The sequence below is a fragment of the Curcuma longa genome, chromosome 16 (genome assembly GCF_044706935.1).
Source record: "Curcuma longa cultivar G26 ecotype Majalengka, Jawa Barat chromosome 16, ITB_CL_G26_1.1, whole genome shotgun sequence".
Classification (NCBI taxonomy): domain Eukaryota; kingdom Viridiplantae; phylum Streptophyta; class Magnoliopsida; order Zingiberales; family Zingiberaceae; genus Curcuma; species Curcuma longa.
Window position 1 is genome coordinate 8,905,740 of NC_133876.1, and position 70,665 is coordinate 8,976,404.

The 70,665-nt window shown below is 36.9% G+C and overlaps 8 protein-coding genes and 3 pseudogenes across 12 annotated transcripts in view; 7 read left to right on the top strand and 4 right to left on the bottom strand.

The window, feature by feature from the left end:
- Positions 1-458, bottom strand: part of LOC141847016 (14 kDa proline-rich protein DC2.15-like) — a 525-nt gene extending 67 nt beyond the window's left edge. Inside the window, exon 1 of the mRNA XM_074735012.1 lies at positions 1-458. This exon is cut by the window's left edge and continues 67 nt beyond it. Coding sequence (XP_074591113.1) covers positions 1-458 — 458 coding nt within the window.
- A 1,913-nt stretch (positions 459-2,371) lies between these two features.
- On the bottom strand, positions 2,372-32,753 carry LOC141847325 (uncharacterized). Of its 3 annotated transcripts, none has more exons than XM_074735341.1 (51): positions 32,521-32,753; positions 31,793-32,087; positions 31,451-31,679; positions 31,026-31,365; positions 30,843-30,956; positions 30,646-30,774; positions 30,386-30,562; positions 30,116-30,307; positions 27,376-27,513; positions 27,164-27,289; positions 26,821-27,065; positions 25,498-25,601; positions 24,442-24,536; positions 24,131-24,367; positions 23,704-23,916; positions 23,441-23,525; positions 23,164-23,261; positions 22,927-23,072; positions 22,719-22,827; positions 22,473-22,619; positions 17,948-17,995; positions 17,742-17,870; positions 17,414-17,650; positions 17,147-17,317; positions 16,658-16,743; positions 16,465-16,570; positions 16,282-16,377; positions 15,927-16,079; positions 14,785-14,964; positions 14,463-14,701; positions 14,261-14,381; positions 14,062-14,184; positions 12,415-12,459; positions 12,257-12,334; positions 12,071-12,187; positions 11,665-11,791; positions 10,469-10,572; positions 10,266-10,388; positions 10,064-10,150; positions 8,097-8,243; positions 7,920-8,021; positions 7,755-7,802; positions 7,493-7,636; positions 7,340-7,401; positions 6,794-6,947; positions 6,519-6,710; positions 6,302-6,406; positions 6,005-6,136; positions 4,813-5,052; positions 2,828-2,932; positions 2,372-2,723 (listed from the first exon to the last, which is right to left on the bottom strand). In XM_074735341.1, the coding sequence occupies exons 1-51, from the start codon at positions 32,614-32,616 to the stop codon at positions 2,601-2,603; spliced, it is 7,239 nt and encodes a 2,412-aa protein (XP_074591442.1). In that variant the 5' UTR covers positions 32,617-32,753; the 3' UTR covers positions 2,372-2,600. The 3 variants fall into 3 exon arrangements, with proteins under 3 accessions (XP_074591442.1, XP_074591441.1, XP_074591440.1); XM_074735340.1 differs by having other exon boundaries at positions 30,386-30,574; XM_074735339.1 differs by having other exon boundaries at positions 17,411-17,650; positions 30,386-30,574.
- A 381-nt stretch (positions 32,754-33,134) lies between these two features.
- LOC141847710 (transcription termination factor MTEF18, mitochondrial-like) lies at positions 33,135-35,660 on the top strand. Of its 3 annotated transcripts, XM_074735778.1 has the most exons (3): positions 33,137-33,686; positions 33,774-34,905; positions 35,591-35,660. In XM_074735778.1, exons 1-2 carry the CDS (start codon positions 33,141-33,143, stop codon positions 34,857-34,859), a joined length of 1,632 nt encoding a protein of 543 aa, XP_074591879.1. In that variant the 5' UTR covers positions 33,137-33,140; the 3' UTR covers positions 34,860-34,905; positions 35,591-35,660. The 3 variants fall into 3 exon arrangements, with proteins under 3 accessions (XP_074591881.1, XP_074591879.1, XP_074591880.1); XM_074735780.1 differs by having other exon boundaries at positions 33,135-34,905; XM_074735779.1 differs by lacking the exon at positions 35,591-35,660 and having other exon boundaries at positions 33,137-34,565; positions 34,652-34,790.
- Positions 35,661-36,541: 881 nt separating this feature from the next.
- LOC141847794 (transcription termination factor MTEF18, mitochondrial-like) lies at positions 36,542-38,436 on the top strand. The gene has a single exon (XM_074735882.1). It carries the CDS (start codon positions 36,562-36,564, stop codon positions 38,302-38,304), a length of 1,743 nt encoding a protein of 580 aa, XP_074591983.1. The 5' UTR covers positions 36,542-36,561; the 3' UTR covers positions 38,305-38,436.
- A 1,113-nt stretch (positions 38,437-39,549) lies between these two features.
- Positions 39,550-41,395, top strand: LOC141847997 (transcription termination factor MTEF18, mitochondrial-like). The gene has a single exon (XM_074736111.1). The coding sequence runs from the start codon at positions 39,556-39,558 to the stop codon at positions 41,296-41,298; it is 1,743 nt and encodes a 580-aa protein (XP_074592212.1). The 5' UTR covers positions 39,550-39,555; the 3' UTR covers positions 41,299-41,395.
- Positions 41,396-47,502: 6,107 nt separating this feature from the next.
- On the top strand, positions 47,503-49,340 carry LOC141847017 (uncharacterized; annotated as a pseudogene).
- A 1,354-nt stretch (positions 49,341-50,694) lies between these two features.
- On the top strand, positions 50,695-52,930 carry LOC141847918 (transcription termination factor MTEF18, mitochondrial-like). Its single transcript, XM_074736027.1, has 2 exons — positions 50,695-52,499; positions 52,758-52,930. The coding sequence occupies exon 1, from the start codon at positions 50,695-50,697 to the stop codon at positions 52,435-52,437; it is 1,743 nt and encodes a 580-aa protein (XP_074592128.1). The 3' UTR covers positions 52,438-52,499; positions 52,758-52,930.
- Positions 52,931-53,812: 882 nt separating this feature from the next.
- On the top strand, positions 53,813-56,513 carry LOC141848076 (transcription termination factor MTEF18, mitochondrial-like; annotated as a pseudogene).
- A 1,476-nt stretch (positions 56,514-57,989) lies between these two features.
- Positions 57,990-58,912, bottom strand: LOC141847018 (uncharacterized; annotated as a pseudogene).
- Positions 58,913-61,762: 2,850 nt separating this feature from the next.
- LOC141848011 (uncharacterized) lies at positions 61,763-62,664 on the bottom strand. Its single transcript, XM_074736123.1, has 2 exons — positions 62,338-62,664; positions 61,763-62,201 (listed from the first exon to the last, which is right to left on the bottom strand). Exons 1-2 carry the CDS (start codon positions 62,606-62,608, stop codon positions 61,975-61,977), a joined length of 498 nt encoding a protein of 165 aa, XP_074592224.1. The 5' UTR covers positions 62,609-62,664; the 3' UTR covers positions 61,763-61,974.
- A 701-nt stretch (positions 62,665-63,365) lies between these two features.
- LOC141848023 (membrane steroid-binding protein 1-like) lies at positions 63,366-65,895 on the top strand. Its single transcript, XM_074736136.1, has 2 exons — positions 63,366-63,738; positions 65,278-65,895. The coding sequence occupies exons 1-2, from the start codon at positions 63,437-63,439 to the stop codon at positions 65,726-65,728; spliced, it is 753 nt and encodes a 250-aa protein (XP_074592237.1). The 5' UTR covers positions 63,366-63,436; the 3' UTR covers positions 65,729-65,895.
- The last annotated feature ends 4,770 nt before the right edge of the window (positions 65,896-70,665 follow it).

Consider the following 70,665-nt stretch of genomic DNA (forward strand, 5'->3'; position numbering starts at 1 on the left):
GGGAGGTTGAGCTGGAGGCCGAGGATGTTGCCCTTGAGCGCGGTGCAGAGGCAGACGGCGGCTTCCAGATCGGCCAGCCCCTGCAGCAGCGTGCAGCAGGGCTCCTTGGGCGGGGTGCCCAGCGTGACGTTCAGCAGGCCACTGAGCACGTTGGCGCACACCCCCAGCTTCAGCGCGTCCCTCGGGCACTTCGCCTCCGCCGGCGGCGCTGGCGCCGGACTCGGTGGCCTCGGAGGCCTCGGCGTCGGAGTCGGCCGCCATGGCGCAGGCGGCCCGGGCTTAGGAGGCTTGTGGTGGCACTTGTGCGGCCTCGGGCAGCAGTCGCCGCAGGGAGCGACGAGGTTGAAGAAGGTGAGGTTGAGAGTTAGGAAGAGAGCAAGCTGGACCGCTGCTGAAAGCCTCATCTTCTTCTCCTCCTTAATTTCCTTGTGAACTGAACTGAGTGTGGTCTTGCACATATATAAGTGATCGATAATCTAACGGTGCATGGATGGAGAGAAGGGAGGACATCTGTCTAGAGACGAGATGAGGAGTAAATCTACAGGCGGCACGTGGAAAATGTAAGGTGGGAGGAAGGGGGGAAATGGTGACGTTTGGAGGTTTGCCTGCACAAATGCATGCATGCATGGATCGTTCATGGCCTCCCTTTGTTGTTGCATTGCATTATTTGCATGGAGGCCTAATGGCTGGCGGCAGCTCTAGCTAGCTCATTGGGAATGGTGATTTGGATCCTTCTCTGTTACAATATATTTTGTATACATGAATGCATGTGATTTAGGATTTGTAACATTAATGTAGTGAATTGCAAAAGTAAATAAGAAATTAACTTAACGACATGAGATATGAATTTGAAATGACTAATGAATCATTAAAAAATTAGAATTTTTTTAAGCTTTTAAGTTGATTTCTAAATTGACTTGATGAAACTCAACCTCAGTTAGATAGTAGCTATATATGCCTTTGATTTCTCAACACTTTGGAAGCATTAGGAATGGATTATGGAAGATCATGATGTAAACATAGGCAATTAATGGGGTGGTCATTTTTCATCATTTTCACCTCTTTTTGCCCTCTTCATTACATTAGTCAAGTAAATTAACATTCATCTCGCTCTCCTTTTTCACTCGTCCCTCCTTTTTTTCCCCTCATATTCCTCTCTATTTTTTCCTTTGAGGTAAATAGAGTCATATAGCAAGTTGCATGCTACGGTGCGAAAATCTCGCCGTGATGATGTGATGGTAGAATTTCACTTCGTGACAAAAAGTGATGATATCAAAGCCTTCTCCTTTCTCTCTTCTCGTGACGACTCCTACGGCGAGTAATACGCATCCAAAGACTCATCAAGATAACTCCCGATGAGATCCCTCCAATATCTAAATTATCCTGGAGCCCTCGATAGAATAATAGAAAGACAAAGTAAAAAATAAAGTAAAGGCGATGAGAGTGTAGCGTGAAGAATAGTAAAGCATAAGAGATACTAAATAATAATAGATAATGATACCTCTCTTGAGTCATCTTCCCCCTCTTACCTGATATAAAAAGAGAAGGCCAAAGACATTGTGGCTGTAGCAGTCAGCCGTGTCATCTTGATCCATGGTTGTGCTTCACCATGGGTTGAAGTAGGTTCTCTGGGGCTTGCAGGTGTAGGTTCACTGGGGCTAGCAGGTGGGGTAGGCCACTTCGGACCCGAAGGTTCTGGTGTAGAAGACTCGTCATCATCATCCCAGGAATACCTCTCTTCTTAAAGGCTTCTATTGTAACCACCATATCCCTTCGCGTATGTTGATAATCATCGTATCCATTTATGTGCTCGGCAGATCGGCAAGCCAAAAGGTCGGATTGCTTCGTAGATCAACAGACCAGGAGATCGAAGTGCTTGGCAGATTGGATCGACTCGGCCTGTCAGACTGCTTGGCAAATTGGATTGGCTCAGCCTGTCGGAGACTGTTGATATGTCACGTAAAGTCTATATTAACCAAGTCTTGAATACCACATGACCCCTATATTGATCGGGTCAAAGATGCCAAATGCTTATGGGAAGATGAATGACGACAAAGCGTAGCCACCTCAAACAATTACTTATAGTGGTGCTAGCAGTGTTGCTTTCGAGTCAAACAGCTGACTTCAAAGCTTACGCCAATCACTATCGTCGTTGCTTCCTCATCTTGACAATAATTGCATGAATATTCACCATTCAATTCTACACTGATAGACAAATCATATGTTGAACAAAAACAAAGCCCTCATTAATGAGTCCAGGTCACGTGATTGGAGGATTAGCCACACCTCATCGGTATTGACTAAACAAGCATGGTCTTCATGGATCCTCATCTTAATGCTTTCTAAAATTTATAAAAACTTTTACTTCTCATAATCTAAAATTTATCATATATTTAAAACCAATAGAGATACTTTATATAACATACATACATGAAGATAAAAACTTAGAAACTATACGAATGAATCTCAAACATACAGATACCCTTGAAGTGATATGGTTGGCAATATTTCTCAAATGTTTCGGTTGATATCTCCATGTACATCTGATACATACAAAACATTTGGCATGTATATCAATGACCACCATCTCGGATACTACCTCATACCATTGCGTCGTTCATTGCTTTAGGACCAACACAGGTCCTCGACACAGACTCGAACAACTTCTCAATCTCTGGAGCGCATCTTGTGAATGAACAATTCCAAAAGTCATACCGCTGGTTCTGTAAGTATACATATAGGCAATAATTAGTATATACAGGTACATACTGAGATCCCAGGTGGGAGGGTGACCTAGCAGAAAGTGGAACTTTGAAAGAAAGAATACCCTGATCAGTTCAATGAAAGTGATGAGTAAACCCCAGGGATGGGGGCGATTAACAATCAATCGCTCCAACAGCACTCGTGTTATCTGCTCCTGGATGCTACTATCCTGCAATTATATGGAAAAAGAGTAAGCTGCCATCCGCCGGCAAAACCAGTTAGAAAGTGCTTCAGAGAGTATTATGACAACAACAAATATTGAAGTAAATAGTGGTAATAGACAACGCAAGATTGATTTTGCTACTGCAGTGTTAACACACGAATAGAAGGGTATCACAATGATCAACTTTGTTAAATCATCAAAAAAGTAGCAGCTTCCTTGAGCACAATTAGGTCAGAGAAAAGGAAAAACCTTATTTTCCTAGAGATTCAATTGCGCATATAAAATAACCTAAAATTATTTTATTTTGCTGCTGATGTTATATGGCCACAAATACAGGAAGCATAACGCAGCATCTCATTTCGAAACAAAACAAGTTAAATAAGATTAGTCATAGGTCTGCATCGTATATGCAAGCTACTACAAATTATATACACAACTTTTCCAAAAAATATTGACATTTAAGATTTATTGTACATGTTCTTGTTTTGATAGGTAAAAAACTTTGGCTGGATGATGATAATGATGATATGTAAAGAAACTTTGAAGGCTAAGAATGACTACAGAAACTTATAATTATTCTTATGTATTTTGGGATTAGTCAATTGCAGATTTTTTAAAAATCTTTCTAGATTATTAATATCTTAGATATATATCATCAGGAGAAGGGGAGCAGCAATTTTGCCATGTGACCTAGAGGTCACGGGTTTCCTTCTGCCAAAGGCAAGGTTATTAATATCTTAGCGGGAGCCTCGTGCACCGGGCTGCCCTTTTTTTTATATATATCATCAGCAGTGCACAATCAATCAATATACTTTAAAACATCCAATAATTTTCTATAAGCTGTGAGCCTATGTTACTCGTACTCGAGTATGAATATCTGAAAGGAGGGGTGTCCAACAAGAAAACTTTGAGGTAACGAAGAGAACAAACACCAAAGTTGTGAACTGGTTTACATTTTGATAACATTTAATTATTCTACAAGAGCTCATGAGGTTCTGACAGGCAAAGGAGGTGGATGCAGCAAGGATTCTCGTCTCTGGCACTAAGCAACGTAGATGTCATGAGCATTTGGTGGAAACACCTCAAGACAAGATAAAACTTAAAATTCTACCTCTCACATGCTTGTGTTATCACAGTTGCATCTCCATATTCTACTCTTTTTCAACTCACATGAAAGTGTCATGTTTGAACTGTCCCTAGTGAGTTTTGATGTGTGGTAGTTTTCACATTCTCTTATCCTCTGTTCACCACAAAATGCTTATTCTGTTTGCTATCTTCCTATATTTTTACTGGTAGAATTGTTACAAAGGCTAGAAATGCCTAAATTTTACATGAAATATTATGCATTGAAAGTAATCACAATTAGTAAATGCAATTTAAAAATGTTATTTTGGAAGTCTTTACGTCTTTTTTTATAGTATCTTTTATACACCTGAAGATGCTTAGCCTGCTTTGCAATATTATGGCTTTTTTACAAGGAGGGATAGATAGGAAATGAAAGGGGAAGAGGAAACAAGATGAAGTAGTGGAAAAGGTTATGTGCGCCAATATTAGTTAGTTTGATTAAAAGGAAAAAAAGGGAGGCGACTACTTCAAGAATGGTGCAGATTTTCAATCAGTCATTACCATCATACAAAAAAGGAACCTTTTGCAAGTAAAATTTTATGTGATTTTCTTCATTTTCTTTGGGGTCCTTCCTTGCTTAATGAAATAATGAATCCCTTAGTCTTACTAGTGGTCCTACTGGAAATGCTAGCCTCATCATAAGTTGTCAAAAAAAGAACAAAAGCCATAATTTATCAAGTAAACATATTGGAAATAAAAAGTCATTGAAAGCCATTAAACTATTTACCAGAAGAAAATAAAATGAAATAACATAGCCTAACCTGTTTGGACTCCGCAAATAAGTACAGCAGGACAAAAGAAAAGTAATGTGTGTGGTTATTAGGGTACCGCAGTTGATTAGCAACTGCATTAAGTAAGAGGTAACGTCCTTCAGAGTCTAGGTTATTGATTAAACTCTGAAAAATTTCCATGGGTGTGCTAACTAGGTAAAGATCCAATGGGCCATTGTGATTCACTTGTTGGGTGGATGCAGTAGATTTGTTCTGTAGCAATTGTGTAGCCTGTGGCACAAAAAAAATCCCATGTAAAAATAGAGAAAAAATATTGAAGAACCAAATCTTACCCATCAAAATTTAAAAGAAATGCAAGTAGAAATCAAACACAAAAAATGCATCATGACCAAGTGTATTTTTAAAAAAATGATCCTTCCACACACCAATGTTGGATAAGAATTGCATGCAATGAGTAATTGAGTATACTAGTTCAGTTTCACTTAAGAATTGCATGCAATGAGTAATTGAGTATACTAGTTCAATTTCACTTGCATATTTGTAGGAATAGACTAGATATGAAGATGCTTCACATTATTTTTGCTTAGTTTATGTAGATAAAATAGATCAATAAAATGAAATTGAAAAGGATCCAACTAAAGCAAGTACCCAGAGTTTTGACATGGCTTTTTTTTAATAATAATAATGATAATAATAAATACAGGAGCAATAGAAGCGTCAGGTGCCAACTTGGATGTTGGAGTCTGAGTGTCTAGCATGGGTATGAACCAGATAAAAAACTATAAAGCTCCCAGTGAATGGAAAACCACATCTATAATTCTTTCAACAAGTAATGCATGTGAAAATGACAGCTTAAGAAATCCATAGGATCCAAATTCTTTTACTACATGTGAAAAAAAAGAGCTCTCAGCAAAATTAGAGAGAAAAGACCAAGATAAAGGAACTTTTTTTTACTACTTACATATATGCACACAAGCCCACTAGATTATATGTTGTTTATAACTCTAAGGTATGTTGATCTACTGAAATCAATATTCTCTAACATTATCACAAGTGGGTTCCTTTTTTGAAAATATTGAAACAACTCGACCAATGGCAGAGAAAGATTTGCAGGGATGAAGAACATACATATTTTATTTTATATTTTCTAGATTAAAATAGTGGCAGAAATACCCCAAAGCCAAGTTTTACTTGAACTAGAAGTATGGAAAGAAACAATTACCTGCATACCAATGTAAAGCACAAGTGAGTTGATCAAAGGTACATTATAACGGGTCCCAGCCAGGTTTGCTTCACTTTGAGGAAGCAGCAATCTTGGAATCAGTTCATTTATGAACGAGGATACTTCAGATGTCTGCATCATTACATGAAAAGAGCATGGAACAATTATACTTACAGCTAACGTTTAAGTTCAAGTTTAAACTAGGAATTAGTATGAAAAAAGGAAGAACATGTCCTATGACGAACATAGATCGCAATTTAGTAATATCCATAGCAATAAACCAGTTTAACCGCCTACCTTAAGGTACTCATCAATATCAGATTTGATTTGTTTTGCTTTTAAAATACCATCCACATCAGAGAGAATACGAGGTGCTTGGCTGATTTCTGGAAGCAGGTCAATCTGCAGAAAAACAACAAAACCAATGAAGGTCATATGTAATTTCTTTCTCTTGCTCTATGCACCAAAATATTTGCAAAAAAAAAAAAAAAGCATCATTTCATGAAATAGCAACCTTTAAGTTGGGAGTTGATGGATCAGGAAGCCGCATATTACGGGGAAAAGCACTTAGAATGACATTTCGCATTTGGATGCAACTTGAAGGAATCACATCACAGAAACTAAAGTGATAATCACAGAGAAACTCAGGAAAATCATGAAGCAGAACAAGCAGCACTCTAAGAGTCCCTTTATATAAAAGTTGCACCTACAGTATCACACACCAAGGCAATGATATGAGTTGGGTTAATTTCTTTCAAACAAAAATAAGAAAACAAAAAATAAACAAACCGATTCTGAAAGTTCAGCATTTCTCAAGTATGGCTCCATGAACTTGAGTAAATCAACAAGCAAGCGCTGGAAGAATGGCCAACCCTTGGGCGCATTGCATGTGAGCAATTTTGGCATGAAGCTTCTGTGACTCACCAACTCAAGCCATGCAAAGCTGTAAGAGCATGAGACAGAAGAGGGATATAAACATAAAACGATTGAATTGTTAATTTGGTCAGCTCAAGTTGTGTGGAAGATAGAAAATTGTCAAATATTTCTATAAATGGATGCAAAAAAAAAATTAAACATTTACATCAATTCATAAATAAAGTGAGATTATTATGAAAAATTTAAGTGACTACCAAACTAATCAGAGAAACATCTCTAGCCTAATGTCAGGCTAGATCAAGGTGCCCAGATTCCCTAGCAAATGTCATTAGACAGAACATGACATAAGGAGATAACACATAGTCCAATATATGTTTTACAATGTTGAACTATTTCAAGAATCATAGAATCTATGAAATATATGCATAATTAGTTTTCTGAATAGGTGAAGTGACACACCTCCATCCAGGAACTTTTAACGGCTGCAATGCATGGAAAGCATTTGAGAAAGATGTCAACACCTGCAGTTACACTTCAACATGAGATAAACCACGCTGTGGAAAGACAGACTCAAAATAAAAGATTAAAGTACAATAACATAAACATCTGAACCTGAAAGTTAACACTATCAACTATGTCAGGGGAAGTTAGATCCAAAAGCCAATTGATAAACAATCTGAAATATGGTCTTGGGCTGAAGGAAAACCTTTTCTCTTCTGCATCCTTTTGGATGACTCTTACAATAACAGATAAAATCTGTCCAAAAATAAGTATTGACAAAATAGTTAAACATGAACTTTTGCCAGAGTAAATAGTTAACAGAAGCAAAAAAAAAAAAAAAAAAAAAAAAAGATAACTGAAGTTTGAAATTAACCTTGGGAAGCAGAAGAGCTTTAGTTGATCCCTGATCCATAGAACAGTACTAAATAAAAATAAAAAGTTATTTTCCATACAATATGCTACAAGAAAAGTAGCTGCATAATTAAACATGCTCAACAAGAAGCAAATCTGACAAAAAGTTAACAGCAAGTGAACATACCTTTAACACAAGAACCACAAGCTTAGCATATGAATCAATTGAGAAAAAAGATAGCAGTTGTGATTGTTCATGCACAACTTTACAGTAAGCGACAGATAACTCCTAAAATATGCTGTAGGAATTAGCAAACCAAACAACATATGCTAAAACCAAAACTGAAGGAAACACTTGTATTACCGTGAAAACACGGAAAAAACGATCTGTGATATCATCACCCTTTAGTAAACCATTTTGTTGCAGCTGAGAAATGTAATGACTGTAGGTTGATTCATTTGTCGTGGGAAGTTCACAAATCCGGCACCAATCAGCAAAGTAGGTTGCAATCTGTATCATATTCAAAGAAATTTTCAGCAGCAACAAGATCAGTGTCCAGAAAAAAAAAAGGAAGCATCCAGAGAGAAGATGACATATCTAACAAATAGTTTCCAAAATTGATAATATAAAGAATTAGAACAGTTTTAGGCCAAAGAGTCCTGAGTTGATGTTAAGTTCTTAAGAATTAATATTAAGGTTTTAAATATATGTTCAGGTACAGGATTTTGCTCCCATGACAGAACTATATTGGAGTGCTGAATGATATTAAAACACAAAACAGGTCAGGACTAGTCTGACTGTGATGACTTAGGCTTAGGAATAATTAACAGTTTACATTATCCTACTGGCACAATCTTTTAGTATTTAATCATCCACTCTCGGTAAATCTCCTAACAAAATATATACCCCTATAATTTGCTTTAATAAGGTTATAATATTGAACTATCATGGTCTCATATTATTGTCAATCCTAGTCTGACTGTGATGACTTAGGAATAATTAACAGTTTACATTATCCAATTGGCATAATTTTTAGTATCTAACCATCAACTCTCAGTAAATCTCCTAACAAAATATATCTCACTATAATTTGCTTTAATAAGGTTATAATATTCAACTTTCATGGTTTCATATTATTGTCAATCCTACCCACCGCCTTCTGACAAATATGATGTTTGCCAATCTCTGCTTAATTTGTTGTTGAAGCCTGTATACAGATTAAAAAACAAAGACTTAACTAAGTCTGCAAATATTGCCAACTTTTATTTATTTATTTATTTGACTTAACAATGTGTCCTACTCATTTATACTAATAATAACAAATATTTGAGAATTTTCTAATTATGAGATGCTTTAAAAAATGTATAACTCGAACTATGAGTTATGTTCATATTCTTGTCATAATTTCTAAACTAAATAGTAAGTGAGCTGTAAGTGCATAGGCTAATAATTGAATAATCTTTTTCCAAAATGTTAATCTTGTTTTATATCCTCTCAAGCTTTAAGTGACCTGCATCAAACTATTTTCCATCCTGAGTTTTGTGCCTCTAATATTAAGATTTCTATCGCTTAGATTGACATGTATCTCAGCACAAGTAAGAAAAAAATCTAGGTATGGCCACCTAGAAATATTGTCAGAATGAAGCATCTCATTGTATAACACCTGATACAGCAGGAGATCTAAACTACCGATAAACGTGTCCCTGACTAGATAAAAACGTTTAAGCATCAAGATAATAAACATTGAGACAAAAATCAAAGAGGAATATATTTAGATAATGAAACAGTGCTTTTATTCAGTTTCTAAAAAAGAAAAATCATCATTAAAGTTCACACCACCACATGACAGAAAGAATTAAGTGTCAGAAATTACAAGGTGCCTGAACTTAAAACAATTTCAGCTAAACTTAGAGAATCAGCAGGGCAACAAATGAAGCAAGGATGCTACAGAACAGAGATGGAATAGAGAAAGAAGCATGGTGGAAGAGACCAAGACATTACCAACCAAACAATTTCATGCAAATGCAGTCAAACATATCGTGTTGCTTGAAAGCAAAAGTAAAGAAAGCTGAGAGAGAAAAAGAGATAAAAAATAGATAGGTCACAGAAGAAGCAAGAAAAGGTCAGCCAATTAGGTAGAACAGAGGAAGAAGAAAAGAATTAGAGCCATATGAAATTATTGTGATCATACTAGAGAACTGGTAAATGGTACAGACCTACCAACATATGAGAGCATTTCACTTTATTCTTCACTAGCTTACGATAAAGATTCAATCTAAATGAACACGATAACATAAGCATAAAAAACAAACAAGTATATGATTGAATACCTGCTCACGAAAACCAGCAGGATCAGCAGGTGATGGCTCATTAGAATCAAGCTCCTCCCTGTTTGTCAAGGAAAGACCAGAAAGACCCTGCTAAAAGAAAGGTTTAAGAAGTTGAATGTTGCACATGATGCAAATTAACATCTTGCTGAAAATGTGAGCATCAGATGAAAGCACTTTGCTGACTTAATTTATGAAGAAATACCTTCTTATCTTTGAATTGCTTGATCTTTTCTTCTCTGTTCCCAGATAAAGAAGAACTTACATTACTCTTAGCAATCTCAACTAACTGTTGCAATGATTCTGGTGACCCAGGCTTCATAGCCAACTGCAAGAACATAAATAACATAGAGAAATTCCACAAATTTTTGGAGAAAATAGAAATTGATCAGAAGAAAATTAAAGTACCTTTGACAAAGCCTCAATGAGATTGTACAGCTCTGACATGCTTACACCAGGTTCCTGAATTACCAAAGTTTGCACAAGGGATATAGCAAACTCAGTTGCAGGCTCTGTGAATGAACAGAATGGTTTAGTCCCCAGAATTCAAGATTTGCCAATGCTTTTGACACCACTTCTATTGTCTAAAGTATACAGTGAATTGAGGAACCAATCTCAAAATTTCAAAGGCATTAACAAGGCACTTGACCAAAAAAGGAAGACAAAGTTATAATCCATCTTCAAGGTTTTGCTTCATGTTTAATAGTGGGAAAGGTGATTAATAAGCAGGTGATTACATTCAAATTATAGAATAAAAAGCTTACTTGTTTAAGCAGGTATAAACCTTTATAATCAAGTTGAAATATTCAACAGACATGCATTATTCTGCTGCACTATAAGTGCAAGTTCACTATGAGAAGTAGACAGCAAGGGTTGTTTGATTTCCTATTAAAGTGTGTGTGTGTGTGTGTGTGTGTATAACAGAAAACATTGAAAGATAAACAGCATATAATAAGCTTTTCTAATGAATAATAAATTTTCTAATGGGAGTGAAGGGATAAAAGAGAATCACAGAGAGAAGAAATAAAAGTTATCTGTCCAATGAATTCAAAATGAATAAATCAAAGATGGGACTAGGGGAACCGAGAAAAGGGCTCGGTAGAAGGGTAGATGATAAAGACCTTTACACAAAACAAGTTGGGGAGAGAAGGGAGAGAAAGACCTAAATACTATAGATTAACATAGTTGATAGAGGAATTGCATGGTTGCCTATAAGTTACTCAGATGAAGTCATCTTTCAGAAACTCTAATTAATAATGTTAATGACCAGCAACAAAACAATTTAATTTCAAACAATATTTTTGCATTATGTTTTTTTCCTCGTAAAAGCCAAAGATGAATCAAATCACTAAGAATATATATGCAGTAATAGGTGGCAGTACCAAGTGATGGAGAAGGTACTAAGTTTTATTTCTTTTAAGTAGATTCAAGAAGCATGATTCAGTATATGCCCCCAATTAAGAAACAACAAAAATCTCCTCTGGCTTCACAAACCAAATTCATCCTTTATGGACGTCACAATGTAATTTGGCGCTTAGTCACAAGCATCATCTACAGTAAAAAATTATCCAACATCAAAATGAATAGCTAGTTTTTTGACGTACTATTCCTTCCCCCGCCTATAAGTTTAGCCAAATGGATGTTGTATTCAGCAAGGTTGAGCAACTCAGAACGAATAAGGCCCACGGTTATCTCTTTGTTAAACTTTCGTTCGTCATCAGAGTAAATTACCTGGAAAAAAATTATAGGAATAAAAACTAAGTGCAATCTGACTCCAAAACTAAAATTATTCAATTCAAATGGAATATAAATGAGAAATAAAACAGAACATGACAGTCACATTAATAAATATTTTTATATTGTCAAAATTGGCTACAGTTTATAAATCTACTATGTTCTTCAAACCAAACCTCAAATAAGAAAAGGCTAATTATGAATGACATTGTATTGATATTATCAAAGAAAGGTTCAACAAAAATGTCCAACACAGAGCTAACAGTGGGCGCGTACCCAGCTTGTCAATTCTTTGACAACAAGTTTGCAAACATCTCGTATGGCGGCCAGAATTGCTAGATGGGAAGCAATATGGAGAGCATTTGATGCATTTTCATACAAGCTCTTGAAAACCTGAATTACCCAGCAATGTTATTATATTATACCTAAAATTCTTGCAAGCTACTCAAACAATCGACAAACCTTTTGGGCTATAGCTAAGGAGGCTTCATCTCGACTTTCACATTTCAAGATGATCTCTGGCACATCAGCAACCACTCCCTAAATACATTTATGAAAAAAGTAAACAGCAGGAAGAAAAAAATAAAATAAGTGTTGACAAAGAAAAGAGACAAACTAACCTGAATTTCCATGTCTCTGGCATCTGCAGCAATCATGGCTTCCAACTGAAAGAATTTTGTGTAATTATAATCGTAGTGGAAAAATTATTAACTGAAGCTTTGGAAAAATCTTGAATAAGATCTAAATTAAATAAGATGCAAATTAACAATAAATAAGTCAACAATGCTAAAATTCTAGAGTAATTTGAAGGGTGAGAAGAAAATCTGATCCAACATTAGAGAGAAAATAAGGCAGCATTTGTTGAGAAAATATTTTCCAATCATGTGTTGGAAGAAAGAAAAACTATCATTGATATGAATTTTCAAAGAATAATCAGATTTTTTTTCAAAATTGTTCTTTATTGCAAAGGTCGATCAGATTTTCTTTATTTCCAATTTTCAAATTATCTTTTTTTCCGTGAAGGATGTGTAAATTTTTTAAAAGTAAATGCAATCTAAATGCACAAAGCAAAGAAACAGATAATGTCTATCTTCTAACTAATTGCACCAGCATTACATCGAAAACCTCAGAAAAAAAAACACATGTTTATGATAGTCAAAATGATCTTGATCTCTTATTTTGTATAGCTACCCCTCTTAACTCTTTCATGAGTTCCCTCTTTCAATCAAAAGAAGTTTCATAATCGGATAAAATAATAGTAAGTAGTTAATGGTTTCTACATATCACTTTGACCAACATTTCTTCTGTGTCTAAGTCATGCACGCACCCGATTCCTCCCCAAGGTCCATGCCACATTCAATCAATAACACAACAAACAAGACAGAAATTCACAATTTGGATCCAATTCAAGTTAGTTTTAAGCCCTTTAAGGTGTCACCAAAGACAAGTAGTCATTTCTCTTTCTAAATGCAATACTGGGCAGAAGGTTTACACGATCGTCCACTAAAAGCAAGGGATCATAGTCCAAGCGCATCAACGAGAATATAGATTAATACACTTACCAGTGTACCATTTGCTCTGCACTTAAATATATCACTGATGCTTATACCTAAGCTCATTGAAAAAAAAAGATAGAAAAAGAGAGGGACTACAATGAGAATTACATCAACATAATCCTTGTGTACTGATAACTTACTAATTGTATCTGGTACAGGAAAAAAATCAGAAGATCCAAATCCTTGCAACACACATGTTCTCCCATTTATACGATAAAATTGCATAACAATTATTTAATGAGCATCTTACTTAAATACAGAATAATGAACAAACAAGAAACCATGATTACTCGCATTTGCACCCATCGCATAACAAATAATAATGCACAAGCATACAAGAAACATTTGATTTCAGAAAATTGAAAATTTCCAATTGTCCATTTTTATTTGAATACAACAGCGTTAGTGCTTAAATGATTGATTCCAAATATCATTAGAGGTGATCCTAAAAGTATGAGTTTTAAACTTCACTGTAATACAACTAGGGTTTACAAATCTCCTGTATAAATCAAATTTAGTCTAATTCTAGTAAACCACTTGGCATACGTAACAGTTGCATAGTTCCAAGTAGTATGTACCAAAAAATCTCACGCAACACTAAATGGGATATAATTTATCAGTCCACCTCTATGTAATTAACGACCATTTTGAGCAAATCATTTTCTGTAGAAATACTGCATTAGCATACAACCATAGGTAGAATCAATGAACCTTTTGAGCAACTTGCAAGTATTTCTCCAAAGCTTCCCCTGTGTTCAGCAATGATTCAGGTATAGCAGCTCCCAGACGATCCATAGCAAGTGAAGCAGATGGTGCCACCACATTCGTCAAATCCTGATATAAAAAGAAAAGAAAAAAATGAGTGTGTACATAGTTTCAGATAAAAAGTATCATAGTTTGCAACACCGACTTTGGTTGCAACTGCTGGATCAATCGTGTGCAGATCTGCAGAAGTAACAACAGAAGCAACAGAACTAATTTCACCCCCATGTTGGGTAAGACTATCAGTAGCACCATAATTTGGGGAGACACTGCAAGAATATTTTAAAAAACAAGTGTTATCACAACAATTTGAAAGTTAGTTTACTAACTGCAAAGTAACTAATTAATACCTAAGTAGTTGTGCTGATCCTCGCTCTGACTCTTCTGAGATAAGGTCCAAGGGCTGAGTCGTGCTGAAGGGAGCTACTTGTGAAGTGGCATAGACATTGGAACTGACACTAACAGAACTTGAATCATACACACGTGACAGAGAAGAATTACCCACAGAAGTGCCCAGACCAGGAAGGCCAAGAGATGCAGCAGTTGAATTCTGACCAGATTGATTTTGCCAAATATTCTTGATAAAATCCTACATGGAAATGGGGAATAAAAAATAAAAGGAGCTGAGCAAAATGTTATTAACCATGCAATAACATCAGGTTTTTATTTTACATCATAGACACGCTGTTGTGAAAGGGAGAGGTGGCCAGGCTTTGGCCGAAGTGCCTCTGGAATTCGTGAAAGCGGCCCTTGTGCATAAAGGGCATCAAAATATGCAGGTCCAGATGCTTCCCTTTGTTTCCTCATGGCAGCCAATGAAGGGGCCATCTCTCCATCAATCAATTCAACAGCCTAACAAAGAAAATTCCTTAACAAAAAGTTGCTCCAATAGTTGTAATTTGCAAGAAAACATAATAACAAAGTAATTAATTTATAACATCAAGAAATCACATTTTAAAATCCCTTGCGCATCTCAAAAAAATTTAAGTTAGAATAAGTATAGTTAATATTAATCTCAGTAGTCATACTTCCACAGAAAGATACAATTACTATATTTTAACATCTTAAATAGGACGATCTAAATATCAATAAGAGTCAAAAGGCTATATGTTAAGAACTGTTGTTCAGCCTAACAAGAGAACCAGTAGAAATTTGCAGAAACAAATATTTGATAGAGTTGCAAGCAGACAACAAAAGCATGCACCACATCATACCCAAATAAACTCAGAAAGAATGTTCATTTGGTGGAGCATAAAAGACAACATAGAACAATACATCTCCAAGCCGACTCTAAGAGAAGTACTAGCATAAATTTGCCATAAATTTTGTACCCAATATATTCAGTATTTTACTAATTTTTAAAGACATTTTCTGTGTCTATATCCAATCCTTCTATCACAAAATTTATTCTGAAAATCAGTATTTGGTAACCTAAATAATCATGTAAAATTAGCCTATCACGAGGAAGAATTCAGGTTGAGTTAATTTTCAGCTGAGCCAGATTATATAATATTATCAATTACCAAATGTCTGAAAGATCTGCTTTAGCTTATCCCCATTTTATTTAATTTTGAGCAACTATACTAAAAAACAGATATTTGTTTAAATTTTGCTTTAGGCTATTACTTAAACAGGGATGTATTCAAACTAAAATAGAATTACAGAATCACAAGCAATAAATATTTTCGTACGTCATTGCAATATAATAACAAGGGAGAACATAGAAATGAAGAAATGCAGGAAAAAAAACATGTGCATTGTGCATCTCAAGATCGTGCATAACATCTAAGTAAAAAAGAAGAGAAATTGTGTACCTTCTCTGATGCTACATTCTCAATTACAGCACAACCAAGATCAAGATGATCAGTTGTGAGGATCTGAACTATTTGCTCAACCCGATCATTTGCCACATTCAAAACTTGAAGAAGACCTCTTAAATTACTTGAAAGGGCTACACGAAGAGGTTCCTAGTAATTCAAAGATTAAGAACACAAAAACATGAAAACAGACATAAACAATCCTGAGCAACACTGCTAGTCAATCAGCATATTTTACATAAATTAAATCAATACTCCAAGACAATATACAAATGCAATTAAGAAAAGAAAAGGTAGAAAACAGCGCTCAGGTGATCTACGATCCATAAACCTAGCAATAAAACATAGGAACCTTGCAAGTCACATGAGCCAAGCTTCCAGCTAGAGTCCCGACCATTAGATGGGCAGAACGAGATATGACACCATCATCAGTTTCCATGGAATAATCCTAAAAGAAAAGAGAACATGGAATCGGAGAAAAAATGTGAGAGAAAAAATAGTTAGGGCATAACATTTACTGAAGAAAGACAGTAACCTTCAAAACAAGTTCCTTGGTTGTCCTACTAGCAATGGTAACACTTCGCTGAATAACAGGAGATACAATTTCCCTTATGGCCTTATCCATTGCCACTTGAATAATTCTGATATATCAAAAAAAATATCACAAGACCATGATATTGATGTGAAAGGCTTATTAACATGATAATTAAACAAATAGAAGCAAATACCTGTGAAAATGCATGTTTGACCCCATAGAACTAAGTTTTGGATTAATATTGATATATGAGTCAGAATTGGGAATTATTGTCAGAAGCTGCAAAGACAAACCAATTACATTAAGCATAAGGAATGTGATGCATATGAAAAATCAATCAAAAAAGAATAAATTTGTAGTATAACAATTTGCATGACAAGTAATTTATTGATACAAGAAATAATTCATAGATTTCTAAATCAACCTATGCAAAATTTATGCAAGTCAACAATCTCTAATAATAATCAAATTATGCAAGTCAACTGGTTTTCTAACTAAGCTTCACAGTTCCCACTTCATAAATGAATATTCACTTTTGTAAATCATACAAAACCCAATCAAGTCCTACATAGCTTACATCCAACAATCAGCTTGACATAAAAATATTACTCAACCAGATTTCAAACAGTTAGAACAATGTGTCCCAAAAAATTTTAAACAAAAAATGAATGAAAATATAAACCTGGTTCAGAGAAAAAGGTGAAGGTGATGGAGAAGGTGAAGGGGAAGGCGATGGGGATGGTGGAACATGAGCCAAACCCTGAACAGATGGAACTCGTTCAGGTACATTTACAATGCCAATTTTGTCTTCCTCCAAAATGGAACCTGAAGTGATATGTGGAGCAGCAGCATACTGCCCCAGGACAACAGCACAAAAGTATAAAACATGGTTAGAAGAAAAAAATATTGAAGATTCATCAAATGAGGGAAGGGAAAATCCACTAACTACTTGAGCTATTGCACTGGGATGGCTTGCTGAATGAGATGAACTATTGACCTCAGTTTGCAATTCTACATGACTCAATGGAGGCAACAATCCTGAATTAATTTCGACAAGTGGTGGCTGAGCTGCAGTTATATCCTTATTTGAAAAATCTGGATTGCCCTCCACTTCCCGAGCCTTTTCTATCAAAAGAGTTGTTGGTTTAACTTCTTTCATATCTACACTAAGATTCTTAAACAAAACCTGCAATGCAAGAATAAGATTTGGAATAACTGCATAAGCCTAAAATCTCTTACATAGCTGCTTCAGCAATCAAGAACAAAGTGGTTCTTACCTCTATATCAAATTTCAGATTCATTTTGAGGTTTGGAAGATTATAGATCTCAGTAAGCAAACTTAGAATCCCCATTGTCCAAGGGTTGGGAGGTTGATAAGCTAAACTGGAATGGCATGGTTCCAAAATCTAAAATAGATGACAAGTAAATAAGCAAACAAAGAAGAGAACAATATTCTAAACAACTAAAATCTAAAAGGAACTACCTTTGAGGTGAATGGGATTACAGCAATCATCAGACCTTTTTCATATGCCTAGCAAGAGAATCATAATTCATTTCAGCGCACCAAGAAAATTAAGATAACAAAAAAAGAGGGAAAGAAAGGTAACTTCAGTTATAGAAAGGAAAGAAAACTGCTGCCTGCTAAAGTGAAATAATGACAAGACAATCGGTAATTTGCTTTCAAGGAAGGATGAAAAGGAATGATGGATAATAATTTCAGTGAGGCATTGTATAACAGGTATACACTCTTAAACAAACTTTAAATGCCAAATTCCAATGAAGACAACAAATCCTCAGTATGATTCAACTCATGAATATAAACAAAATGTTGCTGCTTGACATCAAATACTTAATTTAGTTTATTTCAGCCTTGACTGTATGAGAATCAACAAGGTAAAACTAGATCACTCTCAATTTACCTGTCATATATACACTAATAGAAAAATAAAAATAAACCATTAACTGGTAAAATTTGTCCAAACAGGAAGAAAGAAAAAAACAGATGAAGGGGAAAACCTAACAAGCCTAGCCTAATTGAATCCACTTCTCTAACAAGATTATGTAACCTAGGTAAATCCACTTCTAGAACAAGATTATGTTGTTTGAAACACATCAGTCATACCAGTATTTAATTGTACACTATCAACCAAGTACAATAAAATAAGAATGAAGCTCCTAGCTAAAACCTCGTCAGGGAAGCTTGGCAAAGATGGCTTCAAGCAAGTGATATAATAACAAAAATTAGCCAAATAAAAACAAAATCAACAGCCTCCACGAGTGAACTACTAATATCATATCTACAATGACCATTCCTTTTAGATAGAACATGATAAACTTGCAATTACCACTAGCAGTGATAGACAACAGTGATCACTAAAATATGAAAATGATCTTCTCTAGTGTTCCCTTGGCAATTTAAAATGAGTAGAATGGTCCAAAGTTGAAGGAGATAGCTGCTTTGCTAGCTTAGGCACTGGCACTACTCAGCTTAGTCAAAAAGGGTACAAAAATAACATTTCTGTTTCTTGCACTTCTCCTAAACCATGATAAGTATTTACTATTTATTACATTAATTTAGCAACTAATATAGTTTTATCTTGACTGATTTATCATATTCAGTTTGCTCCAGAGTAGCAGCAAATACTAATTCCCTGATGGGGCTCCATGTAGATAAGATAACCAAGACAAACCACTTGTATGATCCTGAAGCAATTTCGCCACTCACAGTTCTAGTAAAAAACCATAAAAATAGTTGGTTTCAAGTTGTCTCTTGCATTTATCCTGAACCATATTAAGAATTTATTATTTACCACATTAATTTTAGTTACTGATATGGTTTTATCTTGACAGGTTTATCATGCTTCAGTTTTTCAGAGTAACAGCAGAAACTTATTCCCTAATAAGGCTCCGCATGGAAAAGTTAACAGGAACAAAATGCATCATCATATTCGGCATTGGCGTCATTGTTGACATCATTAAGCCATGTAAGTTGGGGGTCACCTAATGTAACACCCTCCAATTCATGGAATATATGATAATGGCTTAGCACGAAAATGAAGACTCCAATACTATGTTAGACTGAGATCTCCGTCTAAAGATATTTTGTTTTATTAAGCCTACCTGGTTGTTGTAGTTGGGGAGTCTTCACTCAGCTGACTGCTGGCCTCTAAATGCTTAAATAATATCCTTAAAAGAAAATGTTAGACTAGTTTTAGTGTAGAAAGTTTCTAGACAACTTTGTTGTTCTTGTGGTACCACTGAACCTAGCCAGTAGCCTACTCTCCATATGTAGGACCTATATTCAAAAGCAATCAATCTTAATATTTTCTCAACAAAAATATAGATCTTTATTATTCACATTTATGAGTATATATTCTCTGCTTTAACAAAATAGCAATTGTTAAGCTTAGTTGCACAACGGGCACAGTAAGTAAAGGGTTTGACATAGGACAAAGAATCAAATTGTTTATAAAATTGTATAAGTTATTTAGATGCATAGTGTTAAAAATATGCCACATCAAATAGTAACTTTATTAGTTTTTTTAGTCTCTTTCTTCAAATTCATTTTGATTTTTTTATCATGGTAAATGAATTCATTATATTTTAAAAATCTGTGCATGGACGTTCAAAATGCTAACCAAACATCAAGACATTTTTCTGAAAATTTTCATAAAATATGTGATTTGGTTATTAATTATGTATTCCTCAAGCAAGAATTTCTCTTTAATATTAGCCTTCTATCATCATAGCCTGAACAACTTTCTTCCTTTTTGTTGTGATTCTATTTCATTCCTTATCTATGATTCTCTTATCATAAAGATATTTCATTTATTTCATATTCTAAGAGAAAAATTGTCTCCAACATACTAGCTCAATCCTAATAATTATTAAATCATTAAGATAAAACATAATTTTATTTGAAAATAATGTCAACAGTACACTAGTTTTTATTATTGTTACTTATTTATCAAAAGTATTATTTATAATATTCTTAATTATTCATTATTTTAAATTTTTATTAATATAAGTATTGTTTTCTAATTTTATGACAAGATATTATCCAAATATATTATGTTACATAATTTAATGCTAATTTACAAATATTATTAATAAATTTAATTAATAGTTGTTAGTAAGTAATATTTTTTATCACTTACTAATAACTATTATTTTTTTATTATTGTTGCTTAATAATAATTGATTAATAGCCGAATATTCCTAAATGATTCTTCTCATAACTTGCCCATGTCCTTTTAGTTTGGTGCACTAGATGAATGAAAAGAGATAAGAAATAAATAATAAAAATTATTATCATTTATGATTAGAAAATATTGTAAAAAAAAATATGTAAGAGATTGGTAGGGAATAAATCTGGTTTATTTTCTTATGCCCCCCTATCACTATAAGCTCTTCGAATTTACTGGAGCATAATATTCTTCATTGTTATGTTTTTTGAAATCCAACCCTTACATTAAATAATTTTGTTCATTTTAGACTTTTTATTATGGATCCCAATCCAGTTATCCTACCAATTCGATACAGCCGATAAATTTTATGACCAGCCAATACTGATCTGTGAATTATAATTAACAAAGTATATCAGCCTTATAAATGATTTGTTATTTAAAATAATTATGAGGATTCAAAGTAAATTTTGAGAGCATAATTGATATTAACTAGCAACCAAAAAATATTTTATCTCACATATTGAAGAAATTTGTTTTTACATTTTTTCCCCGAAATTTGTTATTTTCTTTCAATCCAACCCACCAATCCAATTGATGCAGACAATTGTGTAGAATCGCTTGCACCAACAATATGTAGATTCATGACAATTGTGTAGGATCGCTTGCACCAACAATATGTAGATTTATGATCAACCCATCCCGATAGCAATTCCACAAATCATGGCAAACAGCTACTTTCTGATAGTGATATAGTCTTGTCTTATTTATAATCCAAATCTGTTTGTTACTTAATCACTCACTGCTTGCTCAAAGTTATCTTAGATATCTATTGTTTAAACATTCCTGTGCAAGCAAGTTTATACCTTCTTCAATTGTTAAATAACAAGAAAAAAAAGCTGCTGTTCAGCACTCAATCATACCTCTTTTCTATATTAACAGTCTTATGGTGGCTTTCACTTAAAGCAGAATGGTATCAATAGCCTCTCACGTATAACATACTATGCATGTCAAATCCCAATGCTTTAGGCTCTTTCTTAAGAACAAGGGAAAGGAGATAAGGGAAATGAAAGGGAGATAACTGAAAAGGAAGGGAAAACCCTTTTACCTCATGAGAAGAAGCGAAAGGAGGGAAGGAACTGGAAAAGTACAAAAACTACCCCCATTACCCATCTTATTCTTGTCATCTTCTCCTCCTCAATCTCGTTCGGCCTGCGACAAACTTACTGCCAGAATCGCCGTCTGCATCCTGCGCTCACATCCCTTCACACGCAGCATGGTCGCTAGGACCGTGGCCAGCATCTAATAGCTCGCTTGCTCACCTAGTTGATCACACACCACCTGCATTGTCACTCGCTCACTCACAGCCCAACCACTCGTGGTCAGCACCACCTCCTTCCTGCCTGACACACACTGCCCCCACCATCTCTCACCCGCCTGATCGCACAGTGCCTGCCCTCCACTTGTGAGGTCATAATGAAGGTGCAAATGAAAAGAAGGGCAGTGAGATATTTTTTGCATAGCTTTGCTTAAAGATCCGCACTTCCAACCAGCTTTGAGTGGAAGTATTTGGGGTTAAAAGAGGTTCCACTGAACAGATTTGGAACCCTTTCCACAGCATCTTCTTCCTGTGGAAATGAAGGGAAAGGCAGCTTATCGTGTATTGGGTGTTGTACCTTTCCGCAAAAGCCAGAAGAGATTTCTTCCCACAGAGGTAAACACAACCTCAAACTCTATTGTGATATCAATCATCCAAAAAAGATGAATTTAGTTAAATTCGTATTGCCAATAGTATAGCAAACTTAAAACTGTAAATAGGGATACCTCTATGATCAAAGCTTTTGGATCAATTTCTTTGGCACGCAATGCTTGATTCCTACCAATGGTAAACTTCCCAAGCCAACTACCAAGATTTTTAAGAAGTGATCTTTCTTCAGAACTTGATTTAATAAGATCAGATCTTAGCAACACCTAAACAAAAAAATTAAATTAAATTATAAAAAAACAAAGTAAAAAAAAGTAACATAATCAGTACCACTAAAACAATTTGAGATGAACTGAAACAAGAACCTTGCAGTTCTCATAGGTAGCTTTCACTATCTCCTTATTTAGCAATTTTGAGTTAACTTTGTCCAGGAATTTTAAGTACAAGTCATGAAAATTTGGTTCAATGCTTGCTCTACAAGAGAAACCATTAATAAACATACCAGCAAACTTCAATCATAATCAAAATGGAAGTATGGACATGTAAATGGCATTAGAGAACATCAATATCAACCTTTTCATCACCATATACTGTGCAAACCAAGGATAATATTGCTCTTTGAGAAACTCATTGAACTCTTTAGCTTTTGCCTCCATGTTTGAAGTTGAAATGTTGTTGATCATGAACAATATCTTGTCTTGGATTTCTGATGGAGGAACCTAACCCAAAAAAGGAAGGATTTTTCAACATTTAGAAAAAACAACAAAGTACAACATTAATGGATTAAACATCCTAGGGTTTGAGAGTAACCTCTATTGGTGTATCTCTCTTCTCAGATGCAGCAACAAGTGTTTCAATGTTCAAGGCAGCCCCGAAACCTATGCTGTAAGAAGGTTGCCGAAGCATGCCTATAAAAATAAATATCAATCAAGTTTGATACCAATAAACCAAAAAGTATGAAGAAATAAAAATAAATTTAAAAAATAGGCATGACAGCACCTCAACCCTGCATTGCATGTTCCACATGGTAACAGAGGGAAAAAGAACCAAAAAAACTGCCACTCTAACGAAACTTTTTCTGCCTTACCAGAAGGTGTTGCACTCCGAGCACGAAGAAAACCAGCGGATGATGTTGCAGCAGTTGCTGTGGCAACAGAATGATGAGATGTGGTCTGCAAGTGATGTAAAATATTTGTCACCAGATTGATAAGTATTAAAGAGCATTGATGAAAAAAAAAATCAATAATGAAGTGATAACAAAAGTCATGCCATGAGCCTCCACTGGTGCTTCAATGAATTTAGAAGAGAATTTTAACTTCAGTCTCATCACCCAATAAACCAAACAAATACCTTCTGATTAGTGACTGATTCTGCTGATCCAGAAAGAAATGGAGACTGCACAGTATGTGATAAAAGAGGTTTTGTATGAGTGACAGACATGGAGGAAGCTTTGCTCCTTTCGCCAAGAAAACCCTGATGGCTCTGCTGCAACTGCAAAGAGGAAAACTGTTGGCCCAACGGTGTAGAAGCTGAACCCATCATCTGCCATGATACATCAGATGCCTGTGTAAAAAATTAAGAAATTTTAAGAATGAGATGGTGATGTCTAAAGAAAGCAACAAATAATCAAAATACAAAATGGAATACTCTCAAAATCATCCAAACTCTTATCTGCGATCAGCAGAAAACTATATATAAATCCAAACCAAGCTTTTATAAAGACAAGAAAGAATGGATAGGCATGCAAGGTATATAAGGGATTTTTACCAATACATACCTCCATGGTTTCAGTAGAAGGTACTCCAGAGCCTTGTTGATCAACACTAATTGAGTTAGTGCTATATGAATCTGACTGGCTAGACGAAATTCTTGTGAGTGCCCGTTCAATGAACGAAACCAATTCAGCATGTGTACCACGCAAATGAGATATCTGTAATATGTGATTGCAATATGAGGGCCACTCAACTAGCCGATCTGTAAACTTCTCTATTGCAGTGGCACCAAACATAAACATCTGGTTCAAACAGAAATTCAGTTAACATCTAGAAATAGAAAATATAAAGCAGGAGGCAGAAGATATATACAGACTTTAGAATCAACAGGTTTACGCAATGCATCAATAACCGCACGTAAAGCAATACCAAGCGTAAGATGTGTCACCAGTTGGTGCTTTATTAGAGAACCTGTGCAAATTGGATAATAAAAAATGTTTTAATAGCAAAACAAAACATTAAAATGGCAAACAGATAGAAATCTTACTGCAAATTTTAAGGCAATCACTACAGAATGAACATATTGAAGTTAGTTTTAGCAACATATTGGTTGTTGGCGAGTCTGGCTGGAAGGGAATTTGGACTAAAAAATTCTAACCTAAGATACAGCTGTTTTTGATGGAGAAATACCCTGAGTTGGGTAAACTCTTCAGTTTTGGGCAAAAACAACAAGCAAAATATCTGCTCCAAGGAATTTGTTGCATTTAAATTTTTTGCACTTCATTATGCAAAATGACTTACAACATCAATGAAGATTTTTGCAATAGACTCTTCAACATGGGTGCCCTACTTTTCTCAATTTCATGTATGCTCAAATACCAACAAATACCAACTGATATGCTTGTCCAAGAGTTGCAAGGTTCATTTTGGCATTTCAACTAAAAGGTTAAGTTAGTGCAAAAAGTTACCTCAGAAATGAACTCTAGTAAATGCCAAAAAGATTGCAAGGCAACAGTACACACATGAAGATATGTGTATCAAATACCCTTCGTAGACAATAATAGTGAATCAACATAAGCAAAAATAGTGTACTGCAAGCAGAAATACAGAAATGCCTTTTGTGGTATTCCTTCTAAAGGAAATTTATGAGAAAATACATACATAACTAAACATGTAAAATTTATTAAGAACGATTTCTAAGTTGAGTAAACATCAAAAAGGAAATAAAAGAAAGAACAGACACATAGCACAAGAAGAAAATATATTAAAAGGAAAAGGGCATGACAAATTGATAAATAATGACTCAATTTCTTTTGAGAAATACATTCTAAAAGGAAAGAAAATGTTCGACAAGCATGGAGAACAGTCTGAAATATTAAAAAGAAAAGGACCTCACAGTTGATAAATAATGTGCATCAAGTTAGACTCTCACCGACGAGCAGTGCAACTAACTTTAGTTGCCTTTCAGGATACTTAGGGAAGAACTTGTACTCATCAAATAGATTCTGAATGATAAATTCGTAGATCTTCTGCTCCCTGATATTAGTTGGACAAATAAAAAACTCTACAATTAGAAAATAAAAGAGAAGTAAAAGGCATAGATTCTCAAATAATGTAATTAATTAGCACAGAAAAACAAAAATCTATGGCTACCAATTTCTTTGTGAATGCTTACAGCCTAAGTGGATAAAGGAATCAACAAAGGATTTGAATTTTGAAGGAATGGTAGCAGAATCAGTAACTTCCCATAGATTTTCTACAATTGTTGATATATGAGAAACAATAGTTCAATTTCAAGTACTGTATTTCTGTGTATCCTAGATATCTGTTAAGAGGCTTGAATCTGTTTTTCCAAAGAAAAGCTACCACAAATGAAAAACTGGAAGTTCCCAGATTAATTACTCAAGATGGGTGTTCAATCCATAAAATAATAAATATGGACAAGCCAAAATAATTGTCACTGCTGTAAAATGGAGTGTGAAGCACATTGACTTGATAAACAATGCCACATTTGTCTTGATTGAACATCAACATAGGCATTTCTTTCTTGAACAGCTTAAGTACTTTTTGGTATAATAAGACAAGTGTGTTAAAATCATTAATTTATGACAACCACCTATACACTTCAAGAATGTTTCAACTCCTCCAAAACAATTGAACTTCTTAATTAAAAATGCATTTATTTACAAACTGAAAATAAATCTTGCAAAGTGCACATAAAACTAGCAATAATCACACAATATTTAATGGGCACGTTCATGAATTTCTTTTTACTAGGATTACATTGTAGAGCAATAACATGTTCTGCTGCCAACCACCTAGTTTAGTCGCACATGAGGAATTGTGGGTATAAAAGGGTTTATAAACTTAGATGAGCCAACTTCTATTAACTTGAGTTTATGCATCTGGATTATGCTGATGAAGCAGCACATAAAACCATTAGAACAAAGGAGACAATGTTGCTGAAGAAGTCCACATCTAGGCAGTCACCTGCAGAGGCTTAGCACAGAGACACGCATCAAATCCAACTGCTAGATGAACCAGGTCATGAGATGTTACCCATAAAATCCATAATCAAAGTTCTCTGACTATAAAACAACAAAAACAACCACAAATAAGACTAATCATGGTATTTGACAAACACCCAAAATTTGACCAATCACACAGTTCAACAATGCAAAGCAGTAGAGTAGAAGTGAAATGCTCCTAAATTACAATGGAAATTGAACTAAAGAATCAAGCTAAGTTGACAGACCTTAGATCAGAAGAATCTCTGAAACGTGCAAGCATCTGAATCATTGCATCAATAGTCAACTGTCCAGAGAACATTTGATGGAAATAGGCATTCACCTCTGTGTCTATATCATCTGAGATACCCTCTGAAACTGGTGGAACAAATGGTCCAGTAGTTGGAATCCTTGGAATAGATGAGCTATGCAACTTCTTCATTTCCTCAAAATGCTGGTTAGAAATAAGCTGTCCTGAATGTGGCTGGAGAACCTGCAATAGAAATTTTAATTTGTGATGTGGTTCTGCAATGCCATGAACAACTGGATTTTCACATCAACAAGCTAATAGAAACAGGAGCTATAAATAACCTTGAAGAATATTGAACATGTTTCACGATACACATTCAAAATAGTTGATTGAGATTGTGGAAAAGAGACATCTGGGACATCAGCTGTTGCATCGGCAAGTGCTTCTTTTAAAAACCTCAGACAATCCTGGAGTAATAGAATTTCTTGAAACAAGGAAAGCAAGTGAAATAATTATGCAAAAAAACAAACAAACAAACTTGCAATCATATTACCTCAAAGAAAGCATCTTTATATGTACTTAAATATTCATTCAACCAATTCTCAAGATTAATGTGATCTTTCCTAGAAGCAACAACAGCCAATCTAATGCTAAAAGGAAAAGGAGTTGTAGCCAGAACCGATGATAAAATCTGCATAGAAAGAGTTAGGCATGTAAATGAATAAGCACATACAAATGACAACTACCCGTATATCAACTATTACAAATGAAATATTTGAATGTTCATATATGGAACAACAATAGTGACACAAAGATTGTTGTTTTGTTAATGCCTTTAGCAATTGGCAGTTTACAGATTAAGCATAAAGCAACATACCGCAGATTGCTGACACAAGATTTAAACTTACCAAAACGGAAGGTTGTCGAGGGCAATTAGAGAGAGGTAAACTTGTCTCAACATATATTTTCCTTAAGGATGGAGTTTAATTTTTGTCAAGCATGGTAGAATCATGATAGGTGGTTATTTAAACACCTACCTTCTAGAATCTAGATAGAAACTAAATAGCACTATGTCATAAACACCGTACAGATTCCTCAATTCAACTCTTCCAACACCTCTCTTTTCATTGGTTGTTAGAGGCTGTTTTAATCAAATCAACAAGCGCATTACTGCTCATATTGCCTCATTTCCATCAAAATTGAATTCCTTCTGTTTGTGTCATTTTTAAAGGTGATGCTGTTGGGAAAAACATAGGTTGAAGCAGAAACTACTTTTAGTAACACTCTCCATATGTACAGTCCTACCAAGAAACCTTGAGTCCACAATCTGGAATCCATCTGGGACCTATATGTCTCATCAATGATCTTCAACAGGAACATCCATTCAAAGACTCATGGGGAATTAGGTTCATAACCAACAATCATGCAGCATGGATAAGTGATTCTAACCTGAGAATTTTACATCAGGACAAAATGAGCAATTAAATTAGCATCTTTATGAATATCCGTATTTTGCTTGAATATTTTTCAAATCCTAAAATCATCCCTTCTTTTATGACATCATCTAATACATTTGGAAACTACCAAGTATGGTACCAGCTATCAGACACCACTTAAGCTGTGTGCAAAAGCAAATGAATATTCTATTATCCTGGAATATGAGAATATCATTCAAACTACCAGATCTTCAAATGAGCTCTAAGCCAAGGGAAATAAATGTTGAATTATCCTAGCATATGACCCTATTATTGAACCACTCCATATGAACATAGCTTCCTAGAGAAAGCAATGCACCTCCATTAACAACCAAGGCATGCCACTTATAACACCAACCTCCTAAGATTCAAAATGGAAATAAAATATTAAAGATAAATTCAATCAGGTGTTACTTAGCTAATGGTTAGGAACATTTGTTTGGCAGACAAATAGGTTATATCCATAAACCTATCTAAATAACATATAAAAACTTTTTTAAAAAAAAAGGTACGGCATCAATAGCAATGATTGTCTGCGCTTATGAGTTATTTATGACATTTGAACAATTATTTGAACGTTTTGAATTCACACAATATCTAATTTCATTAGCAATTACATGAGGATAAAAAAGGTTTAGCAATCTTCTATACCATGAGGAATATAATAGGAAAAAAGTTTTGGTGAATATTAGATAATTGATGAGAACAGAAATTGGAATCAGGAAGGCCCCATCATAAACAACAATAACAGTTGACTGATTGGATCAGACAAATTAAAATTGGATAAAAACATAATTCAAAATAAAATACAGGGGAAAACAGATGAAAAAACATCTAACAGAGAAGATATACAGGAATCTAAAAATAATATAGGTAATTTGTCTAACTTATTTTGATAATTACTTGAATTATTAATCCCAAACAGTATGCATCATTTAGCAGTTAGCATAAAACAATGCATAACAATAAGTGACAAAGTTGACTACAATCTAGTTTTTCACAACATTCAATATTTCAAAAACATTTTTCATCAATTTAACTGGAAGTTTAAACATGATTCCTATTTTTAACATAACTGAAGTGAAGATAATTATTTGTCCATTTTTTGAAGAGACTACGATCTAGTTTTTCATAACATTCAATATTTCAAAAACATTTTTCATCAATTTAACTGGAAGTTTAAACATGATTCCTATTTTTAACATAACTGAAGTGAAGATAATTATTTGTCCATTTTTTGAAGAGAGTCCTTGTTTGCAAAGAACAGGTAAAATGTAAAATCATCTTATTTAATTGACAGGCAAGTAGCAGCATGAAAATAAGACTATCAGTAAGTTGCATTCTCAACAAGCTATTCTTCAGTACAAGCATGAGAAATCACAATCTTCATTGACATATACGTGCAATATATGTCTACATGTTTGGTGGGCTAATAAAAGAGAGGATTATGGTGGATATAAATTATTGATCTATTGTCAACAATTGCTGAAACAAATCACTCCATTGGTCACACAATAACATGATGGCAATTGTGTAGTAGCAAATTACAATAAACCAATGAAATGAAAATATTGATCATGATGAAAATATATAGAAACAAGACAAAAATAATTTGATGTGTTAATGTCCCACCAGGTATTCACATGGCTGGTAGCAATGTGTCTTGTTTATTATTTGGAATACCAACACAATAGTAGTTTACTAGTTAAGAAAAAAACAGTTTCAGAATAATATTGAATATGTTGGCTGGAAAAGTGAAGAAAATGCAAAATAAAAAAATTAAAGATGGAACAACAGAGTATTGTAAATAGCAATTACCTTCAATTCCTCACATATATCAACTACCCTAAATAAATTCTTGGGATCAGTCAGGCTTTCTATAAATCCTCGAAGAACTAGGTTGGGATTTATATGCCATAGCTGCGTAAATGTGCTGCTTCTTGATGGATCTTTTAGAATCACATGAAATAATGTAGAAGATACTTCATGCTGGATGAGATTGTATGTCGTCTGCTTGGAACAATAAAAAATAACCATTTTTATTAACCAGTTAAAAAGCACTTTCAGATAGAGAGAAGGATGTTATACATTGATGTGAGCAACTCCAATAAGTAAAACCTCAGGATAATGACTAAGTGGGTCATCTAGTATAAGCCTGACAAAATTAGCATGACCACTTTCAGCAAGCTGGCATAAAATCTCCAACAGATCTACACAAAACCATGCCTGATTTCCTTTCTTGAGATGTCCTAGATCAGCATTTGTCTGAAAGAATATCTGAACACATCATTTGTATGAAGCAACTAATTAATATGCAAATACAACACAACAAAGGCAACAGGGAATACCAGCTGCCTTGAACAGTGTTCAAATGAGAAAATTTCAGGAGGGGCTGACACAGCATATCTCAAGAAAGAAAGCTGGCCTTCAGCATTCTTCCAAACAGAGCCACAAATAGCATGGAGGGGGAAAGGATCCTACAAAACAAACTTAACAATTAGCATGCTAGTAAGAAGGTTATTTTATATCTGCAAGCAAAGGGTACCTGGCATGCACATTTGTATAGAGACATTAGAAGAGAAAATGCAGCTTCATCAGGAATCACAAAGCCCTCATGATCAAGTTTTTCCATGACAAGTGCCCAATTTGTCTTTGGAGCCTGCATGCAAATTAGGGGTAATTAGGGAAAAAATTCTATCTTTAGAGAACTCGAGAAAGTTAAACTCACAAGTTCCTCAATTGTGTCGACAAGAACATTAATATTCCATGTGTTCAACAGTGAAAAATCATTAGTTAAGCTGCTACCGAGAGCTGAACAGAAAGTTGTGTGAACGTTTAAAGGATCTTCAAGATTGGAATGATTGCGAACAATTATCCCTATTAACTTAGAAAGTGTCTCTTCATTCAGTGGTAGGAATTGAGATAGTATCTCTTTACAATGGGAAATGTCAACTGTGCATCCATAGCCCAATTCTGCTACTATATCAGCCATGCTAATCTCCTTTTCAATTTCAGCTAATGCAGCCTCAAAATCATTGTCAGAACAGCCAGAGACTAAATCCAAATGCCTGCAAAGATTTAACAATCAATATTGAAATTTGTGTTGCTCCAAATGCTCAAGCTTATAATCTTCACTAGCATCATTCAAACAACCTGAACTTATCGATGGCATTGCTCTCATTTGTCAGCAGTGGGGCTGATAAGAAAAAAGTGTTCCCCTTCAGTTGAAGAAGAGAGAGAATTCTAGTAAAAGAATCCATGTGCCTTGAAAGGCCTTCAGTTCGGTAGAGAAACATGACAATATCATGAATTTGATCAGTGTGCAAAGTAGAGGAAGGATTTGCACACAATTCCTCAATTTGAGCAATGCAAAAATTTTGACCTAAAAGTCAAGGATGTATTCAATCACAGAACAGAAGATTGGAAAGTAAATGCACTTTGAAATATATGAGGAGAAAAAAGGTAATATTCTTACATCCCAGTAAATAAGTTTACCTTTCATCTTTAAATCAGGATTATCAGAGTCCAATAAAGCAATCCCAACACCTATTTTCTCAGCTACTGACATACCCAATGTGTTTGAAATATCTCCAAGGAAATTTTCATTTATTGGAATGGCATTCAAAGCTTCAGAAAGGTTTGTGCTGAAATGTGGTTTGTCCAGCAAATATTTCACAACAGCAGACAGTAATTCCTTTTTCACCGGAAGGATATCTCCATCTTTAACTAACATTTGATCCAGACACGTCTGAAGCAACAAGGTGCTGCCTTCACTTCCATACTCCGCTAACTGGAAAGAAAATTTCATAATGACACATGAGATAAGAGAGCTCAACAATTGCTTCTTTAGTAGATTACAGCAGCTTAAATTGATGAGAACAAAGTCCAGTCAGTATATACGAACGACTCAAGAATAGGAAGATATCACATTTAAAAACTTTTATTGGGACTTTAATGTTCAGTAAGAACCAACGGATTGGTAGCATAGTTCTATTTGCCGACATCCACGAAGTAGAAATCAACGAGACGAACCAAGGAAATTCATTTGAACGGTGCGAACAATATTAGGGATTCAAGCTATACCCTGCCCCAGTCGAGGACGCCAGGGCCCAAGTAATCAAAGACACACTCTCACGCGCGAACGAGGCGCTACCCCCCACGTACCAAGTCCAATAAATCAGAAAATCACCAGAGACATAACGGTAGGACAGGAATCTAGAAACCTGGCAGAGTTCACGGAGGGTGGAGTCGGAGTTGAAATCGTTGACGCTCTGCAGCAGGAGCTGGATCTGTCCGGCGATGACAGATGAGGGAAGCATGACAGGTACGGCGAAGGCGGAGGATCAGGGCTAGGGTTTCCGATCTGTGCAGAGAGCAGGCGAGTCGAGTGGCGTGGAAGGGGGAGACGAAAGGAGGGAGACCAATGGAAGAGGCGAGAGAGAACGAGGGAGCAAAGACCGAGCTGGAGCGGACGCCAGAAAAAGGGTTTGGCTGGGGATGACCACTTTTTACTACAGCAATAAGATACGGATGTAATTTTCAATTTAGCCCCAGGCTTCACCGACTTCTGTTTGGCCCCTATAGTTCAAAATATTATATTTCAACCCTCATAATTTCTAAATTATTACAGATATTTTAAGTAATTAACTGATTTAATTAGAAAAAAATAATATGAAAGCTCTGGCTGACGGGCCGGCCTGTGGCGTGGCGGGCCGGGCCGTCTGTCATCGAGTGGACGAGATGGGCCTCACGTGACATAGCACGAAGGCCCGCCAAGGCCGAGTTAGTTTTTTCCAGTAAACCCTACCGTCTCTTTCTCGAGCGCTCACGCCGGCCATGTGCGATGCGCTTCGGATCGCCTTCCAGGCGGCTCTTCTTCCGCCGCCTCTGCACGCTGCCGCAAAAGCTCAAGAACGTATCCTACCTCCACCGCGAACGCGTCCTCAAGGAGGCGCAGTGCTTGCTCACCGACTACCTTCACTCCGCCCGCGCCATCCCCTTCTCCCACGCCGACTCCATCGTCTCCCACGCCCCCTTCTCGCTCTCCGCCCTGGTCTCCAAGATCCCTTTCCCGCAAAACGCCGCCGCCGATGACTTTAAGCGCTTCCTCCGCCGCTTCTTTTCCTACCGTCCCGTCAACGAGTACGAGTTTTTCTTCGAGAGCATTGGCCTCTCTCCCTCCTCCTCCTCCCTCGCTGCGTCCGCCTACCGTAGTTACTTCCTCTCCGATGACGCCTCGCTCCTCTCTGCTGTCTCGGCGCTCGTCGGCTTCGGCTTCCCTTGGAGGAAACTCGGCATCCTGTACAGCGAGGAACCCCGCATTTTTTCGGCAGATGCCAACAGTCTCGTTGCCAGGCTCCGCGCCCTCGACGCCCGGGGCTTCCATCGTGTATGCATCATTAGCATTTGCCTTGCTTTCCCCTCCGTGCTGAGTGCAGAAGCTGAACCTGGCGGTGAGATTGATCTACTGTTTCAGGATTTGAGAAAGGTCTTCATCGACTTTGATCTCGCTGGATTGGTCCCCGAAGACGACGTGGATGTTTTCCTCCACACGTGCAGGAAGATTCGTGTGTTCTACGATCTGGGTGCTACAAAAGGGACGATGGGCGAGCTGATGGGCAGGAATCGGAAGATATTCCTGGAGCTGGACGAGGCGTTAATAGCCCAAAAATTGAATTTTTTCATCAATTTAGGAATGGAGGCTGCTGAAGCTGGGCATTTCATTCTTAAACATGCTGATCTTTTCAATCTCGATTTCGACAATCCAACCATTGTGATGCCAGAGTATCTAAAGCGCATTGGTTTGGATGAGGATGAAATCGAGTCGTTGTGTCGGAAGTATCCTTATGTGATGGGCAAGAATAAATTAAGGAATTTGCCAGCGATGATGAAAGCCATGAATCTGCACAAGCAGGTCCTAGGCAAGATCTTGAATGGGAATCTCCATTATCTCTCGTCTGAATTTGTTCTTGCTGCCTCTCATCATGCAGCACTAGAGAGTGGGTTTCTGCAAGGTTTGGAAAGGCTAAAACGTACCAGGAAGGAGCAGTATCTTGACAGTAAACTAGAATTCATGCAAAGTATTGGATTTGGGGAGAATACGCTCACAGTTAAATCCATGTCGCTGATCAATATTAGCGGAAAGGACCAATTGCAGGAGCGCATTGATTGCCTTCTCCAGCTGGGTATTGAATACTCCATGCTTTGTCGGATGGTAAATGCAAAGCCAATTATACTGAATCAGTGCAAAGAAATGCTCCATGAGAAGGTGAATTTCCTTTGCAACGACTTGGGTTTTTCATTAGAGTATCTTGATATTTTCCCTGCTTTCCTTTGTTTTGATCTGGAGAACAGAACCAAGCCACGTTATAAAATGCTAAAGTGGCTTAAAGAACTCGGCTTGCTCAAGAAGCCTTTTGCCCCTGGTACTGTTCTTGCAAATTCTGAGAGGAGATTCATGGTTAACCTCTATAGTATCCATCCAGCTGCTCCTAAACAATGGTTGGAATGCTTCTCATCCAGAAGTGACAATTATGGGAATCAAAGAATCTTATTTAATTAGCATAGAGATGAGGCATGAAGAATCAACAAAGGCCATAAACCAGCGTGTTAGTGATGCTCCTCTATCTATCAATTTTATAGTTGCTTCAATATGTTTTCAAAACAATGATATAACTGCATGCAAACATTATGGTAACTTCAGTTTTGACTACCATATGTTATAGGTTACTTTAATAAACTAAAAGCATTTTGTAACTCCATTTTTCATGCCATCAATCAATCATGATCTTATGACTTTGCAAAATTGGGGTGTATTTCTTGTTCATATTGTGACCCCGCATCTTGTGCACCGGGCTGCCCTTTATTGTCTTGGTCACGATTCAATTCTTAAGATATTTCACATGAACCAGGGAACCTGGCCTTGAGTCCTTTTCAACTTTTGATCCATAACACGTTGACACTTACTGCTCTTGTAAAACTGTTAAGACTATTGATACCTTCTAACATATGTTCTACTCGAAACAGTTTGTATGGTCAATTGCTTACACCGATAATTGTATGTTTACTGGCTTTGTGCATTCTTATTTATTCTGATAAGTTAGTTAATTCCAATCTGTCTTCATATCTCACTCAACTTTACTTTTATAACTTATGTCTGCCCTTCAATTTGTGTCTTCTTAGTCATTAATGATTGATCGATGCAAGTCATCCAAGCACCACAAAGAACTTATCTGAGTCTTGCTAGATTTTCGTTCATAAGCACCTCATAAGGTATCATTCATCTTAATGCAGCTCTGACCTTTGTTTTCTGGAGGGCAAGCTACTTCATAGGATTTTATCAAAGCAGCTTTACCTTGATGAAGCATTGTATCATTCATCTTGATTGTGACTTTAATCATAGCAGTTTTAAAAAGCAGCATTGCATCCATACACATCAGTCTAAGCTGCTAAAATATCCTTGCTCTAGTTACTCGAAGAGTCAAACTATCGTTGTGCCAGCATCAACTGCTCTAATAGGGTTGTTACATGATGCCAAGCCTTCAGGGATGTTAGTTCACCTCAAGCCTCTATTACAATAGCTTGCTGAGGATCAGATGTGAAAAAACAAGAAACTCAAATTCTAGCCCCCTCGGCCATGGTGTAATTTCCGGAGGAAGTTCATTGTTTGAATTATCAAAAAAAAAACTCAAATTCGATTTATCATGTAGAATTGTTTGAATGTTAAGAAGGTGCTTGTGAGGAAGGGTGTTTCCATTGGATGGTTTCTGTGGTGTTGTAGAAGTGAATTATTGTTGTAATATACGTGTAACAGTTTGTTGGTCTTTGATGTACAAGGATTAAAGGGCATTTCAACAAAGTAAAAGAATTTTAGGGTATGTTTAGACTAGAATGGAAGAAATGTTAGTAGTCCCTAAGGTATAATTAAATTGGTTATGATAAAATAGAATTGTTGAAATAGATAAAGATTGAATTATGATAAAATTGAGATAATATCATTCTCCGTGTGATTTAGTGTCGTTTTTTCTGTGGAATTGGATCGGTCATCTTGGATTGAGTCTTCAGATAGATTGAGATTTATTAAAAAAATTTTTATAGTTTTTTCACTTTTGATCTGATAAAGAGGCTGAAACAAGGCTATTCAAAAAAAAGCAGGTAAGGCTTCATGGGCCGTCGATACGACATTTGACCATGCCCATAAACCCTAACATCCTCTCGATCTCCCCCCTCCCTTTCGCCGTCGCGATTCTCGACGGCCCTGCTCGATGCGCTTCCCCTCGCCCTCCCGGCGGCTGCTCTCCCGTCTCCTCTGCACGCTGCCGCAGAAACTCACCAACGTGCACTACTGCCTCCGCGAGCGCGTCCTCAAGGAGGCGCAGTGCTGTCTCACCGACTACCTCAACTCGGCCCGCGCCATCCCCTTCTCCTACGCCGACTCCATCGTCTCCCACGCCCCCTTCTCCCTCTCCGCCTTCGTCGCCCAGGTCCCCTTCCCTACGAGCACTGCTCGAGCGGACTTGAAGCGCATCTTCCGCCGCTTCCTCACGTACAACCCCGTCAACGAGTACGACTTTTTTTTCGAGAGCATCGGCCTCCCTCCCTCCTCCTCCTCCTCCTCCTCCACTGCCGCCTCTACCTGCCCCGGTTACTTCCTTTCCGATGACGCTGTGCTCCTTGCAGCAGTCTCCGCGCTCGTGCACTACGGCTTCCCTTGGACCAAGCTCGGCCTCCTCTACCGTGAGGAGCCTCACATCTTTTCATCAGACTCCGACAGACTTGTTTCCAGGCTCCGCTCTATCGAGGCCCGTGGCTTTCACCGTGCATGCATCATCGGCATTTGCCTTGCTTTCCCCTCCGCGCTGAGTGCAGATGCTGACCCTAGTGGGGAAATCGATCACTTGTTTCAGTATCTGAACAAGGTCTTCCTCAACTTCGACCTATCAGACTCCGTCCCGGAAAACAATGTGGACATCTTCCTCCATGTGTGTAGGAATATTCGCGTGTTCTATGATTTGGATTCTAAAAAGGGAACGATGGCCGAGCTGATGTGCAAGAACCTTCGGAAGATATTTCTTGAGCTGGATGATGCCTCAGTATCCCAAAAATTGAAGTTTTTTATCAAATTAGGAATGGATGCTACTGAAGCTGGGCATTTCATTCTTAAACATGCTGATATCTTCAATATCGATTTGGAAACCCCTAGCATTTTGATGCCGGAGTATCTCAAGTCTATTGGTTTGCATAAGGATAATGTCGCTATGCTGTCTTGGAGGTTTCCTTATGTGATGGGCAAGAATAAATTAGGGAATTTGCCGGCGACCATGAAAGCCATGAATCTGCACGATTGGTTCCTTGGCAAGATCTTGAATGGGAATCTCCATTATCTCTCGTCTGAATCTGTTCTTGCTGGCTCTCATGACACAGCATTAGACAGTGGGTTTTGTCAAGGTCTGGAAAGGCTAAAATGTGCGAAGATGGAGGAATTCTTGGACAAGAAAGTGGAATTCATGCTGAGTATCGGATTTGGGGAGAATAAGCTGACACTTAGATCCATATCAGTGCTCAAAGGCCCAAACGACCAATTGCAGGAGCGCTTCGATTGCCTTCTCGAGCTGGGTATTAAGTACTCCATGCTTTGTAGGATGGTAAATGCAAAACCCCTTATATTGAATCAGTGCAAAGATACCTTCCATGAGAAGGTGAATTTCCTTTGCAATGACTTGGGCTACTCGTTGGAGTACCTTGAAACTTTCCCTGCTTTTCTTTGTTTTAGTCTGGAGAACAGAACTAAGCCAAGATTTAAAATGCTAGAGCGGCTTAAAGAACTTGGCTTGTTGAAGAAGCATCCTGCCCCATCCACAATGCTTTCAAATTCTGATAGGGGATTCATGACTTTCCTCTATAGTGTCCATCCAGCTGCTCCTAAACAGTGGCTGGAGTGCTACTCATCCAGACATGACAAAGATGGAAATCGAAGAACCTTATTTACGGCCCGCCATGTTGCATAAAAATCAGGCTTAAAGAATTGGCAAATACTTTTTTTCAGTGTTGATCACTGAGGCTCTTCGGTGTACATGTAAACTTTATTGGAGCTTATGATTTCTTTCATTCCATAATTCAGTCAACCATTACCTTTTGAATCCACAGAATTAGGATTTATGAATGTATTGTTGTCTTTCTTATTCATATTGCCCCAGTTCTGACCCAACCCCTAAGATATTCCAAATGAATTATGAGGCCTGGCCTTGAGTCCTTTGAATCTGTTGATAAATGACACTTATCAAGCATAAAACTAGGCACTACTTGGATGTTTGCTAAATTCTTTTTCTGGACAAGCTTTTAGGAAAACAATTTAAAGCTTGCAGAATACTAGTATCTCCAGTTTTATGATTAAGAGCTGACACAGATTATTGATTATTTACAGGCTTACTGAATCCTTATTAGTTTGAACAGGTCAGTTAACTTGGATCTGCTTTCATATATCACTCAGCTTGATGTTGCACAGGTACAACCTAGTTGATTGTACCTTTTGGCCAGTCTTACAAGATTGATCCTTGTTCTTTAACACTGGGTGAAATTTGATCTTCTACAAAGAAAAGAGTGGCTGATTTATCCATCTTTCTCTTGCTTCTGATTGCTGAAATGAAGATTCTGTATCCACCGTGCTGAAAAAAATATAAGGTTTGTTTACAACTATCATAAATGTTTATCTTTTGGTTATGTTAAAGTTCAGTCATTTTAGCTTGCATGATATGATTGGCCTCCTTCTGGATCCAAGGTTCCTTGATCATAATCTCCATACATTGTCTATTTCAACATCCTTGCTCTAGTTACTGCCTTAGAAGGTGCTTATTCTTCTATCGAAGTTGAACAAATCTTAGATGATGATGACTGGGATTAAGGTTCCCTCATTGGAACCCCCATGGCTTGCTGAACATCCTCAGTTGTAAACAGGTATCAATTGAGCATTGAGGGTGGTCCTTTGCGTAACACATATGAAAACAATTAATATTGTAATTTTTTTTCTTCCTCTAATTCTGATTCTGTGTATTCATTCAAAGTTTTCTCGCAATGATTGTGCAATCAAGGAACACAAGTCAGGTTGTGCTGCAGCTTGAAACAAGTCTTTGGTAAATCATGGGCCGGGGCTTCATGGGCCGTGGGCTTAATCACTCCGACCTTAGGACTTCGCCCTTAAACCCTACCTCTCTGTTTATGAATCGGGTCTTTCCCGTCGCGATTCCTGCCGCCCAGACGCGATGCGCTTCGCCTCGCCGTCCCGGAGGCTGCTCTCCCGCCTCCTCTGCACGCTGCCGCAGAAACTCACCAACGTGCATTTCCACCTCCGCGACCGTGTCCTCAAGGAAGCGCGGAGCTGGCTCACGGAGTACTTCCACTCTGAACGCGCCATCCCCTTCTCCCACGCCAACTCCATCGTCTCACACGCCCCCTTCGCCCTCTCCGCCTTCGTCGCCCAGGTCCCCTTTCCTTCGAGCACCGCTCGAGCGGACTTGAAGCGCATCTTCCGCCGCTTCCTCACGTACCACCCTGTTAACGAGTACGACTTTTTTTTCGAGAGCATCGGCCTCCCTCCCTCCTCCTCCTCCTCCACTGCGGCATCCGCCTTTCCCAGTTACTTCCTTTCCGACGACTCCTTGCTCCTTGCTGCAGTCTCCGCGCTCGTGCACTACGGCTTCCCTTGGACCAAGCTCGGCCTCCTCTACCGTGAGGAGCCCCGCATCTTTTCATCAGATTCCGACAAACTTATTTCCAGGCTCCGCGCTCTCGAAGCCCGTGGCTTTCACCGCGCATGCATCATCGGCATTTGCCTTACTTTCCCCTCCGCGCTGAGTGGAGACGCTGACCCTGGTGGGGAAATCGATCACTTGTTTCAGTATCTGAACAAGGTCTTCCTCAAGCTCGATCTATCAGACTCCGTCCCGGAAAACAATGTGGACATCTTCCTCCAGGTATGTAGGAATATTCGTGTGTTCTATGATTTGGATTCTAGAAAGGGAACGATGGGCGAGCTGATGTGCAAGAACCTTCTAAATATATTTCTTGAGCTGGATGATGCCTTAATAGCACAAAAATTGAAGTTTTTCATCAATTTAGGAATGGAGGCTTCTGAAGCTGGGCATTTCATTCTAAAACATGCTGATCTTTTCAATATCGATTTGGAAAACTCCAGCATTTTGATGCCAGAGTATCTCAAGTCTGTTGGTTTGGAAGAGGATAAAGTTGCTTTGCTGTCTAGGAAGTTTCCTTTTGCAATGGGCAAGAATAAATTAGGGAATTTGCCAGCGACGATGAAAGCCATGAATCTGCACAAGTGGTTCCTAGGCAAGATCTTGAATGGGAATCAACATTATCTCTCGTCTGAATTTGTTCTTGCTGGCTCTCATGACACAGCATTAGAGAGTGGGTTTTGTCAAGGTCTGGAAAGGCTAAAATGTGCGAAGAGGGAGCAATTCTTGGACAAGAAAGTGGAATTCATGCAGAGTATCGGATTTGGGGAGAATAAGCTGACGCTTAGATCCATATCAGTGCTCAAAGGCCCAAACGACCAATTGCAGGAGCGCTTCGATTGCCTTCTCGAGCTAGGTGTCGAGTACTCCGTGCTTTGTAGGATGGTATGTGCAAAACCCCTTATATTGAATCAGTGCAAAGATACCTTCCATGAGAAGGTGAATTTCCTTTGCAATGACTTGGGTTACTCGGTGGAGTACCTTGAAAAATTCCCTGCTTTTCTTTGTTTTGGTCTGGAGAACAGAACTAAGCCAAGATATAAAATGCTAGATTGGCTTACAGAACAAGGCTTGCTGAAACAGAATCGTGCGCCATCCACCATTCTTTCATTTTCTGAGAAGGAATTCATGACTTTCCTCCATACTGTCCATCCAGCTGCTCCTAAACATTGGCTGGAGTGCTACGCATCCAGAGGTGACAAAGATGGAAATCAAAGAACCTTATTTACGCCTGTGCATAAAAACCAGGCTTAAAGAATTGACAAATACTTTTTTTTTCAGTGTCGATCACTGAGGCTCTTCAGTGTACATGTAAACTTTATTGGAATTTATGATTTCTTACATGCATAATTCAGTCAATCCTTGCCTTTGGAATCTGCTGAATTTGCCTTTATGGATGTATTGTTGTTTTTCTTATTCATATTGTCCTAGTTCTGACTCAACCCCTAAGATATTTCAAATGCATTAAGGGGAAAATTTTAAAGCTTGCAGACTATTGGGATCTCCAGTTTTATGTTTAAGAGATGACACAGGTTATTGAATATTTATCCCTATTAGTTTGAGCAGGTCAGTTAACTTGGATTTGCTTTGATATTTCACTCAGCTTTAGTCTTGCGGAGCAACCAAACATGGTCACCTAGTTTGATTGTAGCTTTTGGCCAGTCTTACAAGATTGATCCTTGTTCATTATTTATTTTCATGGAGTAGTTACAGAACACTGGGTGAAATTTGATCTTCTACAAAGGAAAGGAGTTGCTGACATATCCATCTTCCTCTTGCTTCTGATTGGTGAGACGAAGATTCTGTATCCACCTTGATGCTGGTGCGGGAAAAAACTATGTTCATCTCTTCCTCAGAAAAAAAAAAGTAAGGTTTGTTTACAACAATAATAAACTGTCTTCTGGTTTTGTTAATTTTCTTTTGTTTTTAAAGTTCAGTCATTTTAGCTTACATGATATGATTGGCCGCCTCCTGGATACAAGTTACCTTGATATTAAGCTCCATACACTGTCTATTTCAACATCCTTGCTCTAGTTAGTCCTACAGGAGTCAGACTATCATTCTCAGCATGTCTTCTAGAGGAAGTGAGCATTGAGGGGTCAATGAAGAAACTGAAGGAAGACAGAAGTCTTGAAAATCTTTAAGGAGAAAGTTTCCGATGGTTAGAAGCGCATATGGCGGTTCCAGATGTCCAGCATCCTTTGATATGAAAATTTCTAATACGTCGTAGTTGAAGATCAATTGTTCAAGTTACTGTTGCACCATTGTGATTCTTCAAATAATATTTGGTTGGTAGTTATCATAATCTTAATTATCTATTTAAAATTATCAATTATTTAAGTTATAATTGATTCTGAAGTAATGTAACATCATTATTAAATCAGTAAATAAATTATAATTTAAAAATATGAATACTTTGATGGTCTAAAATTTTCTATTGTTAATTAAATTTTTTTATTATTATCTTTTAATTTTAAAATTGAGTTAATTAAAATGTATTATAAAATCTAATTAAAATTAAATTAATTAATTAATTAATTTTTAATTTAAATAATTTATTTTTAAAATAGATAATTTATTTTAAATTTAAAAAAATAAAATTATATATTTATTAATTTAATAAATTATTTTATTAAAATAATTATTTTAATGAATTATGTTTATTAATTTAATGAATATATAAAAATTTATTATATATAATTTATTTTAAACAAATAAAATTAATGAAAATGTTTATTAATTTAATAAATTAATTTATTAAAATTATTTTTTAAATTTATAAATATTTAAATTAAAATTTATTGAATTAATTATTTTAATTTTAATTAGATTTTATGGTATATTTTAATTAATTTAATTTTAAAATCGAAGGGTAATAATAGAAATAAAAATTTTAATTTTTGAAATCGTAGAAAATCTTAGTGGGTCGTTTGGTTTGAATTTTTTTTTATTTTTTATTTTCTATTTTTGTTTTTATATTTTTTATTTTTTATATAGTTTTTAGAAAATAGAAAATGTGTTTGGTATGATATATTATTTTTTATTTTTTAAAAAAGAAAATTGACAAATACATTTGGTTTGTTAATATGAAAAATTATAAATAGAATAATTTTTTTAATAAAAAATCATCTTATTCATGGAAAAGGAAAAATCATATAAGAAGGGGATCAAATCTAACTTTCTAATATGCAATTTAAGAAAATATTTTACCACCATTCATCTCTATTGACAATTTTTTTTAGCAAAAAAATATTTATTCTTTAAAAATGAAAAATTATATTAGAAGGGGAGTCAAATCTGCTTCTAATACAACATGACTTCAAACTCTTTACATTCATCATACTATAGAATAAAAGACTTATCAACTATATAAATTATCCACCAACTTCACACAATCTTTACAAGCATCAAAAAATGACTGATTGAGATGTAGGTATTACGGGACTTTGAATTTTCATAGGCTGGAGATCCTGTAAGAGGGAATGTTGCTCCAGTAGTGACTGACTGAGGATGATTGAACTTGCAAGCAACTCCATATTTACAAGTTCCAGTTCTCATGTAATAGGCACATGGCTTTTCATCCTTTGGGATAGATAGTCCCAGCACATTCAATTGAACCAATTTGGTGTCATGTTTGTTCTGTGGATGATAATATTTACAAGGTGTCCCATACTTGTAAGTTCCTGTTTTCAGGAAGAACTGACAATCAGGTTAACCATCTCTCTGAGGGAGTTCCGCACTAAACTGATTATTCTGCCAAGTGTGAGTAGGATGATTATACTTGCAGCTGTTTCTATATCCGTAGCTACCAGTCTTTAGATAATAAAGACAGTCAGGCATGCCTGGGCGATCAGGATAAGAACTCAGCTGGCCATCAGCTCTCTCTTGGCCGTCCTCGATTTTCAACCGCCACGTAGTGTCTTCAAGGTTGTCTTGCGAAGCACTGGACAAATTGGAAACAACATTGCGTCTGGCATCTGGCATCATCGGAAGTCGCGATCGTAACACAAAATCCTACTGGCAGATCAAACTCCCACTGATAAATCGCTAATCAAATCCAACCCAAACCATAATCTTCAATCGAATCAACTACCGATGGTCGCCCGCTACAACTCAGTTAGCCGATCCGCTCGATCCACAAAGCGATTCAGGCCTCTTGCATTCGGAAGCAGGCGCAGCTGCCAACCAAATCCGCGACATGAACTCACCATGCGCAAATCAGCTTTGATTCAGCCTCCTAAACGGGTGCAGAGAACACGAAAAGGTCGGCTTTCTGATTAGGTGCCGGATCTCGATCGATCGCTCTCGCTCCTTCCTCCTTAGCTCTCTTCGCTCTCACCCTTTATTTTCTGTTATTCATTCTTTATCACAATACAACACGAGGGCGATAGAGAAGGACGACGAAGGAGGGAAGCAACGAGGTTCTCTGCGAGGTCTTTGCGGTTGGGTCTCTGCGAGGTTCTCCACTCTCGATGGAGAAGGAGGAAAGGAGCGACAGCGGGAAGAAAAGGAGTTGGCGTCAGAGGAGAAAAAAGGGTTGATCAATGTTAGGGCTCTAACGCGGAGTTACTGTAGCTGCATTTTCTCATTTTCCATAATTTCCCTTCTCTACATACAAAACACAGAAAATGATAAAATATCATTTTCTATTTTTTTAAAAAATAAAAAAAGAAAAATATCAAACCAAACGCCCCCTTAAACTGTCAAAATCATCATATTTTCGGGTTATTATTTGTTGATGTGCCCTTAAACTGTCAAAGTAATTATATTTTTGGGTTATAATATATTTGTTGATGTGGTAGTGATATTTTATTACTTGTATTTGGGAATCAATTATAATCTGAATCAAATAAAATTATTAATAGGATAATCAAAATTATATAATCCTTAACGCCGCAGATAATCAAAGTTATATAATCCTTAATTAAAAAAGGCATCAATCGATACCCCTTTACACCAATTTGGTATAAAAGGGGCACCAATTATTTTCCAATCGATACCCTTAATTTTACACTAAAATGGTGCAATGAACAGTGCAACACCATCTTGGTGTTATACTGTTCACTTACCAAAACCAACCCATTTGAAGTCCTTTGAATAAATTAATTTAATTTATAAATTTTATATATTATAAATTTATATTAGTTATTAACTTAAATAAGTAATATTTAAAATATTTGTTATATTACTAAGATTATAAATATTTTAAAATTTATAATATTGGTAATTTCATCACAAACACACAATTAAACATTTGAAATTTCAAAATGCATAAATATAAAATACATACCCAGCATACAATTTAAAGATGTGACAAATACTAAAGTAAACATACATTTAAAATAACTATAATAACATTGCAATACTAAACAAATCATTGTTTAATATTCTGAAAAATCACTTCCCAATAAACCACCGAAATAATCATGAAATTTACCGGAGTCATTCAAAGGATCTTGAGATTCTTGTCCTTCTTCTTGAGAAGAATTGAATTTAGATCCTTCTCCTTGATGTGGAATTGATTGAGATTTTTTATTTTTAGTTCTCTTTTGCATAATTCTGACTTGTTCACCGTGAATAAATTCACGCATTATCAGATCGGCGATGGTATTCAAATCTTTGAATAAAATTTTATTCTCTTCCTTGAATATAGCAACATCGGTACTTCGATCCAATGCCGCAACAAGTTCGTCATTCTGTGAAATCATTTTTGCCAGTGGTTGTTCATTCTTTCTCTTCAGTTTTGCTTTCTTCACCCCAATATGTCGTTTAGTTGAAGTATCACCACTGTCCGAATCAGTGATGTTAAGATTAAACGAAGAGACACGTGGAGATGAAGATGAATATAAATATCCTTCTCGAGATTATAAGATTGAGAATAATCAGCTTGAGCAGTTTGTCATTGCACTCTCGTAGATGCAGTTTTGTCGTTGTCACTGTTGAATTTCTCAATACCTTGAAGAATGCTCCACACATGTCCAAATTTGAAGCCCTTTGAGTAATTAGGATCTTGCACTAATAACATTTGAGCATGATTCATCTATAAAAAAATAATACAATTATGAAACAAAATTAATAACTAAATTAGATATTGATTATAAAATTGATATACTCTACAAAATAAATAATGATAACAACTTACAATATCTTCCTATGATGCTCCACTTGGATTCAATTCTTCGATTTGCCGTATGCAACCCTTCAATTTGGAAATAACAGCAAGGATAGTATTCATTCTTTTTTGTAATGATCTTCTAGGTCGCTCTGAATTTTTAAAATTTGGATCTAGATTATACTCCATATCAACTCTTGCCCAAAATTGATCCTTCTTTTGGTTGATTCCTATGATTAGATTTTGAGAAATATGAAGATAAACATGACATAAATGTTTATCTTCTTCAACTGAGTAGGATGATGAACGAGACGAACTCATTTTTTTCAAGAGTAAAGGTGCATTGTGATGGTCATGTCTAGTATGCCATTATATAGGAAAAACTTATGTGCATTGTATAAGATTTGTGTGTGCATTGTGATGTCTCATCGCCAGCAAAAATAACAATGTTGTGTGTGATGTCTCATCTTCTGAAATAATGACAATAGTGTGTGCATTGTGATGTCTTGTCACCTGCAAAAATAATAATGTTGTGTGTGCATTGTAATGTCCCATCTCCTAAAATAATGATAATGGTGTGTGCATTGTGATGTCCCGTCGCCTGCAAAAATAATAATGTTGTGTGTGCATTGTGATGTCCCGTCTTCTAAAATAATGATAATGGTGTTTGCATTGTGATGTCCCGTCGCCTCCAAAATAATAATGTTATGTGTGCATTGTGATATCCCGTCTTCTGAAATAATGATCATGGTGTGCGCATTGTGATGTCTTCCAAAATAATAATGTTGTGTGTCGCCCCTCCAAAATAATAATGTTGTGTGTGCATTGTGATGCCCCGTCTTCTGAAATAATGATAATGGTGTGTGCATTGTGATGTCTCATCGCCTGCAAAAATAATAATGTTGTGTGTGCATTGTGATGTTCCATCTTCTGAAATAATGACAATAGTGTGTGCATTGTGATGTCCCGTCGCCTGCAAAAATAATAATGTTGTGTGTGCATGGTAATGTCCCATCTCCTAAAATAATGATAATGGTATGTGCATTGTGATGTCCCGTCGTCTGCAAAAATAATAATGTTGTGTGTGTAATGTGATGCCCCATCTCCTAAAATAATGATAATGGTGTGTGCATTGTAATGTCCCATCGCCTGCAAAAATAATAATATTGTGTGTGCATTGTGATGTCCCATCTTCTGAAATAATGATAATGGTGTGTGCATTGTGATGTCTCGTCGCCTGCAAAAATAATAATGTTGTGTGCATTATGCATTATAAATACATATCATAACTGAAAACAATTCAACCACATTCTTCATCTCAAAAAATGAATGCTAGATATGAAGGTATGTCAAATTTATCATCCTCAAGCTCTGAAGATGATGAAATATTTGAAGCACACAGAAGGCTTATCACTCAAGCTGTTTGCCGCAACAATCAAATCATTTTGAATCATCTGAGTGAAGAAAGCAACAAAGGCAAACATCGAGGATCTATTCCTGGTCACATAGTGATCAATCGTAATAGAGAAGCTGCTGATTGTAATCTATTCAATGATTACTTTGCCGAAAATCCTACATATAATGCTGCAATGTTTCGAAGAAGATTCCGAATGGGAAGAAATTTATTTATGCGTATTTTTAATGCGGTTAGTAATCATGATAATTATTTTGTGCAGAAAAGAGATGGAGTTGGAAAACTTGGTTTATCAGGTTTACAAAAAATGACAGTTGCATTTCGAATATTGGCATATGGTGTACCGGCAGACGCTACTGATGAGTACATCAAAATAGGAGAATCAACTGCCATAGAAAGTGTGAAAAGATTTTGTCGTGCTGTTGTTGAAGTATTTGGAGGACAATACCTGCGATCACCCAATGTTAATGATGTTGCCAGACTTCTTCATATTGGTGAGCAGCGTGGTTTTCCTGGTATGTTGGGTAGTCTAGATTGCATGCATTGGAGGTGGAAAAATTGTCCAACAGCATGGGCTGGGCAATATTCTGGTCGTAGTGGAAAGCCAACAATTATTCTAGAAGTTGTAGTTGATTACGATCTTTGGATATGACATGCATATTTCGGTTTACCCGGATCTAACAATGACATTAATGTATTGGAGTCTTCTAATCTTTTTTCTAACCTTGCTCAAGGTATTGCTCCCCCTGCTCGTTATGTCATTCAAGGAAAAGAGTACAACATGGGTTACTATTTAGCTGATGGTATATACCCAAAATGGTCTACACTTGTTCAAACAATTCATGATCCACGCGGTACAAAGAATAAGTTGTTTGCAATGAAACAAGAGGCATGTAGAAAAGATGTTGAGCGAGCATTTGGAGTGCTTCAATCACGCTTTGCAATTGTTGCAGGACCTTCACGTTTTTGGCAGAAAAATATTTTACATGATATAATGACTTCATGTATTATTATGCATAATATGATAATTGAAGATGAGCGCGATATGAATGTATCAATTGTTTATCAAAGTGAAGTCCCGTCAACTGCAGATGTTGATATACCAGTAGATGACAATACCTGATTTCAAGTGTTTCTTGCTAGATATGAAGGAATCAAAAATAAAAATGCTCACTTTGCCCTTAGAAATGCATTAATTGAGCATTTGTGGGAACAATATGGTAATGTTGGGTCCTCAAGGATGTCAACATCTCCACAATGGCATGATATTGTCCACTTTGGATCTAAGCCCTCATGGTTTTGTTCTTGGGCTCTCCCCAAAATGCCTTATGTCAATAAAGATATCTTCCATCCTTTTAAACTCATGATCTTTTTCATATGTTTTAGATGTGGAACTATGTTTGTACCCTTGCAACCCAACAATCTTCCCCTCAAACAAAAGATCATAGGCTCCCTCTCAAACGGAAAGCCTCTGTTTAACATCCGAATCCTCGACCTACCAGGACTTCCTACCTAACCGCAACTAGGACTTCCTGCCCCTCGATCCACCCAACATACTAGGACTTCCTGCCTGGTGTCTGGTCCTCTTGATTCAGACACGGGAGCACCCACTGTTTTTGTTTTGAGGTTCAATCCACATGGTTAGATCTGAATCATGGCTCTTCCGGCGGTTAGTTCGGTGAAGAGCAATCTCGCTCTGATACCACTTGTTAGAACCGATGGAATCAAAATATCTCTATAATGACATGATATTGTCCACTTTAAGCCTAAGTCGTCATAGTTTTGTTCTTGGGCTCTTCCCAAAAGGTCTTTTGCCAATGGAGATATCTTCCATCCTTTTAAATTCATGATCTTTTCCATGTGTTTTAGATGTGGGACTATGTTTGCACCCTTGCAACCCAACAAATTCTGAAAATTAAGGTTCATAATGATGTATTTTCGACAATGTTGTCAAACTCGTGATTCCAGTGTCGACTCGGTTAGGGGTGCACAAACTCGTATCGTAAATTCGTATCGTAAACTCGTACGAGTTTATAGATAATCCAAAAAAGAGTTATAAAATATCAAATAATATAATATTTGATCATAACTTCACAAGAACAATCACTATTTCACATATCTAATAAAAAAGCATAAACATAGTTATCAACAACATATTTTCACATATAAAAAAAGAATAAACATAAAAATTTAACATGAAAAGATATGAAATTTTCAAAATTTATATTTCAACATCAAATTACAAAATGACAAATTTAAAATTTCATACAAAAATAGTCCAATATATACACCAAATAAGCTTCCATTGTCCAAATTTGATAAAAGGAAACATCAAACAAAGATTTCCTTTGTTTATCGAGTTTACCGAGTTTGACCGAGTTGACTCACGAGTTTACCGAGTTGACTCGCGAGTTTACGAGTTTACAAGGGGGGCTCGATTTTAAGCTGATTCAACACGGAATTGAAATAATAGTTCGTAAACTCGTAAACTCGCCGAGTTGACTCGCGATTTTGACAACCTTGATTTTCTATGAAGTGCTATTTGTTTTGTGAAAATATTTAAAATATTTCATCTTAATTGTTTATAATTGTGTATTATCTTTAAATAATAGTAGGTCTATTAAATTATTTCCATCAAAATTAAGAAGGAAGGTACTAATATTTATTTTATTGTAATTAAAAATATAATATTATAAAAATTAGTTATTATGTATCATAAAATATTAATTTTAATAATAATTATGATCATAATAAAAATATTTAACAAATTAATATGTATGTTAAAATTAATATGTATGTTGAATAATAAATTATAAGATGAAAAAAAATAGAATATTCTAAGAAATATTTCTTTTAGGGTAGGAAATGGTGTATATTGGTTGGAGTTGAAAAAAAATTTGATGTTGAAATGATACCAAATTAGTATTGAAATTGCACCAAAATAAATTTTGTGGTTGGAGAGGGTTTGAGGGTCACTTTTGACTTGGTAAATGAAGCTAGTTAAGCAAAGCAGGCCAGGCTTCATGGGCCGTGGGATTAACTCAATTTGACCTTTGAAGTTCGCCCTTAAACCCTACCTCTCTATTTCTGAATCTGGTCTTCCCCTTCGCCGCGCCCATTCGCGATGCGCGTCGCCTCGCCATTCCGGCTGCTGCTCTCCCGCCTCCTCTGCACGCTGCCGCAGAAACTCAACAACGTGCACTTCCAAGTCCGCGACCGTGTCCTCAATGAGGCGCGGTGCTGGCTCACCGAGCACCTCCACTCCGCTCGCGCCATCCCCTTCTCCCACGCCGACTCCATCGTCTCCAACGCTCCCTTCTCCCTCTCCGCCTTCGTCGCCCAGATCCCCTTCCCTTCAGGCGCCGCTGGCGCTGACTTGAAGCGCGTCTTCCGCCGCTTCCTCACATACAACCCCGTCAACGAGTACGACTTTTTTTTCGAGAGCATCGGCCTCCCTCCCTCCTCCTCCTCCACTGCCGCTTCCGCCTACCCCAGTTACTTCCTTTCCGACGACGCTTTGCTCGTTGCTGCAGCCTCCGCGCTCGTGCATTACGGCTTCCCTTGGACGAAGCTCGGCCTCCTCTACCGTGAGGAGCCCTGCATCTTTTCATCAGATTCCAACAGACTTATTTCCAGGCTCCACGCCCTCGAGGCCCGTGGCTTTCACCGCGCATGCATCATCGGCATTTGCCTTGCTTTCCCCTCCGCGTTGAGTGCAGATGCTGACCCTGGTGGGGAAATCGATCGCTTGCTTCAGTATCTGAACCAGGTCTTCCTCAACTTCGATCTATCAGACTCCGTCCCGGAAAACAATGTGGACATCTTCCTCCAGGTGTGTAAGAATATTCGTGTGTTCTATGATTTGGATTCTAGAAAGGGAACGATGGGCGAGCTGATGTGCAAGAACCTTCGGAAGATATTTCTTGAGCTGGATGATGCCTCAGTATCCCAAAAATTGAATTTTTTTATCAAATTAGGAATGGATGCTACTGAAGCTGGGCATTTCATTCTTAAACATGATGATATCTTCAATATCGATTTGGAAAACCCTAGCATTTTGATGCCGGAGTATCTCAAGTCTATTGGTTTGGACAAGGATAATGTCGCTATGCTGTCTTGGAGGTTTCCTTATGTGATGGGCAAGAATAAATTAGGGAATTTGCCGGCGACCATGAAAGCCATGAATCTGCACGATTGGTTCCTTGGCAAGATCTTGAATGGGAATCTCCATTATCTCTCGCCTGACTTTGTTCTTGCTGGCTCTCATGACACAGGATCAGAGAGTGGGTTTCGTCGGGGTTTGGAAAGGCTAAAATCTGCGAAGTTGGAAAGGCAAAAAACTCCGAGGTTGGAGCAGTTCTTGGACAAGAAAGTGGAATTCTTGCAGAGTATTGGATTTGGGGAGAATGAGCTGACACTCAGATCCACATCAATGCTCCACGGCCCAAACGACGAACTGCAGCGGCGCTTCGACTGCATTCAGGAGCTGGGTATTGAGTATTCCATGCTTTGCAGGATGGTAAATACAAAACCCATTATATTGAACCAGTGCAAAGACACCTTCCGTGAGAAGGTGAATTTCCTTTGCAATGACATGGGCTTCTCGTTGGAGTACCTTGATCATTTCCCTGGTTTTCTTTGTTTTGATCTGGAGAACAGAATCAAGCCACGATATAAAATGCTAAACTGGCTTAAAGAACTCGGCTTGCTGAAGAAACTCTTTTCTCCATCCACCATGGTAACATATTCTGAGAGGGCATTCGTGGCCTCCCTCTATCGTGTCCATCCAGCTGCTCCTAAACAGTGGTTGGAGCGCTTCTCATACAGAGTTGACAGATATGGAAATCAAAGAAGCTTATTTGCCTAAAGATCAATCTTAAAGAGTTGACAAATACCTTTGTTCAGTGTGGATCATCGAGACTCCTCACTGTACGTGTAAACTATTCTGAACTCATGATCTATTTCATGACATAATTCAGTCAACCATTACCTTTTGATTCTCCAGAACTAGCGTTTATTGAGTTTCTTAGGTAAATCAGGGGAAGATTATGTCTTTGTCAGGATGTTTCTGCACAGGATTTTAGAAGATAACTAGATAAATTAAAGCTTCAAGAATATTATTATCCCCTCTGACTCTATCTTGCATCTTTGTTAAATTCTTTGTCCTTATTAGTTCTACTACTGCAGTTAGCTGGGATCTGCTTTCATCTCTCTAGGCTTTACTCCGGTGGAGCAACTGAACATGGCCTGTAAGTTATTTTCAACTAACTGTTTATAACTTATCTTTTTGGGTGTATGGCAATTTAACATGTAAGTTTTCTTGCTCTTGTATGAATGTATATTTGTGTCGTTTCTTTATTTTAAAATTATTGTGATCTATCCTTTTTCCTGCCCTTTTATTCAATATATATGGAACATTCAACTTCCCATGGTTCCATGTCAAGCTTGATACAGTTTTAATGTTTCCTAATGAACAAAAGTGTTTGATGTCCAAGGATTCCTAGTATTCAATTCTAACACTTTCTTTATATGTCAAATTCTTCTATTTTATGTGTGTAATTACTCATCAATGAGTTTGGTTAAAAGTTATTAATGATCTTGTGAGTTTCTAAAAAAAATGATAAATCTCAGTTAGTCTCATTGACTATCTCTGGGATGATCGGTCCGGTCCCACGGAAGTTTTCACCGGTCACTAGGGTAAATTGGGAAGTGCACGCAGCGGCCAGTCCAGACGTCTAGCATCCTTTGATTGTGCTCTCCATTTGGAGGAAAATTCATAGTAGTTGGGGATCGAACCGCAGGTGTCGGGTGACAACCTGGATGTCCTACCGTGGCACCTATTCCCCATTGTGAGTTTCTAAAAAGATTCTAGCCTTAGTGGTTTTGGGTACAAATTCATTAAGGACTTTAGTTCCACATCCTATTTAGAATCATGAATTTCTAATAGAATTGTAACCTTAAGTAGTTTTGGCAAAAAGTGACTAATAAATTTAAGTTTATAGATTCACTCTAACATAGAACATATGTATTTTTGGTATTTTTCATGAGTCTATCCATGCTTAAATTCAACAAATAACCACTACAATTATTCAAAAAAGAAAGAAAAACAATCATTAAATATCAAATCAAAAAGGATAAAGCAAGTCGGGCTTCATGGGCCGTGGGCTTATTAAATTCAACCTTGGGACTTTGCCCCTGAAGCTTCTCTCTATCTTCTTCCCCGTCTCGATTCCCATCGCCCATACGCGATGCGCTTCGCCTCGCCTTCCCGGTGGCAGCTCCTCCGCCTCCTCTGCACGCTGCCGCAGAAACTCACTAACTTGCACTTCCGCCTCCGCGACCGTGTCCTCAAGGAGGCGCGGTGCTTGCTCACCGACTACTGTAGGATCGAGTGCACGTGAGAGGGGGGGTGAATCACGTGCTTTTAAAAAATTCGTGGGCAATCCACTAAATCTCTCTACCAGACAAAAACTCTGGTAGAGTAGGCGAATACAATAATCAAAAGTGTGGCAACCCCACACTTTTGACTTTTTAAATAAGTGTCGAAAATAAATAAATAAAACTTCGTTACCCAACAACAGAAAATTCTTGATACGCTCGGATATATTATTTTTATACGTTAGAATGCACTGACCGCAGCTTTATATTATCAAATTTATCTCTACTTAAAAAATAATTATTATAAGGATCAAAAAATAATTCAAATAATATATATATATTAATGAAATTTTATCATTTTATAAAATTTCAGATTAGAAAAATGAATAATAAAAATTAATTTTACAGAGTTCTCATGCAAAATTAATTTTATCCATATACCAAATAAATCTTATAAAATAGAGTTAGTATAATAAAATATACTAAAATACAGAATATTTAAAATTAATTAGATCCTGTCAATCTAGACCAGGATCTAACCAGGACTCAACTTAGATCACCCAAGTGGGTCTAAGTTGGACCGCGCCTAAAGTCCAAACTTGGACTCGTCCTCACTGGTTCGCTCCTCCAGTGACTTACCTCACTTACCTTGTGCAGCTCTACTTGACTTCTTAACCCACCAGGACTTCTTGCCAAGGCTCAACCACCCTGGTCTTTCTGCCAAGTCTCAACCAACTTGGTCTTCGGCCAGTTGTCAGGCTCCGCAAACCCAACTGGACTTCCTGCCAGGGCTCAACCACCCTGGACTTCAGCCTGGTGTCTGGTTCTAAGTCTTTAGACCCTGCACACTTAGTAAAGAGATTAAAAATAACAACCTAACTTTAACCACTTTGTCATACATCAAAACTCTGAGTTTGATCGTTAGTGCAAACTGCACCAACAACTACCTCTACGCCACCCGCGCCATCCCCTTCTCCCACGCCGAATCGATCGTCTCCCACGCTCCCTTCTCCCTCTCGGCCTTCGTCGCCCGGATCCCCTTCCCTTCGAGCGCCGCTGGCGCGGACTTGAAGCGCATCTTCCGCCGCTTCCTCACATACCACCCCGTCAACGAGTACGAGTTTTTTTTCGAGAGCATCGGCCTCCCTTCCTCCTCCTCCTCCACTGCCGCCTCCTCCTACCCCAGTTACTTCCTCTCCGACGACGCTTTGCTCCTTGCTGCAGTCTCCGCGCTCGTGCACTACGGCTTCCCTTGGACGAAGCTCGGCCTCCTCTACCGTGAGGAGCCCCGCATCTTTTCATCAGATTCCGACCGACTTATTTCCAGGCTCCGCGCCATGGAGGCCCATGGCTTCCACCGCGCATGCATCATCGGCATTTGCCTTGCTTTCCCCTCCGCGCTGAGTGCAGATGCTGACGCTGGTGGCGAAATCGATAACTTGTTTCAGTATCTGAAGAAGGTCTTCCTCAACTTCGATCTATCAGACTCCGTCCCGGAAAACAATGTGGACATCTTCCTCCAGGTGTGTAGGAATATTCGTGTGTTCTATGATTTGGATTCTAGAAAGGGAACGATGGGGGCGAGCTGATGTGCAAGAACCTTCGGAAGATATTTCTTGAGCTGGATGATGCCTTAATAGCGCAAAAATTGAAGTTTTTCATCAATTTAGGAATGGAGGCTTCTGAAGCTGGGCATTTCATTCTTAAACATGCTGATCTTTTCAATCTCGATTTAGAAAACTACAACATTTTGATGCCAGAGTATCTCAAGTCTGTTGGTTTGGAAGACGATAAAGTCGCTTTGCTGTCTAGGAAGTTTCCTTTTGTGATGGGCAAGAACAAATTAGGGAATTTGCCGGCGATGATGAAAGCCATGAATCTGCACAAGTGGTTCCTAGGCAAGATCTTGAATGGGAATCTCCGTTATCTCTCGTCTGAATTTGTTCTTGCTGCCTCTAATGACACAGCATCAGAGAGTGGGTTTCGTCAAGATCTGGAAAGGCTAAAATGTGCGAAGATGGAGCAATTCTTGGAGAAGAAAGTGGAATTCATGCTGAGTATCGGATTTGGCGAGAATGAGCTGACACTCAGATCCATATCAGTGCTAAAAGGCTCGACGAACGGCCATTGCAGGAGCGCGTCGATTGCCTTCTCCAGCTGGGCCTCGAGTACTCGATGCTCTGTAGGATGGTAAATGCAAAACCCGCTATATTGAATCAGCTCAAAGAAACCTTCCATGAGAAGGTAAATTTCCTTTGCAATGACATGGGCTGCTCGATGGAGTACCTTGATCATTTCCCTGCTTTTCTTTGTTCTGATCTGGAGAACAGAACCAAGCCACGATATAAAATGCTAAACTGGCTTAAAGAACTCGGCTTGCTGAAGAAGCCCTTGTCTCCATCCACCATCATCTCATATTCTGAGAGGAGATTCATGACTGTGCTCTACCGTGTCCATCCAGCTGCTCCTAAACACTGGTTGGAGTGCTACTCATCCAGAGCTAACAGAGATGGAAATCAAAGAACCTTATTTTCTCCCCGCCCTGTGCATAAAGATCAGGCTTAAAGAAGTAAAAAAAAGACTTTTGTTCAGTGTGAGTCATTGAGACTCCTCAATGTACATATAAACTTTTTGGTAACTTATATAATCTTTACCATTTGAATTAACATTGGCCCAGTTTTCTGACTCTAACTTGAATCATTGCTAAATTCATTTTCATAGATGCAAACCTTAATTCTCTTTGTGTAGCATCCAGCTCTGGCCCTTTTTTTTTACCTGAAGGCAATTTTCCTTGAACTAGCTAAAAGCACTCTAAGCTTGATCTTTGTTTATTTATTTCTTTTTACGGAGAGTAAAAAATAGGTAAAATAAACGAGTTTATATAATAATGAAACTTTTATGGTTAAAGAGCACAAGTCATAAGGGTGTCCCTTTTACATCGAATGATAAAAAAAAATTAATTTTTTATCAAAAGATGTCTCGTGTCTATGTAAAATGACACAAATATTTTTTTTAATATTATTGATTTCTCATCTAAAATTCTAAATTAATTGGATTTGTTATAGTAACTATGAAATCTTAGTTGTTATAATATATAAAAAAAAATTAAAGATAATTGTTAATTTAGAGCCTCCAAAAATATTTTAAACAGTCTTTTTTGAGTTTGAAATTTGGTTGTTAGGATTTTATTCCATGACTAATTGTAGATCTTTAAACAAACTTCAATTTGATATATTATATATTCTATAACTTAACCTAAGTCAAAAGTTACAATATTTTGAAGTTGTAGCTGCTATAACTATATATCAGCTTCATAGCTATTATGACAAACCTTGATGTGCACAATCAATTCAAAATTTAAAAAAAATAATATTATTTTACAAAGGAGTGAAACTTCCTTTTAATTAAAAAATAATAATAAAGAACACTTCTTTGACAATCATTCTATAAAAAAAATATCTTTTGACTTTTATCAAGAAGGTTCATGAATAATTTATTTATTTTATAAAATTTTATAATTTTGAATTATATATGATAGTTGAGCTTGATAAAAGCTTAAACTTGACTTAATTTTGATAAGATTTTTAATGAATAATCTTTAACAACCTCAATAAACAAAAAATAGACAAAATTTGAACACCTCTAGTTCTCCTCCATGCACCCTCCTATAATTACTGAAGGCTGTGTGAAATTTGATCTTCTACTGTACAGAAAAGAGTTGCTGACACTGTGACACATCCTCAGTTGCCCAGATAAATTAAGCCAACATCCCTAATGACCTTAGAGCATCAGCTAAATTAAAGAGTTTTAAATTAAAAGTCATGAATTAAATTGAAAATGTGTGATATAATAGGGCGTTTCTACTGAAGATTAATAAGATCTGTGTATGTATAACATACATATCCATGATCATTTCATTTCATTTGTTACCAATTTGCAAGCTGCATGTAGTACTACTTCGCCTGCGCAATCATTTCATCGTCGTCCCGTGCATGCATGTGTTAATTCTCCATCCCTAGCTCGATCGATCGATATGATCATCTATCGTGCAACCGGATGACGAGGGATGTACATTCTGGCCCATAGATGCTTGCCTTTGATCAACAACTTGGCCGTCTGTTGCCCGTTCAAAACCACCGCGATCATCGAAGCGCTCCGGAACACCAACCGCCCGTACATCGGCACCTGCCCTGGCTGCGCCTTTTCGATCATCACCATCTCCAGGCACGGCCCGTAGTTCCTGCACCACGGCAAACAAACTACGTACGTACGTGTACCGATCGACGACACGAGCTGCTAGCTAGAAGAAGAAGAAGAAGAAGAATATGCATGCTTACGCGCTGAAGAATTCGATAATGTCCTCTCTGGAGATCGGGTGCCCCCTCGAGAACGTGATGAACATGGACCTCTGGTCCTCTGATGTTTGGTTGGCCTCCGGCGACCAAGGCTTGGCCATCGGGTTCAGCGGCGGCGGACGACGCACCTTGCAGTACCGCGCTCGTGGCCTCCGCCGCCGCGTTGGCAGAGGCGGCGGCGGCGGCGGTGGCACCGACATCGTCGAGTATGACCTGACAGACGTTGTGGAAGAAATGATGGATTCCCTTGACGGCGTGCTGGCGGTGGTAGTCGAAGAATCGCAGGTCCATCTCCTCGGGGGCCATGAGGGAGGCCGTGAGCGGGATCCCGTCGTCGCCCTCGCCCCTCCCGCCGTCGCCGACGAGGAGGCGGCCGAGGCAGGCCTCGGCCTCCACGACGAAGCCGAGCACGACGTTGGCGTCGTGCACGGAAGAGACCCGGCTGATGAAGTCGTGGTGGCCGATCGACTCGAACCAGAGCCACAGCGCGATGACCAGCTTCATTCGCTCCCTGTCTTGCCGGAGCTGCTGCACCAGACGCCCGTAGAACTCTCTCTCTACCTTGTGGAACAGCTTGAGGCCGAGGGGGCACAGATTTGATCCGACCATGGCACTGCGAACTGCTAGGATCGATCGGAGAAGAAGAAGAAGAAGAAGAAGAAGATTGTTCGACTTTCTCCTATTTTTTCTAAATAGGCAAACTTTATAAAGACCTTATGAAGAACTTTAATTAACCTCAAATAATTATATGTAGCCAACAATTAAGGATGGTCGACGTGGCCAATTAGGTTTGAGTAGCCATTTGGTGCATGGCGACCAGTGGAATTCAATTTAACATGGACAAATTACAGTGCACAGCAAAGGGAAGAGAACATTTAAGTGGAAGCTTGTAAAGGGGATGCTAAGGCAAGTGTTTAAACTTGTCATGGAGCTTACTTCTTTCCTTAAATTTCCTTAAATATGTAGTAAGTCAAAATAAACAATTTTTTTATAAAAAAAAAATCCTTATTTTATTTGAATGGCGAAGTCGACATAGATACACATGTATAAAAATGTTCGAGTGTTCGAATGAACGGTCGAGTTTAAATCGATCGGATTGTGTGATTTTCACTTGAAACATCTTTCATTTTAGTTTTCTTCTTCCTCATGTAAATAACTCCTAGTAACATTTTGATAATGATTGGATAATTATTAAAAGGATTTTAATTATATATAGGGAATGCTATGAAAGGCATCAATCAATTGTAGTATTTTTTATTGATTTTTTGTAATATTTTATATGAAAAAAATATGAGTTAGTTGCCATAGATTTAGGGTTTATAATTAAGGTGGTTATTAAAGGAGACTATTTTTATATCATAATAAGCGGGGAGGAGGATAGGGGTGTGTTAAATCCCTAACTAAAGGGCTCGTTTATTCAAATATATTAATTTTATTTAAAATTTGATTATTTCAGGTAAAATTTTATTTAAAAAAGGAAAATAAAGCATTGCTTAGATGAAATAAATTAGTTGCATGTTGACTAAACAAACTAGAATATTACTCTCTTGGATACATGTTGATCGAGAAATCAAGGTAAATGATGATGCATCCTTTTTAATTAGTTGAGCGATGTCGAGCTAAGTTTTGGATTATTTAAGCTTGTTTAATATGACAGTCGAGTAGTCGAACTTAAAATGAATTAAATCATTGAAATGAATGTTCAAATTTAATTTGATTTTTTTTTACGAGCTTGACTTTAGTTTATAAGTTTAGTTTGAGTTTGATTTATTTAGATATTATCAATCTATTTATTCAACTTTATTTGATTGTTTGTAATTTTTTTATTTTTTATTTTTTATTTTTGTTTGATTGGTTAATGAGTTTGATAGTATAAGCTTATTTGTTTGTATTGAGATTTTTTATTTTTATTTATTATTTATAAGTTTTATAAAAATGTTATTGATGAACCTATAATTTATAAATTCTATTCATGGATATTATTGATGAATATTTCACAATATATGTTTACAAATATTAAATATTAAGGAGCTATATGTGTATTAAATGAATATAAATAAATTTTTATTAAAATAAATACTAAATTTATTGATTAATATTTGATTCATTTATGACCTGATACAAAAATGGCTAAATTTAAAGGGATGCATTTTTTATTACATAATTTAATTTCCATTAAAAAATTTTATATTTTATAAAAAAATCAAAAACAAATATATTTTATTTTTCAAATTCAATTAGAATCCTATAAAATCATACTAGAAATTAATGGTTTTGAATTTTTTTAAAAATAAACTATCTCTTTAATTGTCCAAAAAGATGGCAATTGTTTTATCTTCAACGTAAACATTTTATAGAAAAGCCTTCATAAGCATTCCCTTTCAAGGACTAAAATAATTAACATATTAACATTTTTATTATTTAAAAAATGACGTGTAATCAAATATAAAAATATAATTTAATGTAGTAATTATGTGCTAGGTTCATTAAAATATTAAAAAATTTATGTCACTCTAAATTACTAAAGAGAGGGAACAAATTAATCCTCTATTATGTACTACTTACTTTGTTTAATAATCTAGATGACTTATATCTTAATTTTTAATTAGAAGATTTTTTTAATTTTTTTTGAATAGATTAGTAAAAAAAAATTTATCGATCATCAGAGTAAATCAAAAAGTGCAAATAATTTATTATTCCGTAGTCAATATTTCAATATTGTCTGTATAGAGAAATTAGTTAAGGGATAAAATGAGAAAACATCTTGTTAACTATGAAAACATCTTGTTATTGCGAAAACATTTTGTTATTACACTATAGCGCAAGGGACAAACAAAATGTATTTAGCTAATACTTTAAGAGTAAGTTTGCTTCTATATAATTAAAATTATGAAGTATAAAATATAATATATTTAATTTAACTTATTTATTTAGAGAGAATAAAATGTAATTAATTTGATATTTACTATATTATTCTTAATTCAATTTATTTTAAAATAAATTAAATTAAATTAATAATATTAATAATGATAATAAATTGATTACATATATAATAAATATAATTTATTTATAATTTTTTAAATTTAAAAAATATATATATTTAATAAAATAATTTTTAAAATTTAAAAAATATATATATTTAATAAAATAATTTTTAAAATTTATAATTATTTAAATTAAAATTTATTTAATTAATTAACTCAATTTCACAATATATTTCAATTAATTTAATTTTAAAATAGGACAATCATAAAAAAAATTATTAACCTTCCTAAAAAAAATTTAGATTGTTAAAATAATCACATTACTAATTTTTAATTAATTTATTAATATTTTACTAATGTAGCGATGATGTTGTATTACTTGAAATCCATATAACCTAAATAAAAAAAATTATAGTTAGTAAATTTAAATAAATAATTAAGATTATCAAAGAAAATTTTAAACCAAACCAAATGCTAATTTAAAGCCTAGGAAAATTTCATATCGAGATATTAACGATATCCTTTTAAGGAAACAATAAGACTTATTCTCGTTTATCATCAAACACCAAATTCACATGAACACCATCCACGCCAAACTACTGTTGTCCATGAGCTATTGTTCGATAAACAAGCAATTGCCATGGAGATTGGAGACTGAATGACCAGCAAATCCTAATGATACTGAATCTATCCATCAAACTCCAAGAACATCCTATAGGCGTCTCTTTCTGGGGAGTAGTATTGCTGAATCAATCCATCCATTTGAAAGCCAAGCTTTCGGTAAAGTAAAAGAGCAGGAATTCTTGCAGGATCAACATGAAGGCAAACCCTTTGGATCTTTCTTGTCCTGCACTTTTCAATGGCTGCTCTCAGTAAAAGCTCTCCATGCCCTTGCCTTCTGTAGTTGTCCTTCACTGCAAAATCAAGAACAAGCATCGATGATCAAGCAGCCATAGTAAACAACAGTTGCTTAGATTCTCACAAACATAAACCAAAAGATCATTTTTTGGCCAGAAATAGGATTAAAAAAAAGCATTCTGTAACACCGACCTGCAAGTTTGGTAATGGAGGCAGAGAGGGAAGATATCCAGGAGTACATGGCATAGCCAATGATCTCTTCATCTTTGCCCTTGGAGATCTTGAGGTAGATGAGTCCGCTGTTCTTCTTCCGCAGCTCGTCGTGGAAGGATTTGGAGAGGGATTCGTGCTTGGGGAAGATCTTTCTCTCCAATCTGGAGATCTCCTCTACGACAGAATCCGCGTCTTTGCAGGGATCGAAGTCTAATAATTCTGCCGCCGTCGCCGGCGCCGGCGCCTCCATGCTACGCCAGCTGAGTGAGAGCTCGTCTTCGACGGGCAAAGAGCCGGCGGCCGCCAGGTCTGCCGCCCGCTTATGCGGGTCCGCGCCCTAGCGGTTTATGCGGATATGGGCCGGGTGATCGAGTCCATATGTAAGCAATTTCGGCCCAATTTATGGATTTTATAGTATTTTGTAACAAAATTCATTGCTGAGTATTTTTCCACCTTAACTTAATTATATATTTTGTATATATTATTAGTAGTAAATATTTTCGTAAATAAAAATCATTGTAAAAAATAAAAGTTGTGTTATTTTACTTAATTAGTAATTTTATTAAATCATGCACTTGAATTTAAAAACATCTAACATTTATTAGAGGGTGCAATTATTTTCTTAAAATATCTCATCCATTTATTACAATCTCAAAATTAAAATAAAATTTTTATTTTATTTGAATCAAATTGAAGAGAACTTCTCTGTCTTCTTTTTCAAATTTCACTAAAAAATAATCCTCCTCCAAAGTCCGATTGGAAAGTTACAACCACTATAATTTTTTAACTTTTAAAAAAGTATTCTTTTAATTATTTAAATAATCAAGAATGTCTTTTTAATATTTGCCTATATTTTTTATATGATTCATGTGTGAAGCTTTATTAATTTTTTAAATTTCTAAGAATTTATTGGAATATTTAATTTAAGATATTTTTAGGCAAATTAATTAATTAATCCTAATAAAAAGAAATTAAATGGACCTTTCCTTTCCTCGTCTCCCTTTCCATTGCCCCTTTTTTAACTTTGCATCGGGATTTCCGGTTCCAAGAGTGAGAGAGAGAGCGACAGGGAGAGCAGATGGCGATCGCGGAAGCTTGGGAGACGGTGAAGAAGGCTATCGAGGCGTACAGGGGTCTATCGCCGGCGATCTTCTTCACGGTGCTGGCGGTAGCCTGGGCGCTTTACCACTTGTTGGCGGGGTTCCTGGCGCCGCCGCCGCCGCCGCCTCGCTCGAGGGAGAGGGAGGAGGAGCCCCTGCCGCCGCCTCTCCAGCTCGGGGAGGTCACCGAAGAGGAGCTCCGAGTCTACGATGGATCCGATCCTAAGAAGCCGCTCCTCATGGCCATCAAGGGTCAGATCTATGACGTCACCCAAAGCAGGTTCGTCGCTTGCTCGATTTCTTGATGCGTTTGATATGGTTTTGGTGGTTTATTTTTCGATCTGGATCGTGGCCTCTTACTTCCTAAGATTTCTAGGGTCTCGAAATTTTACTACTTAACTATTTATTTCTTTTAGGGCATTAGATGTTGGATCGATTGGATGATATAGAACTTCATCTTAAACGGTCTATTGTGATCGTGTAATTATCATAACGTGGTATTGTTGACTCTCCTGCGACTACGGTAAATACCGAATGAGACTCAGTAAATGGCAATAGTGATTTTGGATGTGTTTGTCTCGTCAAGAAGTTTGGCACCCAATTTATTTGAGCAATGAACTGGATAATCTGGACAATTTGAACAAGCATATCTCGGCTAGGACTTCATTATTAACTGTAACCAGGTTTTTGCATCATGTAAATTGCAAGAAATTGTATCTTACTATCCAAATCAATTAGTAGAATACTTTGTACTTAAACGCTATTTTTTGAGGTAAACCCACAGTTGGATTTCACAATCAGCATCCATACTATGCAATGCTAATTCCTATATCTTTTTTGCGATTCTTAAATTAGGGAAACTTAGTTTTGACGTCCTTGGATGAAAATATATCTCTACTTGTTGAGACAACCTAAACCGAATTTATTTGTGTGAAAACATGATGAATTTTCAACTCAGAAGTTCTTGATCTTGTTAGTCTTTTTAGCTATCACGAACACTGTGAAATGATTTGCCTGATTTATTTGATTCCCTATCCAGCTATCCTGCTTCAATGAAATTCTTTTTTACATCATTGCATCACATCACATCACAAATTTCCATACCATATCACATTCGATTTTAGTGTATATTGTTCTGGAACTCTATTCTATAGGCTCAGTGCATGGAAAACTAAGTTTGTAATATGCAATTTGTCACGTGTATTTTTTCCTCAAGACTATACTTTCCCTTCACAACTGAGTAAATATTTTTTTCCCTTCTCCAAAGTATCAGTTCACTGTATCTTTGTTGCTTACCGTTCACTAAATTACCTGAGTTGTGTCTAGAATGCTTGTTTAAGATAAACTCCAGCATTGGCGTGATATTCAAATTCTTAAAATGTTGCTTTAGATGTAGAAAATGACTTTAGATTCTTAATTGTTGCATAGATTTTAGTGTATATTGTCTGGAACTCTATTCTATCGGCTCAGTGCATGGAAAACTAAGTTTGTAATATGCAATTTGTCACGTGTATTTTTTTCCTCAAGACTATTCTTTCCCTTCACACCTGAGTAACCAATTTTTTTTCCCTCTCCAAAGTATCAGTTCACTGTATCTTTGTTGCTTACCATTCGCTAAATTACCTGAGTTGTGTCTAGAATGCTGGTTTAAGATAAACTCCAGCATTGGCGTGATATTCAAAATTTTAAACTGTTGCTTTAGATGTAGAAAATGACTTTAGATTCTTAATAATCCAAGCTTGTGTTGCTCTGTTGCTTATCATATCATCTGAACCAACACATCTAGAAAAAGTATTAACTTTTATGCTCTCTTCATCAGGATGTTCTATGGGCCTGGTGGGCCGTATGCTTTATTTGCAGGCAAAGATGCAAGTCGTGCACTGGCGAAGATGTCGTTCGAACCAACAGATCTGACCAGTGATATCTCTGATCTTGGTACTTTCGAGCTCGAGGCATTGCAGGATTGGGAATACAAATTCATGAGCAAATATGTGAAAGTTGGGACAGTCAAGAAGGAAGTCCCTGAGTCTAAGTCTTCTGAAATAACGGAGAGCAGCAGCAGCGTACAACAGGATGTATCCTCTGAAACAGGTGTGAGCAGAGAGCTGCCTGCAGAAATCGAGGCTGATAAAGATGAAGAGCCACCAACGGAGAAGGATGTAGATCATCATGAAGTCGTGGAGCAACTGGCAGAAGTGAATAGATCTAAAGCTGACGACGGTAACGTAGAGTCGAAAGAAGTCGGCAGCAGCAAAGATGCCAAAGAGTGATTCCCTCCACCAGTATATTGGCTCTTTCGCGACTCCCTTCACCTTTGCACTAGCATCAGACAACTTATTATATTTGGGTGCATGATTTTTCATACATCTTTTGGCAGTTTCCATGTTGACTCGTATATGCTCTATTTGCGAATAAATGTTGTCTAGTTACTCTCTTTCGTTGTTTTCCCCATTTGGTTTTGGAGATCAAATAAGGTGCAGCGCACCTGGTGCTGTCTTGTAGGGTCGAGCCCGGAATATCTTCAGGGAAGAGCAAAGTTGAGCTAGATAAAATGATCCAAACAGAAAAAGTTTGAATGAGATCGTCTTAACGTTTAATTTTGAGAAAGTAATGTCGAGCACGCCAACTAAAATATTTTTAAAATGTTAGCTTCCTGTGAATAAAGCACTGCACGCGCCGAATCAATCTCTATTGATGCGTCACAGAGAGAAGTATGCGTTCGGAAATTGACCTGTCTCTGTCATTTAACAACGCAGACTGCTTACCTGCTTCTACAAGCGACGAGCAGCAAGTAACGGCGATTTACCGAAGGCGAAGGCGCATGTAAATTCGAAAAATTCTATCCTACTTTAAAAATTATCAAAGCTGCATTAATTTATGATGACCTTCTTGTTCTATTCGACCTTTCTCCCTCGTATTAAGTTTTTACTCGTTAATTTTCAAAATATATCATATTCAAAAAAAATATTTAATTTAAATGTATATAATATCAAATGAAAAATAAATCTTTCTCTTTCGTTAAATATAAAAATTATTTCTATAATATTAATACATGCAACTTTAATATCTTTCTTCTTTTCTCTCGGCTCTTGAAAATCAAATCTCTCTCTTAAATATAAAAATTATTTTATGATTTAAATATATACCATTTCAAAATCTCTCTCACTCCTAAATCTGTCTCTCTCCCTCTCTCAGTCAATTTATACTACTCTAATTTATTTATTAATTTAACTATTAAAATCACAATCAAGATTTAATATCAAATCTATCTTCTTCAGATTCTATTCTTCCATATGATTACAAATTCACAAAAATCAAATAGTCTAGATCTATTAATGGATTTTCATCAAAGTTTACTAATTAACCTATAGAACTTCAATTGCACTTATTCGCACTTATTCCAAGTCATGTGAGTTTTTGAAGTACTAAGGAGTTCAAATGTACTTTCCTTTATTATTTTTCAGACTTCCTTAGTAGTGCCCAAGAGAAAAAAGTCTTCAACAAAAATATTTAACCTGAAAGTTAGCATAATACTGGGACACCTTTAGAGAGTTTGAAATAAATAATGGAAGATACCTTTGGATTCCTTACAACCTCAGAAATCCACAAGATTTGAAATAGGTATAATCTGAGCTCTTTAAGTCAATGCATGTGGAAAGATAAGACCCAACTTAGGCTTGATAGGTTATGATCAAGGGCCTCATATTAGGCCCAAGTTGGGCATGATCTCCCCACACTAGGTCATTGATCATAACTAATATTGGACATCATATCTACTTTTCTCTCACTCAACCTTATTAGATGAGTGTAAATTTACAGAAATCCAAATAGTCTGAGTCCATTTATGAGGTTTCGATCAGCATTTATTAGTCAACATAGAGAACATATTATACAGGGGCGGATCCAGGATTTCAGAGTTGGGGGGGCCATATAATGAAAACGATCTACTCATTTAAATCCAAAAATTACCCAAAGATATATATTAAGAACCTAAGTACAACCTTAACTTAGCAATATTGAAAAGGATATATAAATACTTTTAACTCTCATTCATAATCTTATCCACACAAACAAAGTCATTGTGAATATCAAATTTTAGTTAATAATGAAGTGAATTATAAATTTAGATTTAACTTTTAGTGTTGTCTAATAAAACTGAGTCATTGTGACATAGCAATCAATAAATCTCCCAAAACATAATAACTAACCATCAGAATTTAGAACAAGAACAAAACAGAACAAAGCAAAACTAATCAAAGAGGGAGAATCCCATGTCCTCATCACTCTCCTCTTTCTCTTCCTTCTTTTCCTCAGCAGGAGGTGCCTCTGGAGCAGCACCACCACCACCACCAGAACCAGCAACTGCGCCTCCTGACGGTGCACCACCGCCGATGAATGCACCACCACCTCCGCCGCCGATAATTACCTGTTCCATATAAAATACACACGAAGCAATAAAATGATTAGTGCAAAGAGTTCAAAATGCACAACGGTGTTAAATACATCAAATAGTCCGAGGATGTAAAAATAATGTTCTTCATTTACCTCTAACTAAAAGGAATTCGACGTTCTTTTAAATTTTCAAAGTCTTCAATGATAGCTTCTATGCTCACATTTTTAGCAATTTCCCTCTCAATATATACCATTAACGTATCTGAGAGAAAAGCATCCTCCATTTTGCTCCGAAGCCTTGTTTTCACGATATTCATCGCAGAAAATGATCGTTCAGTAGTAGCAGTGGAAACCGGAAGAGTAAGCACAAGTATGATCACTCTAAAAACAAGGTTATATGTAACTGACTTGTTAGTCTTCACCAACCATTGACATAATTCTGGAATTGTTGATAAATTTTTGTAGTCGGACCCTTTGACTACATTATACTCATAATGCTTCAATTGTATCTCCAATTGCTCTTTTTCATCACTTGTAAAATCTTGGACATAAAACTTTTCAACTAATTTACATATATCCTCAATTCTGAAAGACTCCATTGCATTTTTAGGATTCAAGGCATTACTAAGAATGAGCAATTCCATAGCATCAGCATTAAAGCGCCCATTAATTTCTTGCAATTGTGAATCTATTAAAGCATAAAAGAGGTCCACCTGATAATGATGCTCAATGGTGAAATTGTCTTGATGAGCACGAGCTCGACCTGTAAATCATTCCACTTGTTATCCCTCATTTGTTGAAGTAAATTCTTGGTAGATAATATAAGCTCCATTGCATTTATAATATCCTGAGACTTGCTTTGTAAAGCCTGACAAAGAATATCTGTGATCTCCATAATCTCTTTCATAAGATGCAAGATGAATACTGTTAGATTTGAGAGGTGTCCTAAGACAATCGCCTTACGGTTATACTATTTATTAGATAAATAACAATTCACTATTTGAATGCACATTCCATATGTGTTTGATCGGATCTTAAACTCGAATACTGAATGTCCGCAATACGATTCATAGCATGAGAGAATTTGTGATTGGATCACAACTCGTGAGCATCTCTACATGTGCAATTATGAGCGTATTGAAATTATCCCTAGTCAAGGAATTGATGAGCACGGACGTCATCGATTCTGTCGAGACTAGCACGTTTTGAACTCCTTGGTTAGCCAAGCAGCTGATCTCACTGTTGTCAACATTAGATGTTGAGAGTTAAACGTGGATGCTGGTTAAAGGTAACCAGTTCATTGGAGTGACCTGTCTTGAGACTTCATATGGTTCGATTCATATGTCAATGAAGATCTCAATGCAGCTTAAGTGCGAGTTTCCTTTGACTTGCGGTATTCAAGTCATCTTGGTCATGGAGGCTTATACTTTGACATCTTAAGTAAGCATCTCCGAGGAGGTGTAGACCCGAGATGATTGGGTATAAGTCGAAGTGTCCGAAGGTGTTTGAATAGCCCACAGAGGATTCACCGCTCCTTGGAAAGGGAGACGTATACCCTGCGGCCGCTTGTCAGGATTGTTACTAAAAGTCTTTGGCCAAAGCATTACATGTTAAGAGTACGAGACTCTTGGACACATGTACAAGTAACTTGAATCCACAGGACAAGAAAGCAGCTTGGGCTAGGTGTGACATAGTCAGCCTAGTGGGGACCGACACATAGACCATGTCTTGAACCAAGTGGGTATAAGACGGTGAAAGGAACGAGGCACGATTCAGTATAGCTGCTGAAGGGTTTAGAAGATGTTCTGGAATCAATCATTGATTTTTCGGTCAATTGGGGATCATGATATACTACTAGGTGTCACTCATGATCGTTCTGTAATTAATGATAAATTACGGACAGCCAACATAACCGGGAACCTATTGGGTCACACGCACTACAAGTTCTCCGACGGATTTAAAACGAGTTTGAGAATTGGATTCTCAGAACGAGAGAAATAAAGTCTGGTTGAACCAGACAAAGGACAATATGATGGAATTCGTCTTACGAAGATGAAATGAACGAAATTGATTTCGTTCAAATCAGAGGTCGTTTGGTTAGTGAACCAAATGATTCAATTTTGAACCAAAATTGAACCAACTTGGTTTGGTTCATAATGGAAGAGGTTTTGGCAAAACGGAAGAGATGAGTAAATTCGTCTTGCGAAGACAAATCGAACAAAACTGGTTTGGGTCAAATCAGAGTTCGTTTGGTTAGTGAACCAAGCGATTTAATTTTGAACCAAATTGGTCCGGTTCGCTACAGTTAGATTCGGTTCAATCCGAATTAAGGTTTCCGGTTTGGTTTCATTGGTCCGGTTCAAGCCTTTTGGTTTATGGGTTTTGGCTGCCGCGTGAAAACCATATAAAAGGAAATTAAAAACCCTAAAACCCCACTGTAGCATCCTGTTAAAAGGTAATCGCGATTGAGGGTTAAAAGTGTGGTGGCTGTTCAACATCCAGACCAGCCGTCGGCCTCACCCTTCGCGAGCAGAACGGCGCCGCTGGTTTCTTCTTCCCGAGAGCGAAGAAAAAGGCGGAGCGACCGGAAACCCCGCGCCGCGCTTCATCCTTCCTGTTTCTCCCTTCTCCCTCTCGCGACGGCGCCGTCTCTTGCAGGCCATCCGCGTGTGCAAGGGAGCTGCCGGAGCAGCCGGAGACGCCAGCTTCATCGCCGGCTGATGGAGGAGGCGCAGGTCGTCTTCTTCCTCGTCTCACAGGCCGTGAGCGCGGCATCGCCCTCGCTGGAGCCAATCTCGGGTGCCGGTCGGTTTCT

Coding starts and splice junctions, on each gene's coding strand:
- LOC141847794 (XM_074735882.1), top strand. CDS start 36,562: ATGCGCTTCCCCTCGCCCTCCCGGCGGCTGCTCTCCCGTCTCCTCTGC.
- LOC141847325 (XM_074735339.1), bottom strand. CDS start 32,616: ATGCTTCCCTCATCTGTCATCGCCGGACAGATCCAGCTCCTGCTGCAG. Junction 27,514..30,115: donor ATATATGTGAGGAATTGAAG/GTAATTGCTATT, acceptor CTTTCTATGCAG/ATTTTATCATCGGTTCTGGC. Junction 6,137..6,301: donor ATATTGATGAGTACCTTAAG/GTAGGCGGTTAA, acceptor GTAATGATGCAG/ACATCTGAAGTATCCTCGTT.
- LOC141847997 (XM_074736111.1), top strand. CDS start 39,556: ATGCGCTTCGCCTCGCCGTCCCGGAGGCTGCTCTCCCGCCTCCTCTGC.
- LOC141848011 (XM_074736123.1), bottom strand. CDS start 62,608: ATGGAGGCGCCGGCGCCGGCGACGGCGGCAGAATTATTAGACTTCGAT. Junction 62,202..62,337: donor CTCCATTACCAAACTTGCAG/GTCGGTGTTACA, acceptor TTGATTTTGCAG/TGAAGGACAACTACAGAAGG.
- LOC141847710 (XM_074735780.1), top strand. CDS start 33,141: ATGCGCTTCGGATCGCCTTCCAGGCGGCTCTTCTTCCGCCGCCTCTGC.
- LOC141848023 (XM_074736136.1), top strand. CDS start 63,437: ATGGCGATCGCGGAAGCTTGGGAGACGGTGAAGAAGGCTATCGAGGCG. Junction 63,739..65,277: donor TATGACGTCACCCAAAGCAG/GTTCGTCGCTTG, acceptor TCTCTTCATCAG/GATGTTCTATGGGCCTGGTG.
- LOC141847918 (XM_074736027.1), top strand. CDS start 50,695: ATGCGCGTCGCCTCGCCATTCCGGCTGCTGCTCTCCCGCCTCCTCTGC.